Source organism: Spermophilus citellus (genome assembly GCF_964194105.1).
Source record: "Spermophilus citellus genome assembly, chromosome: 3".
Taxonomy (NCBI): domain Eukaryota; kingdom Metazoa; phylum Chordata; class Mammalia; order Rodentia; family Sciuridae; genus Spermophilus; species Spermophilus citellus.
Genome location: NC_138184.1, coordinates 90,214,735 through 90,275,920, shown reverse-complemented (window position 1 = coordinate 90,275,920; position 61,186 = coordinate 90,214,735). Strand labels below are relative to the sequence as shown.

The window sequence follows — 61,186 nt, the reverse complement described above, 5'->3', positions numbered from 1 at the left end:
ACTAAAAAATAAATATTAAAAAAAATTCTCTCTGTCTCTCCCTCTCTCTTTAAAAAAAAAAAAAAAAGGAAAATAAAAAGGGCTGGAGAGGTGGCTCGGTGGTTGAGCAAGGCTGGGTTTAATCCTGGATACAAAAGGATGGGGGTGGGGGGAGAACAGGAAGAGAGCCAGGCTGAATGTGCCACGTGGAAGTCAGCGGTGCCACCGTAAGCAGAGGTGCTCTATGCTCTGAGTGGAACTGTCCTATTTATGGAGGGACTAGCAAACAGCTCTGCTTCCATTTTTATCAAGCGTGGGCCGCTTACACTTTTGTTTTCCATTTCATTTCTTCCTTGCCTGTCTTAGCTCTCAGGGGAATAGTCTTTTTTGAAGTTATTTTTAAAATGTTGTATAATGACGTATCATTGGAACTTTTTTTTTTTTTAGCTGTGCTATGTAGGCATATTCTAGGTGTGTCATGGATCTGATGTTTTCTTACCTTGTTCCCAAATAATTGTGGAGAGTTGAGAGATTTCCTCTTAGTCTCAGCAAATTAGTGTGGCACTGTCAGAAAATAAAAATAAAGAAGGGCTGGGGGTGTAGTTCAGTGGTAGAGCACCTATGGGTTCAGCTCTGTGAGGATGGCCTTGGGCCTGAGCCTAAGCCACTCCATTTTAAAAACTCCAGTTTGAAACCTGCAGTCTCACCCTGCACTCCTAAATATAAAAAATGTATGTATGGTCCTTAGGCACAAACAAGTCACTTCTCCCCACCAGGATAAACTCAGAAGCCTCTGGCTGGCTGTCCTCGCTGCCCAGATGAGAGGAAAAGGCAAAAAGATTAGGGTGGGACCACCAGCCAGGTTTCTTTTTCTTTTCTTTTCTTTTTTTTTTTTTTTTAGTTGTAGATGGACACAATATCTTTATATTTTAAAACTTATTTATTTTATATGGTGCTGCAGATCAAACCTGGTGCCTCACGCAGGCGCTCAACCACTGCCCCAGACCAGTGGTTTTAACCCCAGGGTAAGTGATATCACTGAGAAATCCTGTGGCAGCTGATAAGGATTGAAAAGAGTGTCAAAAGCCCCCAAATTTAGTATAAATAATAGAGCAAATGAACAGACAGCCGCTAAGACTTAAGCACACAGCTGGAGAGTCTGATTAGGACCTAGACTGACATCCCATCCCTTGTCACCATTTGCCTGATCCTCTGCATGGTCCTCACTGCTCTCCAACTCTACAGCCACATCTTGACCCAGGTGAGAGCCGCAATTTCTCCCTCGGATCCTCTCCTCAGCCGGCCATCAGCTCCACCCCAGGAGAAGCCTGCCTTGGTTCCTGACCTGATCATCATGGTCTGAGTGAGTGTGCAGCTGCTGGACTTAAGCCTAAGGCTTCAGACTTTCAACTTGAACTTAGCCTGCAGAGGGAATGTCTGTCATTAGCCTGTCAAGATTAAGTGTGTTTTCAGTGCTTAGAATTAATTAATCTAGAATTGTGTGCTGTGAATTGATTATGCAGTGCCTAGCATTAAGGATTTTCTTTTTTTTAAAATACTTTTGAATTTTTAATATTTATTTTTTAGTTCTCGGTGGACACAACATCTTTGTTGGTATGTGGTGCTGAGGATCGAACCCGGGCCGCACGCATGCCGCTTGAGCCACATCCCCAGCCCACATTAAGGATTTTCTTGATTAAGAACCTATAGAGTGAAATTGTATTGAGTGATTTGAAAAGTGTATTGAGTGATTGAAAAGGGCAGAAGCGCATGGACATTCTTTATTTCTCCCCCTGAATTGCATGCGTCGAACCTTTTGCCCATCGCAACAGCCTCCCAGTACCACAAAAAGCAAACGGAACCATACAGCTGGTAGACCTGGGTCCCCACCTAGGAATGATTGTCTCACCTAACATCACACAACTTGCTGGCAGCAGAGCCAAGACTTGAACCCTGGAGTCAGTTCTAGACCCAGCTATCTCTCTCTCTCTCTCTCTCTCTCTCTCTCTCTCTCTCTCTTTTTTTTTTTTTTTGTGTGTGTGTGGGGGGGTTACTGGCGACTGAACTCAGGTGCTCTCGACCAGTGAGCCACATCCCCAGTCCTGTTTTATATTTTATTTAGAGACAGGGTCTTACTGAGTTGCTTAGCGCACCTCACTTTTGCTGAGGCTGGCTTTGAACCTGCCATCTGCTGCCTCAGCCCCAGCTTTATTTTTTGGTACCGGGGATTGAACCCAGGGGCACTCAACCACTGAGCCACATCCCCAGCCCTATTTTGTATTTTATTTAGAGACAGGGTATCACTGAGTTGTTTAGAGCCTCCCCATTTCTGAGGCTGGTTTTGAATTGGTGATCCTCCTGCCTTAGCCTCCGGAGCCACTGGGATTACAGGCATGCGCCACCGCGCCAGGCCAGCCCCAGACCTCTTGAACACTGCACCATCACCCACTGGTTTTCAAAACTGGAGCATTAACCATAATTACCTAGAGAGCCTGTTCAAGCACAGGCTGCAGCCCTGACCCAGAGTTTCTAATCCAGGGTGTTGACAATTTGCATTTCTTTTGTTGCTATTTCACTCTGGGGACTAAACTCAGGACTTAGAATACTCTATTGACACTGACCTAGCTCCAGCCCCAAGAATTTGCATTTCTAAAAAGTTTCCATGTCCTGCTGCTGCTGCTGCTGCTGGTGGTGGTCCCAGGTCTATAGGGTAAAAACTTCTACTGGAGCTGCCCAGGATGATGGTACACTCCTGTAATCCCAGTGACTCAGAAGTCCAGCAACCTAAGGCCAGAGGATTGCATGCTGGAGGTCAGCCTGGACAATTCTGCCAAACCCTGTCTCAAAATTTTTAAAAAGGGGTGAGGTCAGGGATGTAGCTCGGTGGTAGAGCGACCCTGAGTTCCATCCCCAGTACAGCCAACAACAATAGTAATAATAAAATAAAATAAAAATAATAAATCTCTGCTATAATTCCTAATTACATTCAGAATTATCCAACACAGGAGAGTATTTTGCCAACAGCATGTCAACCTCTACAAAGGATCCAAGAGTTGTGTTTATGATATTAGTTTTTTGGGCCACACTAGGGATTAAACCCAGTGCCACAGTCTGGCTGGGCACAAAATCACGAGCCACTCACACCTTGTAGATTCAAACAGCAATTCTTTATTCCTGAACTCACACCAGCACTCTACACACACGTTCTGGGGAAATCCATACTTCCACTGGGCTCTGCATCCCAAAATACTCTCTGAACTCAACGGGAACTCAAGGAGCAGGCGCCTGGAGGCAGCAGGATACGCCCTATTCCCAGCAGGATACACCTTAAACCTGGAACTGCCCTAAACCCAAGGAGCGCCCTAAACCTGGATCCGCCCTGGTCCTTGAGCAAGGTCACCTTTCATGCAATGTCACTGCAAATGACCTGGGTCATGCCATGCGTCATTCTTACTTAGCTATGGCTCTCAGCAACTCAGGGCTCCTGCACACTGGGAAGGTTCTGGACCACTGAGCTACATCCAAGGTGTTCCTTTATTTTTTTATTTTGAGACAGGGACTCAGTAAGTTGCCCAGGCTGGCCTCAAACTTGCAACCCTCCCACCTCAGCCTCCTGACTCTGTAAGGGTCCGGCGAAACGTCGGAGAAGGAGAGACCACACGAGACTACCTCCATGCAATGGCAAGGGGGATTTATTAGGGATCCGTTCCAGCGCGCTAGGGCTCTGTGCTCACTCAAGAAGGGAGAGCAGCCCAGAGCCCAGAGCAGAGGTCAAGCAGAGCTTAAGTACACTTTTTGGAGAGGGTGGGGGGCTTTGCATACATCAGAACAAATCATCATAAGGCGCGGGAAAATTGAACAACAATTCTAATACATGATTAGTCCATTCATTGGTGGGAACAGTTTGGGCAGGGGTGATTGGTCACTTCTAAGTGGGGTACACATTCAAACTGATTGGTTCTGGGGCCTATATGCTTACGTGCTATGCTACCTGGAACCCTTAGCTATTAAACAACCAGGGAATCAATGGAGATATTTACTGGGCAGTCCCCGCATTGTCCTAACAATTTTACAGAGATTACAGGTTCCGGGGATAGCAGGGGAATTGTAACAATAGACTTTTTCAATTCTAACAATGGTCTTTTACTTTTTAGCCCAGGCCTTGTAATCTAGAAGCTTTACAATGCCCTAGTCTTTTACACTTTAACTCAGACTTTTGCAGCTTAGAAATTTTACCTTTACAATTCAAAATTGCAACCCTCCCACCTCAGCCTCCTGATCACCCGGGCTGCCTCTGTCCCTCTACTTACCCAGCATCACCGTTTTTTCCAGGACCATTACTTGAGTGGAGTTTCGTTTCTTCACCAAATGTCTTGACTCCCTGACTGAAAGTCATTTTTTAAAAATTTTAGTTGAATATAGACTCAGTGCCTTTATTTGTTTTTATGTGATGCTAGGATCGAACCCAGTGCCTCCCACTTGAGAGGCAAGTGCTCTACTTCTGAGCTACAACTCCAGCCCGTGACTGAAAGTCATTTGACTGTGTATTTGAGAGTTTATATCTGGGCTCTCTTTCCAGTTCTTGCATTCCTTTCTACAGCTAATATTCCATTGTTATAAATAGAGCCTATTTTATTTACAGTAAGCTTAATATTTTTTCTTGGTATTTAATCATTTCACGTTGTCACTTCGTGATTCACAGGCTACCAAACCCTTGCCCAGGCTTCGCTTTGACTGTCAAAACATTGTCTTTGCTGAAGACAGTGCCTTTGTTGCTATTGCTTCTGGATTGCTTGTTTAATTCTTGTGAAGTCTCTATTGTCATTTTAAGACCCCAGAGCGCCTACAACAAAGAAAACTTCAGTGCTGAGCTCTCTACCTCATAGGACTACAAACCTCTTTTTCTGTTGCTGTTCCTGGAGATTAAATCCAGAAGTGCTTTAATGATGAGCCACATCCTTAGTCCTTTTTATTTTGAGAAAGGACTCTTGCTGAATTGCTGAGGATGGCCTCCAATTTGCAATCCTCTTGCCTCAGCCTCCCCAGTCCCTGGGATAACAGGCATGCACCACCGTGCCACACTTCTGCAAACCTCTGATCAAATCTCAAATTACTCAAATTTTGTAAGTCACACTGTTAATATTCAAGGCACACTCCAGTAATCTCAGGAACTCAAGAGGCCAGCCTCAGCAAGTTAGCCAGAACCTATCTAAAAAATTTTTTTAAAGGGGAGTGGATCTGGGAATGTAGCTCAGTGGTAAAGCACCCCTGTGTTCAATCCCCCTGGCCGCAAAACGAAACAGGAAATTCTCTGTAATACTGGTCCTGCGTGTGTGCATGTGTGTGCATGTGGAATTGTACAGAGTCTTGCCATGGACGACTCCATCTTTCTTTTTTCCCATTCCCTTTCTCTTTCCTGGAGATGGCCTTTGCACTGCATTCTTCTGATCCTGCTTGTTTTTCTGAGATGATTTCAGAAAACAGCTGTTCATCATAAAAACTGACCCCTAAACTGGAACTTCCTGCCCTCAGGAGAAGAGATAGTCCTCACAAGGCATTTACCTGGGGTCAGGCCAAAACACCAGACTGTGGGACTTAAGCTCTTGGGAAATGCTGATTTCTGCTCAGAGACCCTGACCTGATCTTCAAATAAATATTCCTACTTCCCCGGAGGGGCCTGGAAAGGGGACTTGAGGCATTAGTTGTCATCCTTCCTGGTAAGAAACAGACATGAGCAGCAGGAACATGAGGTTAAGGGAATCATTCTATAAACTGGGCTTGCTGTGCTGATCCTCCCTCCGTCCCTCCCTTCCTCCCTCCCTCCCTCCCTTTCTTCCTTCCTTCCTTCCTTCCTTCCTTGCCTTTTACCTGCAACCTGCCTGGTGTAAGCCGACAGGTTATGTTACATTCCTCAGCCAACAACCTGTTATCTAAATGCCAGGCCAGAAATGCTGATGAGGAGAACACAAGTTACACCGAAGCAGATGACTTTTGTGACCCTTGGATCTGGGAACTCGGGGAGATAATAGTAATTCCCCCTAAAATCTATAAGAAGAGGTTCTAGTTAGAACCTGTCAGGATGGGCCAAAGCGACCTAGAGTTGTCATGACAGTGGGGACTTGACTGTCTGATACCATCCAGCTGTCAGTCACAAGTCAAAAGGTGGACCTGGGTGGGACTCTCTGGAAACTTCCTTGGGACTCACAGTAAAACTGGAGGGCAGGCCAGGTGTCCTAGCTGGTGGCACACCTGTAATCCCAGAGACTTAGGAGGTTGAGGCAGGAGGATCATAAGTTTGAAGCCAGCCTCAGCAACTTGGTGAGACACTGTCTCAAAAATTCAAAAATAAAATAAAAAGGACTGAGAATGTAGTTCAATGATTGAAGCACCCCTGGGTTCCAACCCCCAGTAACACACACAGATACACACAAACTTGGAGGGCAGGAGAGACACTATCCTTCTCTCTGAGAGGACTCAATCTGTCCCCTAAAAGTGTCCCCTTTCCCTTTGTTAGCCCTTCAATAAACTTGGGCCTGAGAGAGGTTGGCAGCACACACCTGCAGTCCCACGTTTGGAAGACTGAGGCAGGAGGATCACAAGTTCAAGGCCAGCCTCAGCAATTTAGTGAGACCTCTGCCTAAAATAAAAACAAAAAGCAGGGAGTGTGAAGGGCCCCTGGGTTCACCGGCCCCATCACCAAAACAAACAAACTCATGCCTGCTCCTCTGAGCCAATGTCTGGAATCTTTCTGGCTGTTGGCAAGGATCTGGGGGAAGAGGGGTGCTCCGTGGCTGCCCCAGCTTTTCAGTGCTTCTCTGCCCTGCAACTTTCCAGGTTGCCAGCGACCTCCATAAAGCCTTTCTTTCTACTCCAACAGCCGTCTCTGTGGCATTGGTTTTTTCCTGGGACAACCTTCGGGACCTCAAAGAGATGCTTTCTAAGTTTCAAAGCAGATGATGATTTTTGCCTTTTTTTTCCCCCCAGTTGTTCTACAATTTTTTTTTTTTTTAAGAAAAAAAGTCTTATTTCGCTAACTTGCTGAGGCTGGCCTTGAATTTGCAATCGTCCTGTCTCAGTCTCCTGAGGATGGGATTACAAGCAGTGCAACACTGTGAGTGGCCGCAGCTAACATTTATCGGAATACTTAATTTAACTGCTTGCTTTCTTTTTTTTTATTTTTTATTTTTTTATTGTTGGTCATTCAAAACATTACATAGTTCTTGATATATCATATTTCACAGTTTGATTCAAGTGGGTTATGAACTCCCATTTTTACCCCGTATACAGATTGCTGAATCACATCATTTACACTTCCATTGATTTACACATTGCCATTCTAGTGTCTGTTGTATTCTGCTGCCTTTCCTATCCTCTACTATCCCCCCCTCCCCTCCCCTCCCCTCCCCTCCACTCTCTCTACCCCCTCTACTGTAAATCTTTTCTTCCACTTGTATTATTCTTCCCTTACCCCTCACTTCCTCTTGTATGTAATTTTGTATAACCCTGAGGATCACCTTCCATTTCCATGCAATTTCCCTTCTCTCTCCCTTTCCCTCGCACCTCTCATCCCTGTTTAATGTTAATCTTCTTCTCATGCTCTTCGTCCCTACTCTGTCCTTAGTTACTCCCCTTATATCAAAGAAGACATTTCATTTGGCATTTGTTTTTTAGGGATTGGCTAACTTCACTTAGCATAATCTGCTCTAATGCCATCCATTTCCCTCCAAATTCTATGATTTTGTCATTTTTTTAATGCAGAGTAATACTCCATTGTGTATAAATGCCACTTTTTTTTTTATCCATTCATCTATTGAAGGGCATCTAGGTTGGTTCCACAGTCTTGCTATTGTGAATTGTGCTGCTATGAACGTCAATGTAGCAGTGTCCCTGTAGCATGCTCTTTTTAGGTCTTTAGGGAATAGACTGAGAAGGGGAATAGCTGGGTCAAATGGTGGTTCCATTCCCAGCTTTCCAAGAAATCTCCATACTGCTTTCCAAATTGGCTGCACCAATTTGCAGTCCCACCAACAATGAACAAGTGTACCCTTTTCCCCACATCCTCGCCAGCACTTGTTGTTGTTTGACTTCATAATGGCTGCCAATCTTACTGGAGTGAGATGGTATCTTAGGGTGGTTTTGATTTGCATTTCTCTGACTGCTAGAGATGGTGAGCATTTTTTTTTTAAAGAGAGAGTGAGAGAGGAGAGAGAGAGAGAGAGAGAGAGAGAGAGAATTTTTAATATTTATTTTTTAGTTCTCGGGGGACACAACATCTTTGTATGTGGTGCTGAGTATCAAACCCAGGCTGCACGCATGCCAGGCGAGCGCGCTACCGCTTGAGCCACATCCCCAGCCCCGGTGAGCATTTTTTAACTGCTTGCTTTCTTCCACGCATCACCTCATATTCCTCACAGCTGCCCTACCACTAGGTCCTATTATTGCCCCCATTGTGCAGAGACAGAAGTCGAGTTTCAGAGGTCTAAGTAACTGGCCAGGGTTGCGACGCTGGTAAAGCGGAGGAGCCAAGGGATCTGCAAAGTGAGCAGGGCAGGCATTTTGTTCTAGATCAGAGCAAAGTCCAGACACCCCGAGGTCTTGGCGACAACTGGCCTGGGGGCTGTGCAGAACGCCAGCCTGGAGACCCGGGGCGCGGTTGTGTTCCGTTCTGCTACAGGTTTCGGGTGAGTACCCTCCGATGTGACCCGGCTTCCCACGCACCACGCAGGTCACGGGGCTGGAAAGACTGAGTTCTCGGGTGGAAAGAGTGAGCGCCCGCGCCCCGCCCCCGTCTCCCTGGAAACGGCGGCCCGCGGCCACGCCCCCCGGCCCCGCAGCGCTCCGGGCCCGCCGAGGTCGCCGCCACTTCGGCCTCCCGGTTCCTCTCGCCCACCGCCTTCCCTTATCGCTGTCCTCTTCGGCCCCAGGCCACCTCCTGCAGCCGCGCTCCAGCACCGGGCACCCGCGTCCGCGCCGGACAGTCCCCGCGCTCTCCCCGGGTCCACCCCTCGGCCGTGCTGATTGGGCAGGCGGGGTCTCCGCCCGGCGGAAAGTTTTCGGTGCCTGGAGGAAGTTGAACCTTGGAAACTCCGAGCAAGCGACTCCGGTGGTGGCCTCGGGGAACTCGTGGTCATGGAGGAGCCCCCGGTGCGAGAGGAGGAGGAAGGGGACGGAGAGATGGATGAAGCCGGGCCCGAGGGCGCCCTGGGCAAGAGCCCCTTCCAGCTGACCACCGAGGACGTGTACGACATCTCCTACGTGGTGGGCCGCGAGCTGATGGCCTTGGGCAGCGACCCTCGGGTGACCCAGCTGCAGTTCAAGATTGTCCGCGTGCTAGAGATGCTGGAGGCGCTGGTGGATAAGGGCAGCCTGGCCGCGGAGGAGCTGAGGATGGAGAGGGACAACCTCAGGCAGGAGGTGGAGGGGCTGCGGAGACGGGGCCCGCCGGCCCAAGGGGAGGTGAGTGGGGGAGGCGCCCACCCGAGGGAGGCCTTTGGCCTCTGTTGGAGGAGCCACTTAAAACTGTTCTCTTCGAATTTCCAATCCTCAGATTGGACAGTTGACATTCATTGAGTACTTACTTGGTGCCAGGCTGTGGGGTGTGTTCTAAGTCAGCCTCCATCATTTCTGACCAGCTAAAAGCTTAGCATATGTGGCTGGGAAAGTGGTTCCGTGGTAGAGCGCTTGCCTGAAGCTTTAGGGTACATGCCAGTCTCGCACACTGAGTTGCCCTTAAAACAGATGACCAGATCCCAGCCCCAGAGTCCCTAACTCAGCAGGTCCGAAATGGGACCTGAGAATCTGCATTTCTAACCAGTTTTCCTGTAACGCTGATGCACCACACTTTGAGAGACTGGACTTGAGTAAGAGATACATTTGAACTAAATAGAAATTAGTGCATATGACAACAAACCACAAACACAAGAAGATTCAGAGCAGCTTTAGTATTAGTGATTGTGTCAAAATGGAAAGAACTCTATTGCAACAGAATAGGTTGTTTACATTGTGTTGTGGTCCTACAGTGGAATACTACACAACAATGAAAGAGAACTGAGTAGTGATACAACAGTTTAGATGAAACTCCCAGATGTCACTTTGAGAAAAAGGAACTAGGAGGCTGGGGTTGTGGCTCAGTGGTAGAGCACTTGCTTAGCTGTGTGTGGCGCTAGGTTCGATCCTCAGCACCACTAACAAATAAATAAATAAAATAAAGGTATTGTGTCCATTTACAACCAAAAAAGAAAGATAGCAATTTTGTGCAAAAAAGAACCTACTGTAGGGCTGGGGATGTGGCTCAAGTGGTAGCGTGCTTGCCTAGCATGCATGAGGCACTGGGTTCAATTCTCAGCACCACGTAAAAATAAAGTGAAGATATTGTGTCCACCTAAAACTAAAAATAAATATAAAAAAAAGAACCTATGTAGATTTGTATAAAATTCAAGAACCAGCATAAGAACCTTTAGTTATAGGAGGCAGAATGAGGGAAGGTGGGCAGAAAAGGAAACTGATAACTACACATTTCCTGTCTTTTATTTTTTATTTTTAGTTGTTGATGGACCTTTATTTTTATTTGTTTCTGTGCAGTGCTGAGAATTGGACCCAATGCCTCACACATGCAAGGCAAATGCTTTACCCACGTTTCCTGTCTTTATGGGATATGGTTATACAGGTGTATACATAGGTTAAAAATCACCAATCTAAAGTCAAGATGAATGAATATTACTGTGTTATACTTTAGTTTTACCAAATGCCGTTTTTACATCATTGTCCTTTCTTGTTTCTTCCCCCATGCTGGGGATGGAACTTAGAGCCTGCAGCATGCTGGGTAAGGTGCAGGAATCCACTGCTGATGACACCCCCAGCCCTCAATCTCCAGTATCGATGAAGCAAAAATTTCAAGAAACAATGAACCCAAACATGCCCTTACTCTACATGGTGCACAGGCATCTTTCTTTCCTGTTCTATTTTTATTTTTTATTTATATATTTATTTGGTACCAGGGATGGAACCCAGGGGTGCTTAACCACTGAGCCACATCCCCAGCCCTTTGAGTCAGGGTTTCACTAAGTTGCTTAGGGCTTTGCTAAATAGCTGAGACTGGTTTTGAACTTGCCATCCTCCTGCCTCGGCCTCCCTAGCCTCTGGATGACAGGCATATACCACTGTGCCTGATCTCCTATTCTACTTTTATAGTTAAAAATTGGGTCAGAGTTGTGGCTCTGTGGTAGAGTGCTTGCCCAGCATGTGTGAGGCACTGGGTTCAATCCTCAGCACCACGTGCAGATAAATAAATAAAATAAAGGTATTATGTCTATCTATCTATCTATAATAGTTTATATATAATAGCATATATATATATATATATATATATATATATATATATATATTTCATACCCCCAGCCCTCAGTCTCCACACACACACATACACACACACACACATATATATATATAAATTATCCAGGGCTTCCCACTTGCTAAGGACCTACACTACCACTGAACTACAGACGCAGCCCCAGCCCCTCCCTGTTTTATTTCACTTATTCCTAAGTCACAGTGACCATGGAATTGTAGTTGAGGTTCTACTTAGTGACTATTGTGTGAGATGACTCAGGGTCTTGTGCAATTGTCTGTCTGTGGAGAGTCAAGAGAAGTTCAGTGACCTACCCAGGACCCTCATTCGCTGCTGGTGGCAATTGATCTCCACACACAGGATATGGAGGAAGTCTTGGCTCGGAACCTGTGGTCTGCAGGGGCCTGGGTGACTTTTCACTTGGGACAGAGTGCAAAAGCGTCATCAGGCAGCAGATGAGAAGGCACATTTTTTTTTCTTTTTTTTCCCCAGTACACACACAGTCTTTATTTTTTCTTTCTTTTTTTTTTATACTGGGGATAGAACCCAAGGATTTTTTTTTTTTTTTTTTTTTTTTTTTGGTGCTGGGAATTGAACCCAGGGCCTAGTACATGAAAGGCAAATGCTCTACCAACTAAGCGATATCCCCAACCCATTTAAAAAAAAAATATTTTTAGTTGTAGATGGACACAATACCTTCATTTTATCTGTTTATATGTGGTGCTGAGAATCGAACCCAGGGCCTCACATGTGTGAGGAAAGTGCTCTACCACTGAGCCACAAGGATTCTTAACCCCCCAAGGATTCTTAATCCCCCAAGGATTCTTAACCATTAGCTACATCCCAGCCGATTTTACTTTTTGAGACAGTGTCTCACTAAATTGATGAGCCTGGAACTTCAGACCATCCTGCCTCAGTCTCTGGAGGCCCTGGGATTATAAGTGTGAGCACCTGGCCAAACTCCAAACCTCCATGTTAAGAATGGGGATAGCCTGGGTTCAATCCCCAGTACTGGGGTGGGGGGGAGAAAAAACAGGGGTAGGGAGCCAGCTACACAGGAATTCTGAGGCAGGAGGATTTAAAATTAGAGGCAACAAAGCGTGGGCAGTTGAGCCAGACCTTTCTCAATAAAAAATAAAAAGCAGTGGGAATGTAGCTCAGTGGTAAAGTACCCCTATGTTAAATTCTCAGTACCAAAGAACAAGAAGAGTGTGGGGTGGGTTGTGGTTCAGCTGTAGAGCACTTGCCTGGAGCATGGGAGGCCCTGGGTTCCATCCCCAGCACAATAAATTAAAAAATGAACTCAAAAGGTGGTAGCCTTGAAAAGCCACTCTTCCTCACCCATTCAGTTCCTCTCCTGCAGATAAATGATCAATTTTGGGGTATCCAAAGATACTTTTTTTTTTTTTGTACTGGGAATTGAACCCAGGGGTTCTTTCGTTTTGCTGAGCTATATCCCCAGTCCTTTTTATTTTTGAGATGGGATCTCACTAGATTGCCAAGGTTGGCCTCTATCCTGTGATCCGCCTTCTTCAGACTTCCAAGTCACTGGGATTACAGGCCTGTGACACTGCCACAAGCCTTCCAGAGACTTATGCAAACAAAAGCAAATATGACTGTATTTTTCTTTTTCTTTTTTTTTTTTAAACGCAAATGTTATTGTAATCTACACACTGTTCGGCCTCTTGCTCATTTTCACTTAACACAACTTGAAAGTTGTACTAAATCAGAAAATGTAAAGAGCTTCTTTGTTTTTTTAATGGCTTTTGAAAAATTCCATTGTACAGTGTTATCAATTGTCCCTCTGAGAGTTCTAGACTTGGTGTTCGGGAGTCACCGAAGGGACTATGCTCTGCTTCAAAAAGAATATGAACTTGCCTGGGAACAAAAAATTATTTTCATTTCACCAACCTCCAGAGAAAACATGTATCATCTTCCTCAATTAGGAGTGTTACCCAGTAAATGATCAATACTTAGGAACATCACCAGTAGAATGCACATGTGTTTTCCTATCACATTATAGTATGTATCTTAGAACTTTTTGCTCAATATATTTTTTTTAAAGAGAGAGTGAGAGAGGAGAGAGAGAATTTTTAATATTTATTTCTTAGTTCTCGGCGGACACAACATCTTTGTTGGTATGTGGTGCTGAGGATCGAACCCGGGCCGCATGCATGCCAGGTGAGCGCGCTACCGCTTGAGCCACATCCCCAGCCCCCTCAATATTTTCTTAAACCTGTGACTAGATCATGTTATTTAGTGAAGAAGGAGCTTTATCAATCATAAAGTTTATATAATTTATTTATTTATTTATTTATTTATTTTAGTGGGGGGAATAACTGAGGGGTTGAATATGAGGAGTTGAATCAAGGGCACTTAAACACCGAGCCACATCCCCAGCCCCTTTTTGTTATTTTGAGACAGGGGTCTCACTAATTTGCTTAGAGTCTTGCTAAGTTGCTGAGGCTGGCCTTGAACTTGGGATCCTCCTGCCTCAGCCTCCTGAGCTGCTAGGATTATAGGCATGAGCCATTGTACCCACCTTGCCTTGCAATATTTTGATAGCTGTATGTCATTTTAGTTGATGTCCTTATGACATCTTCCTCCCTGCTACTGGGGATCGAATCCAGGGGCACTCTACCCCTGACCCACACCCTCAGCACTTTTTATTTTGTTTTGAGACAGGGAATTGCTAAATTGCCAGGCTGGCTTGAATTTGTGATTCTTCTCACTCAGATTACAGGAGTGAGCCACCCCATCTGGTTTACCCGCCATTCTGCCATTTTTATCGATATTAAAACATTGTTCTGGAGGATCAAACATAGGATCCACATGGTCTTTATCAAGCTGCCAAAATGGATCACAAAATGTTAATCTCCATTTTAACCAGTCTGCTATCGACAGACATTTCTGCCAGGTGCAGTGATACATGCTTGTAATTCCAGGTACTCAGGAAGCTGAATCAGGATGATTGCAAGTTTAAGGCTAGCCTGGGCAATTTAGTGAGAACCTGTCTCAAATAAAAAAGGGCTGGGGATATGGCTCAGTGGCTATCGTGTCTGAGGCCCTGGGTTCAATCCCAGTACTGTAATAAAAATAAAATAAGGCTTTTTTTTTTTCTTTTGTGGCACTGGGGATTGAATGCAGAGCCTCAGTTATGCACGGTGAGCACACTACTACTGAGCTGATCCCTAGCCCTTTTTTATTTTATTGTTATTTTGAAACAGCGTCTTACTAAGTTGCTGAAGGTCTCCCTAAGGTTTCTGAGGTTGGCCTCAAATTTACAATCCTCCTGCCTCAGCCTCCCAAGTCCCTAGGAATAAAGGCATGAGCCACCACACCCCACACCCAGGTTGGTCTTCAAATCCTGGGCTCAAGTGATCCTCTGGCTTCAGCCTCCAGAGCAACTGAAACTACAGGTACATGCCGATCACCTGCACTTATTTCAACTTTAGTATGAAAATATTTTAAACCTAAGGAAGAGTTTCCAGAGAAGTATAATGAACACTTGTATCTTTGGTCTGAATTCAGGTATTATCTTCAGGTGTGTTGTATGTGTGAATAATTTTTATTTTTTTGCTTAGCTATTTGTGAATTAGTTGAGGAAATTATGATCCTTTATCCCTAAGTACTTCATTGTGTATCTCCTAAGACATATTGTTACTTGACAATGGAAATGGTCATGTGCCGAGAAAAAAGGTGGTAGAATGCTGAGCTTATGTCGTGTCCTTGTAAGCAGCAGCATAATGTTCTTGATAGCATTTTAAAAAAATACTTTATTAGTTGTTGTTGGATCTTTATTTATTTATATGTGGTGCTGAGAGTCAAACCCAGTGTCTCACACATGCTAGGCAACTGCTCTACCACTGAGCCCCAGCCCCAGCCCCTCTTTTTCTGATGCAGGATCCTGTCCAGGAGGTGGGTGTGTGACTCTGTGGTAGAGTGTTTGCCTGGCATGTGTCAGACCCTGAGTTCAACCCCCAGCACTGCAAGAAAGAGAGAAAGAAAAAGCACAATCTGGCCCAGGGCCCCACAGCCTTAGCTCTGAGTAGCTCTTCAGCCTTCCTTAGAGTTCCTGACCTTGACTTTTTCTTTCTTTGTTTCTTTTCTTTTCTCTTTCTTTCTTTCTTTTTTTTTTTTTTTTTGTAGTTGTAGATAGACAGAATACCTTTATTTTATTTATTTTTATGTGGTGCTGAGGATTGAACCCAGTGCCTCACACAGGCCAGGCAAGCACTCTGCCACTGAGCCCCAGCCTCTGCCCTGAGCTTGACATTTCTGAAGACAGTGCAGAACGTGCCTCCATCTGGACTGGTTCTGATGTTTCCTGGGATGAGCACTTGGCAGGGAATCTGCTGAAGTGTCAGCCTCGCCTGAACCAGCTCTTACCACAGTGGTGGCAGGAAGATGTTCCCACTGTGATACCTTCTACTTTAAGTCACTGTCATTCTGCTGTAAAATACAGGTTTCCCTTTTTCCCTTTAGCTACTTTATTAACGAGTCAATTTTAATTTCTTAATTGTTAATTTTTAACTTTTTAGAACTAACAATGGAACCAATGGGTGCTTTACCCCTGAGCTGCCTCCCCGGTCGGTCCTTTTTATTATTCATTCATTTATATATTTATTTGGTAGTGGTGGGGGTTGAACCCTGGGCACTGTACCACTGAGCTCCATCCCCAGCCCTTTTGCTTTTACCTTGAGACAGGATCTGGCTAAGTTGCAGAGGCTGACCTCAAACTTGCTATCCTCCTGGTTCAGTCTCCTGAGTCACTGAGATAATAGGCACGCACCACATGACACCCAACAGCCCTTTTTATTTTTATTTTTATTTTTTAAAGAGAGAGTGAGAGAGGGAAAGAGAGAAAGAGAGAGAGATAATTTTTAATATTTATTTTTTAGTTCTCAGCGGACACAACATCTTTGTTTGTATGTGGTGCTGAGAATCGAACCCAGGCCGCACGCATGCCAGGCAAGCGCGCTACCGCTTGAGCCACATCCCCAGCCCCAACAGCCCTTTTTATTTCTTTTGTTGAAATATGGTTTTGCTCAGTTGCTCAGTCTGGCCTTCAACTTGCAATCCTCCTGCCTTAGCCTCCCAGGTAGCTGGAATTAAAGGAATGCACCACCCACTATGCCTGGCTTATTTTTGAATTTTATTTGTTTACTTATTTGGTGCTGAGGATTGAACCCAAAGCTTTGCCCATGCTAAATACCCACTTTATGGCTGAGCTACACCCCCAGCTCCAATTCTGGTATTTTATTTTATTTTTTAACAATATTTTTTAGGTGTTGATGGACTTTTGTTTTATTCATTCATTTATTTATTTATTTATTTATTTATTTATTTATTTATTTATTTTTAGAGAGAGTGAGAGAGGGAGAGAGAGAGAAGAGAGAGAGAATTTTAATATTTATTTATTTATTTTTTTAATTTTATCGGCGGACACAACATCTTTGTTGGTATGTGGTGCTGAGGATCGAACCCGGGCCGCACGCACGCCAGGCGAGCACGCTACCGCTTGAGCCACATCCCCAGCCCCTTATTCATTTATTTATATGTGATGCTGAGAATCGAACCCAAGGTCTCACATGTGCTAGGCAAGCATTCTACCACTGAGCCACAACTCCAGCCCCAATTCTGGTATTTTAAATATGAGTGCCTATTAAGACAGAGTCGCTGGGGCTGGCCTTGAACTTTCGATCCTCCTGAGCAACAGGGATGACTTAAATGTGCACCACCATGCCTCGCCAAACTGGGTCACTCTGATCCGTCTGCATCCCTTACATAAGGAAATATTCCTCACTCAGTTTGTATTTTGTCTGTTCCAGTCCTGGAGTCAGCCCTTCCAGGAATCCTGGATCTTTTCTTGGAGAGCAGGACTTAGAATTTTGGCTTCTTTCCCATCTGCCAACAGGCGCCATCTCAGCTCTTGGGGCTCCTGGGAGCTACAGGACAGAGCCTGCCTTCCCAAGAGGAGCATCCATGGCCATAAGGAAGACCATTAAAGTAGCATCCTTTCTTACAGGTGAACCTGGGACCGGACAAAATGGTGGTTGACTTGACGGATCCCAACCGGCCCCGTTTCACCCTGCAGGAGCTGCGGGACGTGCTACAGGAGCGCAACAAGCTCAAGTCCCAGCTGATAGTGGTGCAGGAAGAGCTGCAGGGCTACAAGAGGTGGGCTTGCTGCCATGCAGTCTGCCCCTGCCCAGCCAGGCCCGTCTGGGGTCCTTGCTGGCCACAGAATTGTTCCATGTTCACTCAGCCAATCTAATGAAGACCTACTATGTGCAGGGCCTGTTCTGGGGGTTCAGCAGTGAACAAACTGGGGAAGGAGAAAGTGAAAGTCCTTGCTAATCTAGTAGAGGGGACAGGTCATCAGTCAGGAAACCAGGAAACCCAGGACTGGGGCTGGGGCTCAGGGATGGAGCACTTGTCTGTTATACTGTTTGGTCCCAGAATGATCCCTGGTAACGTACACACACACACACACACACACACACACACACACAAAAGAATGTGAAGCAAGTTATCACAGGCAGTAAAATGGGAGTGGGGGGCTCTTTCTTCAGTTGGATAGTCAGAGAGGCCACTCTCAGGTGAGTGACCAGAGTCAGCCATGTAAATATCAGGCAGGGCAAATAGGAGCAGGAAGTGCAAAATCCCTGAGGTAGGAACCAGCTTGGAAATTTAACGGGGCCTACGTGGCAGAGCCCAGAATGCACTGGGAGGATGGTAGGAAGGAGGCCTGGGAGCTCATCAGCCGAAGGGAGGAGTTGAGTTTTGTCAGTATAATGAGAAAGTTTCGATCAAAGGAATGACAAGTTCTGATTTACTAGTTTGAAAGATCAATGTGGTGATTTTGACAACTGAGTCACTTGGTTATATAAGAGAATTTCCATATTCTTTGGAAATATACCCTGGTATTGAGGAGTAAAGGGATGTCTCCAGTTTAACTCTGGATGGTTCAGAAGGACGAGGGACTGTTGGAAATCTGGGTGAAAGGCCTGTGGTAAGTCCTTGTCCTCATCTTATACCTTTTCTTCAAGTTTGAATTGAAGTTTAGAAGAACATTACAGCAGTACTGTGGAGAGTGGCCCCAGGACAGTGGGAGGAGGCCATTGCCACAGAGGTCTGCACTTCAGTGGTACTGCCCTGGCGAGCGCAGGTTCAGCGTCGTTGGTATCTGCCTCAAGTCCTGCAGCCAGGGGTAGTCACAGTGGGATGTGGCCTCCGATGCTCTGACACCACAACCTGTGCGTGCTACCTTTGGACCCAGAACACTTGGAATTAAGGACATGCCCCGCTCAAAAACAAAAATAAAAAGCTGGGTGTGCTGGTGCATGTCTGTAATCCCAGCTACCATGGAGGCTGAAGCAGGAGGATCACAGGGGCAAGGCCAGCCTGGCAACTTAGTGAGACCAACTTGAAATAAAATAAAAAGGGATGGGGGTGAAGCTCAGCTGCAGAGCACCCAGGGTCCCGTCCCTAGTACGACACCCACACACAGCCCTTGTGATATTATTATTTATGTGTTTCTGTGTGTGCTGGGTAGAGAGTGCAGCACTTTGCACAAACTACGGGCTTTACCACTAACCCACACCCCATTTTAAAGATGTTTTTTTTTTTTAATAGGTTTTTTTTTTTAAGAGAGAGTGAGAGAGGGGGAGAGAGAGAGAATTTTAATATTTATTTTTTAGTTATCGGCGGACACAACATCTTTGTATGTGGTGCTGAGGATCGAACCCGGGTTAAAGATGGTTTTAATCATCTTTTAAAAAACAGGAAGCGGGGCTTGGTGGCACACACCTATAGTCCCAGCAGCTCAGGAGGCTGAGGAAGGCTGAGAAGCATGAGTTCAAAGCCAGTTGCAGCAATTTGGTGAGGTCCTAAGTAACTCAGGGAGACCCTGTTTCTTTTTTTTTTTTTTTTTTATAGGATTCTTTTTTTTTTTTTTAAGAGAGAGTGAGAGAGAGAGAGAGAGAGAGAGAGAGAGAGAGAATTTTTAATATTTATTTTTTAGTTCTCGGCGGGCACAACATCTTTGTTGGTATGTGGTGCTGAGGATCGAACCCGGGCCCCACGCATGCCAGGCAAGCGCGCTACCACTTGAGCCACATCCCCAGCCCAACCCTGTTTCTAAATAAAATACAAAATAGGGTTGGGGATGTGGCTGGCTCAGTGGTCAAGTGCCCCGAGTTCAATACCCAGCACACACCCCCATAAACAAATAAATAAACAGGAAGGTAGGCATGGTGGTACACACCTGTAATCCCTGTAATTCAAGAGTCTAGGGCAGGAGGATCACAAGTTCAAGGCCAGGCCTCAGCAACTTTTGAGACCCTGTCTCAAAATTTAAAATTAGCCTTGTGTGGTGGCACATGCCTGGAATCTCAGCGGCTCAGGAAGTTGAAACAGGAAGATCGGAAGTTCAAAGCCAACCTCAGCAACTTAGCGAGGCCCTAAGCAACACGGTGAGACCCTGTCTCTAAATAAAAAATGAAAAAGGGCTGGGGATGTAGCTCCGTGGTAAAGTCCCCTGGATTCGATTCCCAGTATCAAAATAAAGAGAAAAAACAGCAGCCAAAGGGCTGGGGTATGGCTCAGGGGCAGAGCGCTTGCCTCACATGCACAAGGACCCACCCCACAGTAAAAAGAGCAAAAGAGCAGCAGTAAAGTTGAACTCTAAGAAGCAAAAGCCAAAAGAAATGAGTTCTGCCAACAGGAATTTATTGTGTTCTTCTGCAGAGGCTGGACCTTGTTAATGGAAAGGGCTGGTTTTTTTTTTTTTTTCTTTTCTTTTCTTTTTTTTTGGAACCGGTGATTGATCTCAAGACACTTAACCACTGAGCCACATCCTAAGCCCTGTTTTGTATTTTATTTAGAGACAGGCTCTCACTGAGTTGCTTAGCACCTTGCCATTGCTTAGGCTGGCTTTGAACTTGTGATCCCCCTCTCAACCTCCCGATTTTTTCTTTCTTTCTTTTTCTTTTTCTTTTTTTTCTTTTCTTTTCTTTTTTTTTTTTTTTTTTTTTTTTTTTTTTTGGTACTGGGGATTGAATGCAAGGATGCTCTCCTTTGAGCTGCATCCCTAGTTGTTTTTACTTTATTTTTATTTTTTGGTACTGGGGATTGAACTCAGGGGCAGTTAACCACTTAGCCCCTTTCATTTTTTAATTTTTTTTTTTAAAGAGAGAGTGAGAGAGGAGAGAGAGAGAGAGAGAGAGAGAGAGAGAGAGAGAGAGAGAGAATTTTTAATATTTATTTTTTTTTTAGTTCTCGGCGGACACAACATCTTTGTTGGTATGTGGTGCTGAGGATCGAACCCGGGCCGCACGCATGCCAGGCAAGCGCGCTACCGCTTGAGCCACATCCCCAGCCCTCATTTTTTAATTTTAAGACAGGGTTTCGCTGAGTTGCTGACAGCCTTGCTAAGTTGCTGAGGCTAGCTTTGAACTCATGATCCTTCTGCCTCAGCCTCCTGAGCTGCTGTGATTACAGGTGTGCACCATGGCACCTGCTTTTACTTTTATTTTGAGTCAGGGTCTGGCTAAATTGCTGAGGCTGACCTCCAATTTTCAGTCCTCCTGCCTCAGCCTTGAGAGTTACTGGAATTACAGGTGTGTGCCACCATATCCAGTGGAAAGAGCTGCCTTCGTCTCACTTAATTAAACAGTTCAGACACAGGTAGTTAAAAAGAGAAGCTGCCAAGCTGACAGGGTTGGGAGCAGCTTGTTAGTGAACAAAGTGACATCCTTTATTTCCAGGTTTAAATTCCCAGAGAACAAGAAACGTGCAGTCACACACAGAAACAGGATTCTGCTTAGTCACTAGTGATATAATTTCCAGAGGAAAACATAATGCCAACTGAGATGTTCTCTTAGCAACTGCATCAATTTGCATGTCCAAACTTACAGTGTAATGACAATAATTTGAGATGAAAGAGAAATCCGGTAGGTTGTTTCCAAAGATGGCCACGTCGGTATTTCCCATCCTGCATGCCTTTAGCGATGAAACTCAGGAAGAAGTGGAGTCTGTTCAGGTGTGAAGGTGCACACCTCTGATCCCAACAATGCAGGAGCAGGAGGCTGAGACAGGAAGATTGAAGGTTTGAGGCCAACCTCAGCAACTTATTTAGACCATGTCTTAAAATTTTAAAAAGGGCTGGGGATGGAGCTCGGTGGTAGAGTATGCTGGGGACACTGGGTTCAATCCCCTATACCACACACACACAGAAGTGGAGTCTGTATTCCCTCTCCTTGAATCTAGGCTGGCCCTGTGACTTGCTGTGACCAGTGGAATAGGGCAGAAGGGATGCCGTCTGGCACCTTATGTTGGGGCTTCTGTTTTGCCTGCTTGGAGTGCTGTCTTCAGACCACCATGTGCTGAGGATGCCCAGGGTACTCACAGGGAAAGGACCAGATTGCCCACCGATACCCACTGTGCCCAGCCCTTGGACACAGCCAAGTGACATCATCAGACTAGATTAGCAGAGAACCACCATGCTAATCAGCAGAGGTAGGGCCAGAGAGTCTGTAAATCATTATTTGATGTAACTGCATTTTATTCATGTCACAATAGATAAAAGAAAAAGGGTTTTTTTTTTTCTTTTAAGTACTGGGAATAGAATCTATAGGCACTCTACCCCTCCCTGAGCTACATACATCCCCAAACCTTTTAATTTTGTGACAGGTTCTCACTAAGTTGCCCTGAATGGCCTCAAACTTGGGATCCTCTTGCTCAGCTTCCCCAAGTAGTTGGAGTTACAGGCATGTGCAACCCCATCCATCTGAAAAAGGGCATCTTATTTATTTTTATTTGTTTGCTTTTGGCACTAAGGATTGAACCCAGAGCCTTGTGCATGTAAAGCACACGCTCTATCAATGAACTGCACCCCTAGCCCAAAAGGGAGTTTTTAGATGATGCCTACTATGAAATAATCCTAACATTAAAATAAATAAAATAAAAATAATAACATTAAACAATAAGAGCTCACCTATTTAAAACCTTTTCATAAAGAAGTAGGGAGGATGACTCATGCCCTGTGACTCACACTGAAAGCGATGTGTCAGTCATCTCCAGCTGCTATAACAAAATACCACCAACTTCTGGGCTTTCACCACAGAAATTTCTTTTCTCGAAGTCCTAGAGGGTGGAAGTGCAGGGTCATGGTGCCAGCATGGTCAATTTCTGGTAAGGACTGAACTGGTAGACAGCTGGCTTCACAGGAGTCCTCACATGGCCCAGGAGACAGAGCACAAAGACACTCATCCAGCCAGGCAGGATACACACCCCTGTAATCCCAGCTACATAGGAGACTGAGGCAGGAGAATGGCAAGTTTGAGGCTAGCCTCAGCAATTTAGCAAAGCCCTTCTCAGAATAAAACATTTAAAGCTCTAGGGATGTAGCTCAGTATAAAGCACCCCTGGGTTCGGTAACCCCCACCCAAAATGAAGACATTAATCCATCATGTGGGCCCCACCCTTGGGACCTCATTTACACCTAATTGGCAATTACCTCATTGGCAATTACCACCTAGAAGGACTAGGACTTCCAGGTAGAAATTTTTCAGGGACAAGGTGTGGTCTAGCATCAGGCACCCCTCAGAATGCCACATGGATTCTGTGGTTGACACGTGTCATCATGAACAACGTTCTTTAGGTCACAACTGACAGGAACCCAGTTTAAACTAGCATTAAGACAAAAGGGAACTTTCTTGGGTCATAATTAAGGGGGGTCCTGGAATAGGTCCAGGAATTAAAATTGCAGCCAAGGGCTGCTCCTTCCTTCTCCTCTTGGCTTGTTCAGAGGGACTTCTGTGAATTTCAGGAAACGTGGCTTCTGGCAAAAATCCCAGTTGGATGAGGGAGAGAGAATGGCCTTCCTCCCCCTTGTGTGCCGGATGTCCAGAGAAATGCTCCGCCTGTCTTTGAGCCAGACTTCTCCTGGCCTCAGTGTCTTATTGATTAATCAGTAACCATCTAGCTTTTATCACCATCTTACTTACTGTGTGTGTGTGTGTGTGTGTGTGTGTGTATATATGTACACACACATACATACATACATACATACATACATACACATTTTTTTTTTTTGGTGGGATATACCAGGGATTGAACCCAGGGATGCTTAACCACTGAGCTATATCCCAGCCCTTTTTAAAATTTTTATTTTGAGATGGTCTTGCTAAGTTGCATAGGACCCCACTAAGTTGCTGAGGCTGGCCTTGAACTTATGATCTTCCCGTCTCAACTGTTTGTGTGTGTGTGTGCGCGTGTGTGTGTGTGTGTGGTACTGGGGATTGACCAAGGGTCTCAAAGCTAGGCAAGTGCAGTACCATTGAGCTACATACCCTAGGCCCTATTCTATATTTTTAGTTTATATATTTCTTCATTTATTGACTGTTTTCTTCTTCCCCAGTGAAATACAAATGGCATGAGAGCTGATACTTTGTTTTGTCTAGATCATACCATTCTCCTTGCTATCTGTAGGGGCTTGGTTCCATGACCCCTGCGAATACCAAAATCTTCAGATACTCTAGTCCCTTAAATGGTTCACTATTTGCTTATGCCCTCCTCACATCCTCCTGTGCACTTTAAGTCAACTCTACATGACTGACAATACCTAATGCAATGTAAGTGCTAGGTAAATAGTTAATATTTAGGGAATAATGACAAGAAAAAAATCTGTACGAGTTCATTATTATTTTATATTTTGCCAGAAATTGAACCCAGTACCTCACACTTAATAAGCCTGCAGCCTACCACTGAGCTACATCCCTTAGATTTGATTACTTTTTTCAGTACTGGGGATTGAACTTTTTTTTTTGAGGCTAGCGAGAATTTTTAATATTTATTTTTTAGTTTTTCGGTGGATACAACATCTCTGTTTTTTATGTGGTGCTGAGGATCTAACCTGGGCCTCACGCATGCCAGGCGATCGCGCTACCCCTAACCCTAACCCTAACCCTTGAGCCACATCCCTAGCCCTGGGGATTGAACTTTTGACCTTGTACTAGGTAGGGAAGTGTGTTACTACTGAACTGCATCCCCAGCCCCTTCTCCCCCTTTATGAGTTGGACTCTCAGTATGTTGCTAAGGCTGGTCTTGAACTTATGATTTTCCCATCTGGTCCTCCCTAGTAGTTAGAATTACAACCATGTGCCACTATACCTGACAGATGCAATTTTTTAAAAGATATATTTTTGATCCATGATTGGTTAAATCCACTCATGTAGAACCTGGGAATATAGAAGTACAGTTGTATTTATAATGTCCTGGCACAGTAGATGAGTTTATAAATATTTGTTGTATTAATTAATAAATGATGCCAGATAGCATATACTTTCTCATTTAATCCCCCAATCCTATGAGGTAGGTACTGTTATCTTCATTTTATAGGTTGGGAAAACATGACATAAGTTAGATAATTTATACATGGTCACATTTCTAGAAAATACAGAAGCTTGAAATACTAGCCAATGCCATTAGACAAGAGAAAGAAATAAGAGTCATCAACACTGGAAAGGTGGAGAGAAGATTCTCAGTATTTCAATCAAAATATCTCTGATTCAATTACTTTCAACCCTAATATTACTATTATAGGAATAATTATTAAGACCTTTCACTTTCAAGCTGCAGAGATAAAAAATAAAAAACAATCTATTTGGGGCTGGGGATGTGGCTCAAGCGGTAGCGCGCTTGCCTGGCATGTGTGCGGCCCGGGTTCGATCCTCAGCACCACATACCAACAAAGATGTTGTGTCCGCCGAGAACTAAAAAATAATAAATTAAAAAAAAATCTATTTATTTGTCCCCCTTTCCTCAGTGGCCTGATTGCACCAAGAGAAGGCCCAGGGGGAAGAAGAAGAAACGATACTGTGGTTACCAGAGCCTGCAATGCCAACAGTGACAAGGAGGAGAAGACAATCATGAAGAAGCTGTAAGTCAACTTGCTATCCCTGTTATGACTAAATGGTGGCTCAGGAAAGTCATGGGGGCAAGGGAAGATTGGTCAGCTGCCAGGGCTGGGAATTCCTCCTACTGGTGGTAGTGCTGTATCTGACAGGAAAGCTCAGTGTGAGGACATCATAAGTATGGTATCCCTAGCCCACAGTCTGAGCACTGGACATACACCCATCAGTACTAGGAAAGTGGAGAGGAGACTTGGTATGTGAATCAGAATCTCTCTGTCTCTTGTACTTTCAACCATAATATTATTAATAAAAAAATTATTTGCAGCTTCACTTTCCATGGTTTCAATTAACCGCTGTCAATCACAGTCCAAAAAATATTAAATGGAAAATTCCAGAAATAAACAATTCATGAGATTTATTTATTTCTACAGTGCTGGGGGTTAAGTCCAGGGCCTTGAGCATGCTAGATAAGTGCTCCACTACTGAGCTGAGAATCGAACCCAGTATTTCACACATGCTAAGCAAGTGCTCTACCACTGAGCTACAGCCCCAGCTCTTGAGTTTTATTTAGAGAGAGTGAGAGAGGGGGGAGAGAGAGAGAGAGAGAGAGAGAGAGAGAGAGAATTTTTAATATTTATTTTTTAGTTCTCGGCGGACACAACATCTTTGTTGGTATGTGGTGCTGAGGATCGAACCCGGGTCGCACGCACGCCAGGCGAACGCGCTACCGCTTGAGCCACATCCCCAGCCCATTGAGTTTTACTTTGAGTGTTGTTCTGAGCCATGTGATGACATGCAGCACCTCCTACTTCCTGATCTTGGAAGTGCATCATTCGTTTTTCCAGAGTATCCATGCTGTGTGTACACTATGCCTGTTAGTCACGTGGTAGCTGTCTTGGGCATCAGATTGACAGTTTCTGAATCATAGTGTCACAGGGTCTTTGTTCAGGTGACCCCTATTTTACTCAGTAATGGCTGCAGAGCTTGAAATCCATGATGCTGGCAATTAGGATGTGCCACAGAGAATCTGCAAAGTGCTTCCTTTAAGTGCAAAGTCGAAAGGTTTAGAAAAATATAGTATCTATAGGGTTTGGTACCATCTGCAGTCTGGGGTGTCACTGGGGGTCCTGGAGCATATCCCCAGCAGATAAGAGGAGACAATTGTGTATTAATTCATGGAATAATCACAACAACCCTATTAGGTAGGCACTATTAATCATTCCCATCTTATAGATGGATAAATAGATATCAAGAGGTAAAGTAATTTACCCAAGTCCAAACAGGTGGGCGACAGCGAGTTGAGATCTGGGCCAGTTCTCCCTTGTGTCTGTGCACCACGGTGGAGCCCCATTCGGCCCTTCTCATGTGAAATTCAGATTCTCAGGAATCAAGTCAGTGGACATGTGCTTCTCGGTGCCAGGTGTTGGGACAGTGAGACGCTTGTCCTCACCCCACACGGAGGCAGACAGCTGTTGTTCTGGCTGCTCTGGAAGGTCTGTCCCCTAGATGGAGACCGAGAAGCAACCTAGACCAGGGTCTCACACTCAATGTCTGTGGGCCCAGTACTTAGTGCAGAGGAAGGATGGGCATGTGGGGCAGGGCAGGGGCCATTTGTCCCTCAGCTCTGTCTGGCCAAGGGATAACACACTGTCAGAGGTTCTGATTCCATGTGTGTGTGTGTGTGTGGGGGTGCACTAGAGATTGATCTCAGGAGTGCTTGACCACTGAGCCACATCCCAGCCCTTTTTGTTTTTATTTAGAGACAGGGTCTCACTGAGTTGCTTAGGGCCTTGCTAAGTTGCTGAGGCTGGCTTTGAAATCAAGATCCTCCTGTCTTAGCCTTCTAAGTGGCTGGGATTACAGGCATGTTTCACCACGCCTGGCAGGAAATATTTTTGAGGGGTCAGAGATTCTGGGTTACTTTCCAGGACCAATTTAGGATCTTTTTGTTTCTTTTTTCTTTTCTTCTTCTTTTTTTTTTTGGTGAACTGGGGGGCTGCTGGGAATTGAACCCAGGGTCACACTGTACTACTCACCTACATTCTCAGCCCTTTTAATTTTTCGTATTGAGACAGGGCCTCCCTAAATTGCCCCAACTACCCTTAAATTTGCAATCCTCCTGCCTCAGCCTCCTGAGTAACTGGGATTACAAGCAGGAGCCACTGCACCTCGCTTGTGTTTTGTTTCTTGAGATGGGGTCTTGTTGACATGGCCCAGGCTGGCCCTCAATTCCTGGGCTGCAGTCTTCCTATTTCAGCCTCCCCAGGAGCTGAGAGGACAGGCAGGTGCCACTGAGCTAGGCTTTTCTTTTCCTTCTTTCTTTCTTTTTCTTTTTTTTTTTTTTTAACCTCAGGAACAGGGTTGAGTTAATGATCTGCAGTTCCTGCACAAGTCTTCATTGTTAGCACAAAACACTTTCTTATTTATTCCCTTTTCATTCCCATCCCCCACTCCCCTCTACTTCCCAGCCGCCCTCCCCCACCAGCCACTATATGGAATTTAACATGTATCATTTTACTTGACTGCATTTCTAACCCATGTTTATTGTTCTGTGCCGATGTGTTTTCAGTAGTAGCTTAAATTTTGTTTCAATGCCTTATTCTGTTTCCCAGTATTTTTAAAAAATAATAATATTTATTTTAAATCTTTTTAAAAATTAATTAATTAACTTTAATTAGGTATATTTGACAGCAGAATTCATTTTGATTCATTGAACACAATTGCTGCACAACTTTTCATTTCTCTGGTTGTACATGATGTTGCGTTGCATGATATATGTAGTCATACGTGTACGTACGGGTCATGATGTCCATCTCATTTCACCATATTTCCTGCCCCCACCCCATTCCTTCCTCCCCTTTGCCCAATCAAGGTTCCTCCATTTATCCCATGCCTCCCCACCCTCATTATGGATCAGTATCCACTTATCAGAGAGAACATTCAGCCTTTGGTTTTTTGGGGATTGGCTTATTTCATGCAGCATGGTATTCTCCAACTCTATCCATTTACTGGCAAATCCCATAATTTCATTCTTCTTTAAGGATGAGTAATATTCCATTGTGTGTTTATGCCACAGTTTCTTTATCTACTCATCTATTGAAAGGCATCTAAGTTGTTTCCACAGTTTTGTCACACTCAATTGTGAATTGAGCTGCTATAAACATTGATGTGGCTGCGTTCCTACAATATGATGATGTTAAGTCCTTTGGGTATAAACCAGAGTGGGATAACTGGGTCAAATGGTGGTTCCATTCCAAGTTTTCGAAGGAATCTCCATCCTGCTTCCCAGATTGGTTGCACCAATTTGTAATCCCACCAGCAATGTATCAGTGTGCCTTTTCCCAACATTTATTGTTGTCTGTATTTTTAAAAAAATATTTATTTTTTAGTTATAGGTGTACACAATATCTTTATTTTATTTTTATGTGGTGCAGAGGATCGAACCCAGTGCCTCATGCATGGTAGGTGAGTGCTCTATGTTAAGCCACAACCCCAGCCCCATTTGTCTATATTTTTTATAACTGCCATTATGACTGATGTGAGATGAAATCTTAAGTTTTGATTTGCATTTCTCTAATTACTAGAGATTACATTTTTTTCATATACTTGTTGATTGTATATCTTCTGAGAAGTGTCTGTTCAGCTTTTATTTTAATTTTTTTTTTAGTTGTAGTTGGACACAATACCTTTATTTCATTTATTTGTTTTTATGTGATGCTGAGGATCAAACCCAGGGCCTTGCATATACTAGGCAAGTGCTATACTGCTGAGGGTGAACCACAACCCCAACCCCTTATTTTAATTTTTTTATTTTTTGTACTGGGGATTGAACCCAGGGGTGCTTAACCCCACTGAGCCACATCCCCAGTCCTATTTTTATATTTATTTAGAGGCAGGGTCTTGTCATGTTGCTTAGGGCCTCACTTAATTGCTAGGGCTGGCTTTGAAGTCAAGATCCTCTTGCCTCAGCCTCCTGAGCCGTTGGAATTACAGGTGTACACTACTATGCTGGCTCCTAGCTCTTTTTAGTTTTTATTTTGAGATGGGATCTCACTAAATTGCTGAGGCTAGACTCAAATTTGCCATCTTCCTGACTCAGCCTCCTGAGTCTCTGGGATTACAGGCATGTACCATCATGGCTGACTTTCTTTTTTTTTTTTCCCCTCACTAAACATTTTTTAAAAATTATTTTCACTGACCACCCATATGTATGTTCTTTTAAAAAAATTTTTTAGATGTTGATGGACCTTTATTTTATTCATTTATTTATATGTGGTGCTGAGAATCGAACCCAGTGCCTCACACATGCTAGGCAAGCGCTCTACCACTGAGCCCCAGCCCCAGCCCATGTTCTTAATTTTAATAATATAGTTTGTTAACACATCCAAAATTCTATCATTTCAACAGGTGATTCCTATAAGACATCATTAATAAGATATCTTCCATTCTGTGTGTTATCTACTTATGTTTAATGTACAGCACATTTCATTTAAGACACGCTGCCTTCTTAGTGCTTGTGGGCCACATGTTCCTGGGGCGACCATATTGAACAATTCAGTCCTGGCAGGTGCATGCTGAGAATCTTCAGCTCTTGAGAACTGAGTCCAGATGATTTTCTTCTTTCTTCATTTCTTTTTCTTTTTTTTTAAATAATAGGTAAAATATTCATAACATAAGATATACCATTCTGACCACTAAGTGCACCACTCCAGGTGTTTACCGCATTAGCACATCTATTAATTACCATTATTACCTCCACGACCTTTTCATCATCCCCAGGTGGAACCCTGTGCATTAAACAATAACTCCCTGTTTTCCTTTCTACCAGCTTTTGGTAATTTCTATCCTACTTTCTGTCTTCACACATCTTCCTGTAGGTGAAACCCTACATTTGTACCTTTGCGTCCAGTTGATTTCAGTTAGCCTAGTGTCCTCAGGTCCATCCGTGGTATAGCATGTGTCAGAACCTCACTCCTTCCTCAGGCTGAATCATATTTCATTGTATGGATGGACGTATTTTGTTTATTCATTCATCTGTTGATGAGTAAGCACCGTTTCTAAGATCCTTCCAGACAGCAGTGTGAGGTTCCACCACTAGCTTCTCACCCCAGCCTAATCCTTCACACAGTGAGGGGCCCCCAGGTTGCCAGCAAAACCACCCCCAATCCTATGAAATTCAGATTTTCCAGGGAGATGCCTCCATCAGTGAAGCTGTTGGGCTATGAGCTACACTGGTCAGGGACCTGCCAAGAATCAGATGTCACACTCAAATAGGCATCACTGAACAAGTGGTGGCCCACACCTGTAATCCCAGTGACTCTAGAGGCTGAGGCCAGAAGATTGCCAAGTTTGAGGCCAGCCTGGGCAACTTAGTGACACCCTGTCTCAAAAGGAAATTTTTAAAAAGGGCTCAGTGGTACAGTGTCCTGAGTTATGTCCCCAGCACACGTACACACACACACACACACACACACACACACACACACGTAGGGAGGTAAAGAGATTCAGTGAAGGGACATTTTGCAGATGTGAGGTAAGCGCAAGGGAACCCTGGGGCGTGGACAAGCACTGCAGGACTGTTGCCCAGGGGGACTGTGTGACTGCTCAGTCTGAGGGCAGAGGCCGAACAGCTGGAGGATGAGAGGAAATCAAGCACAGGAACTGCGAAGGTGGGGCCTGGTGGGAAACTGAAAACAGATCCCGTGCCTCTCTTCTCCCCTGTCTTTCCTTCCAACAGCTCCAGGTCACTGAGCCCAGCAGAAGCTGGAGGAGGGGAGCCCAGGGCAGCGAGGGAGGGGATGGACCTAGCTGGGGGCACGTTCTTAAGTGGATGAGCAGCACCAAGCGGTCTGGAATGGCCTCTCGAGGCTGATTTCTCCAAAAGACCACCTGAAACCAAATTGATTCATTTATTTTTGGTACTGGGATGAACCCAGGGGCACTTGACCCCTGAGACACATCCCCTGTCCTTCTGTGTTTTTTTATTTAGAGATGGGGTCTCACTGAGTTATTTAGGACCTTGTAAATTGCTGAGGCTGGCTTTGAACTCGCAATCCTCCTGCCTCAGCCTCCAGAGCTGCTGGGGTTACATGCGTGGCCACTGCAGCCGGCTCCTTCATTTGTTCAGTGCATATTTAAGCCCGGCATGTATTGTGCTCTTATAGTCCCCGGTCCTTAGAGGCTGAGGTGGGAGGATGACTGGAGCCTGGCAACACAGAGACCCCATTTGTGGGGGGGAAGAAGAGAGAAAGAAAGAGAAGAAATGACATGGAAGATGGCGGGTGGAGCTCGGTGGTGGAGGCATGTTGAGCATGCTCTAGGGCCTGGGCTCAACCCTGCACTGCAAGAAAAAGAAAGACAAAACTCAAGGCTACCGTTGTTCTGGATGCTGGAGACACAGAGATGGAATTTCTGCCCCAGAGGAGCTGGCACCCTGGTGGGGACAGGAGAGGGAACTGGCACAGAAATAAACTGCAGGGAATTTCAGAGAGCCACAGTGCTATGAAGACTATCAGACACAGTGCCAAGCGAGTGACCTGGGGAGTCCTGAGAGGCATCTGTGAGGAGGTGACATTCAAGCCAAGTCAATAAAAATTGAAGGCAGATGGGATAGTAGGAATAAAGGGCCTCAAGGTTGCAGATAGCTTAGGGGACAGAAGGACAGGGAGGCTGGACAGTGAAGACAATGGAGGTGGAGAGCCAGGGGTCCTGCTGGGGACAGCTGGGAGTGAAGTCAGCTCTTCCAGGCAAGGCAGTGAGGAGCGGCCTGCTCCAGGCAGGGGTCTGAGGTGTTTGGCTCAGGCTCTCAGGGTATCCAGAAGGCATCCACTTCTGGGGGAGTTCTCTGGTCGCTTATTGAACTTCTAGCCCGATGTGACAGAAATGAAACATCTGCCCTTTGCATAAGCACAAGGCCATTAAGTCGTGGTCGGATGAGCTTATCGAGCCGTGGAAAGAATGAGTGAGTCAAGGAGTGACGCTCTGGAGAAGGGGTCAGGCCCAGGAGGAGGACTTCTGACTTGATCCTGAGGACACGGGAGCCCCTGGAGGGCTAAGCTGAGGAATGGCTTGGTCAGCTGCACACGGTGGAGGACAGGTCCTCCTGGCTGCTGCTTTCACACGTAGGTGTCAGGCATCCCTGGGAGGTTGCATGCACTGCTGTGGTGGCCTGGATGGGGGTGGCAGAGGAGAAGTGGCAATACCAGGAACGTGTTCGGGATGCGATGACTAACCTGTGGCAGATGGCTGGCCAAGGATGCCTGCCAGGCCTCTGGCATGAATGACTTGGAGGTGGGGGTGTCGTTTCCTGAGACGGGAGGACAGGGTGGGGAGCATGTTGCTGGTTCAGGGGAGGATGGCCTGGCACAGCTGTGACACCAGCATCCACATGTGGGGACAGGCTGCTGGGGGGATCAGGGGCTGGCCCTTAGGACACAACTCGGCCCAGCACCCAATGTTGGCCCCGCATGTCCTGGCCTCTCAGTCCAGGTTGTACTTTGTGACCAGCCCAACATTGTTATAAGCTCTTTGTGAGGGAGAGGTCACCTAAATTTGTTGTTCTTGGCTCTGGGGAGACCTTTATAGGTTTTGTCTGTTCTACCTGGGACTCCATGTGTTATTCATTTCACAGGTCTGTTTTATAATTATAGGTTAACATTGAAAAGTGATATTTTTGGGCTGGGGATGTGGCTCAAGCGGTAGCGTGCTTGCCTGGCATTCAAGCATCGCTGGGTTCCATCCTTAGCACCACATACAAATAAAGATGTTGTGTCCGCCGAAAACTAAAAAATAAATATTAAAAAAAATTCTCTCTCTCTCTCTCTTAAAAAAGAAAAGTGATCTTTACCTTTATCACAAAACTTAAAAAAAAAAATGGTGCATGCCTTTAATCGTAGTGGCTTGAGAGGCTGAGGCAGAAGGATCACAAGTTCAAAGCCAGCCTCAACAATTTAGCGAGGTACTAAGCAACTCAGTGAGACCGTCTCTAAATAAAATACAAAATAGGGCTGGGGATGTGGCTCAGTGGGGAGTGCCCCTGAGTTCAACCCCCAGTACCCCCCCCCCAAAAAAAAAGAAAGTAAATAAAATATTAAAAAGAACTAAGGATGTGGCTCAGGTGTTAACTGCTCCTGGGTTCAATCCCCAGTACCAAAAAAAAAAAAAAAAAAAAATATTGCGATACACCATCTGTCAGGGTGGCACAGTGACAATGTGAATCTGGACCCAACTCCTGGTTGCACAGCCCACTGTGTGAAATGGGGCCTGTTCCTTAGCCTCGTGGGACCTCAGTTTGCTCCACTATGAAACAAAGATATTAATTGTGTGACAGCAGAATTGCTGAGAGTGTGACTTGGGCTGATGGACGGAACACCCGGAATAGGGTTTGACCCATAAGAAGCCTGAGTAAATGTTTGAGTCATGGCCCACAAGAGTGGCTTGCTCTCTGCTCACTCTTGCCCCTCTCTCCACCCAGGTTCTCCTTCCGGTCTGGGAAGCCGACCTAGGTCAAAGCCGTGACCTCTGACCTCAGACTTGACCACAGCAAGATGCCCTCCAGACCGTCTCCCTCCGCGTCCAAACTGTTTTTGCTCTTTTGCTTCCGAGGAAGGAGTGGAGGTTGTTGCAGGCTCACCTTCTCACGACCACAGAACTGGACACCCTGGAACTTCTGGCCAGGGCGGGCGACTGGGGCCCCAAGAAATCCAGAAAGCAGAAGGAGTGTGAGATAGAGCCACGTCCTGCCTCTAGGGCCGGGAGAGGCCTCCAGTGTGCGGACACCTCCGGTCCCACCAATGCCCCAGGCCTTTGAAGGTGGCAAGGTGGGGGAGAAAGGAGGAGCAAGTGGTACTGACTTCCCAGTGCCCTCTTCACTGGCACTTGGCGAATATTCGATTTAGCTCCTGTGATTTCCTTTACATAATTTTGTATTAAAGTTAAATGACTTTTGTACTTCTTTATTTTTCTTCTTCTTTTTTCTTCCCTTCATTATTGGGGATTGAACCCAGGGGTGCTTAGCCACTGAGCCACAGTCCCCAGCCTGTATATTTTTTATTTTGAGATGGGGTCTTACTAAGTTGCTCAGGGCCTCGCTAAGTTGCTGAAGCTAGCCTCAAAATTGTGATCCTCCTGCCTCAGTCTCCTGATCTGCTGGGAGGCATTTATATTTTCTATAGCTATTTTACAGTGAATTAAGGTAGAATTAAGGTGGTGTATACAGCATGTATGTGTGTGTGTATGTATGTATGTATGTATGTATATATATATATATATATATATACATACATACATAGATACATACACACACACACACACACATATTTTTTGAGGGGGGTACTGGGGATTGAACCCAGCAGCCCTCTACCAATAAGCAACATCCTCAGCCCCCATCCCTTTTTGAGAAGGGTCTCACTGAATTGCCCAGGCATCCTCCTGCTTCAACTTCCCATGTTGCTGGGATTTCAGGTGAGTGGCACCATACCTGGCTGCAATTATAATTTTAAGAGGCTATTAATTTTAAGTCTCATCTTGATTTCTTAAGATGTTAAAATGTGAAAAACAAATGGGCATTTAGGAATCTATGACATGCACCACAGGGAGTGCAGGTGGCCACGCTTTACAAATAAATGAATTGAGCCTGCTGAACATGTCCCAGGGGTCTGTCTTCTTGGTAGGTGACACTTTACCATGGATTACCTGATTGTTCTTCATAACAATTCAGGAAACTGTGTGTGGTGAATCACACTTGTAATCCCAGTGACTCAGGAGGCTGAGGCCCAGCCTGGCATCTTAGCAAGACCCTGTTTCAAAAAAATAAAAAATAAAAAAAAGGTGGGCCAGGGATATAGCTCAGTGCCTGCCTTTTATGCATGAGGCCCTGGGTTCAATTCCCAGCACCACCATAAATAAATAAAAGCCTGGAGGGTAGGATTGTGGCTTAGTGGTAGATTGCTTCCCTAGCATGTGTGAGGCACTGGGTTCAACTCTCAGCACCTCATAAATAAAGGTTCATCAACAACTAATAAAATATTTAAAAAATAAAAGCAATAAAAGGCTGGGCTGTGGCTCAGCAATCATGTGCCCCTGGGATCAATCACCAGTACAGGTGGTGGGGAGGTGGGCAGGGGGCAGGAAGGACTTGAGGCAGCTCATGTTCATACGTGCCTTTCACAAGGTCAGTGTTTTCACAAAAACAGTGGCTGCTGGGGGTACAAAGGCAGACCTAATCCTGAGGCCTGGTTCTTGGTGCAGATCTTCGATAAGTGCTAATATTAGTGACCAAAGTTTCCCACATGCCTTGCTCAGTTCCCTCTTAGATATCTCACCCATATTGTGTCCTCATAAGCCCATGAGGTGGGTGTGTTGCTGTTGATCAGCCATTTCTGTAACACCTGCATCTTGAGACATGGGGTTCCCTTGCCTAAATGCTCTCCTGCTTTCTCCCTCATGGGGACAGATGGCAAGAGCCCCCTCCAAAAGCAATGTCATGTTGAAATGACCCTGGGGACTCTGGCTCCCTGGGAGAGACTCATGGAAGTCATAAGGAATGCTTGGAGCGCAGCCCCTGGTCATCCCTGGCTGGGGCGTGGGCATCCTGGAAGATGCGTCCTGGGAGCTTTTCTCCCAGAGGCGGGTTCTGAGTAACCATAGATGAGAGCTGCCACATCCCTGGGCTCTAAAGCTCCCACAACACTGGCTTCCAACCAGCATGGTCCCAAGGAGGGGCAGGCTTAGAAGCTGGTGTTTGAGCCCCGACTCAAAAGGCACCAGAAATGGTTGCAGCAATAATCATCTTTTAAAAATGATCAGCCAAGCTCAGTGGTGTTCACTCGTGATCCCAACATCTCAGGAGGCTAAGGCAGGAGCATCACAAGGTTGAGGCCCACCTGGACACCTACCTGAGCAAGACCCTGCCTCAAAATAAAATTTTAGACAGGCACTGTGGCGCACATCTGTAATCCCAGCGACTCAGGAGGCTTGAAGAGAATCGTGAGTTCAAAGCCAGCCTCAGCAATTTAGTGAAGCCCTAAGTAACTCCGTGAGAGTTAAATAAAATACAAAAATGGTTTGAGGATGTGGCTCAATGGTTGAGTGCCCCTGAATTCAATCCCAGTACCAAGAAGTAAATTAATAAAAATTAAAAAGGGGCTGGGGCTGTTGCTCAGTGGAGGAGCACTTGCCTAGCATGTAGAAGGTCCTAGGTTAAATCTCCAGTACTGCAAAAAAATAAAATACAATCAAAGATCAGAAACTTGGAGGCACTAATTTGCCATCAGTCCTGAGCACTTGTAAAATACTTTTTTTGTGTGTGTGTGGTACTGGGGATTGAACCCAGGGCCTTGTGCATGCAAGGCAAGCACTCTACCAACTGAGCTATGTCCCCAGCCCAAAACACCAATTTTGAATCCTGTTAATAGCTAACAGTGATTACTGAGAATTATCCATGTGCAAAGCACTAGTCCAAGTGCTTTTTACATATTAACTCACCAAATCCTCACGTTTGCCCATGTCAGTACATCTCTCCATGCCATGCAGGAGGAAACTTGACTTACTTAGGAGCTCCAGTTCCTACCCCACCACCAGGCCACAGTCCCCTCCAAGATAAATAGTAACACTTGTGACTTAGTCCTCAGGGCACCCCTACAAGGCAGGTGAGCCTGATGGACAGGTTTCAGAGGGGAAGTGATCTGTGTCCAAGGTCGTAGGGCTGACAACACTTAAGCTGATGATACATCTCTCAAATCCTCAGTCACAATCTACTCAAGTGCTCAAGTACTGGGATTGAGGGAATGAACGGAAGGAGGGCAGTGGGATGCGTAGTGGGGACTGAGAGCCTGGAAGGAGGGTCTCCAGCACAAGACAGGCCTGGGTGGATGGTACTGAGCCACCTGAGAATTGGATCTAACCAATTATAGCATCTAAAATTCATGGTGGGGCTGGGGATATGGCTCAAGCAGTAGCATGCTTGCCTGGCATGCGTGCGGCCCGGGTTCGATCCTCAGCACCACATACAAAGATGTTGTGTCCGCCGAAAAACTAAAAAATAAATATTAAAAATTCTCTCTTAAAAAAATAAAATAAAATTCATGGTGCTTACAAGTGCCCTATGACTCCTGACCCCTTACTCAGGTATTGTATCAGCAAGACTGTCTGGATTCCTAGGACAATCCCCAAAGCTGGTTCTCAAACCCTACGTATTTCTACTTCTACCTTATAAAAAGAGAAAGACACATAGTTGGCCTTGCCTGGCAATAAATATTTTAATTTTTGTTTCATTTTTATGATGACAAATAATTTTCAAGTTTATTTCCTTTTTTTGTTTGTTTGCTTAAATACAAAGCTAAACCACAAACAGGTACAACCAAGACATTTTATCTCACATTTAAAGACTCCTGCCGGATCCTCCTCCAATTTGCTGACCACTGACCAGGCTAGGGGGGGTGGGGGGAAGACTTTCTTAGGTAGCACCGTCATGAGGCCCAGGATGGGGTAAGGATGAGGACAGGTTCTCACACCCGTCTCCATTCACATTTACCTGGGACCAGGGTGGACAGGAGCCCCAGCCCCATGGACAGAAGGTGGACAGTGAGTGAGAATCAGACCCCTGGGGAGGGAAGAGGAAGCCAGCTACTCCTCCTGGTATCACATTCAAGCTGAGAACTGAGCCTTGTCCTTGCTCCCTGGCTAAGGGCCCTGCCCGCTCCATGTGCACCAGATGCCTTTCTTTGAGGCTGGTGGAGACGGCTGGGCGGGATCCTGAGCTCTAGGCTCACAATTCAGGTTATGGCTGCGCTTCACAGGAAGGACACCAGGTGGTCTGACAACAGAAGGCCTCACAGCAGATCTGGAACTTTCAACCCAGCAGAACTGGGCAGGTGGGTGAGGGGATCGGGGAAATAATTTCTGGTCCCGCTACAAAACTTTATTTTTGATTAGAATAGAGTACCATCTCAAATCTCTTCTACAAAAACAAAAAAACCCCAAAACAAAACAAAAGAAATTGCAACCACTTCACTCACTTCAAGACCTATATACATGTAAGTTGTTCTCTGTGGTTTTTTTCCTTTTTTCTTTTTTTGACTTTTTTTTTTAAAATTTTTACTATTATTTTTTTTAAAATAAACTCAGTGTTCACATTTCTATAAAGAATTAACCCAGTTTCAGGAAGCCCTGCCCTGGCAGGTGCAGGAAGCAGAGCTGTCCCTGCCTGCCTCTAGGGTGACTACCCACCCTGATGCTTCAAGGTGCCCGGAAAAGCGGCTGCCGTGGAAGAGAAAGTCTAGGCCCGGCCGCACTCCCCGGCCGCGGGCCAGTAAGCTTTCAAGAAAGCAGAGGGGAAGACTAGCTTACTGCGAAACCCTTTAAAAAATATTTCATACACTTCAAGGTGCGCCTGTCAAGACGTGAGGAGACAAGAGCTTGGAGACATCCTGCCCAGGCCTGGGAGGCAGCGGCGCCCTCACACCCGCCCGTCCTGGGACGTCGGGGTGTGCGGGCAGGCCCGGCTCTTCACCTGGAGGCAGGAGACCCCCCCCCCCCCCCCCCCCCCCCCCCCCGGCTTCCTAGTTCATGTTTGACTCTTTCCTCTAAAACCTGTGCCGAGTCTTTGACTGCATGCACGGGAAGCACAAACGTTCAACTTGTATGCAAAAAAGGTACAAAAACAACTAGAATATAAAAGTTTTGGTAATATAAGGCCATCTGTTCAAGTCCACCTTGGAAACCTGTAACAGATATTTAAATACTACAGTGAAAAGGCATCTTAATATATTTTTTAAAAAGATCTGAAGTACTCCGCTAAGATTAAGTGTGTAAAAAAAAATCATTTCCCTTTGAGGGCACTTTGTCCTTTGAAGAAGGGAGGTGGGTGAGGAGGCCGATGGCATCAATGCTTCAGCCACGGGTAGGCCTCGATGGAGGCCCTGCTGCGGTCCCCGTAGTCGTACAGCAGCTCCTCCCCGGCCGCGATGTCGCGGGAGGCGATGAGGATGAGGTGAGGCACGCCGTCGATGTCGTGCAGCTTCGTCTGGCAGTTCCCGCACTTGCTGTGATTGATCAGCCTTCCCAGGCGGTTTGTCTCTCTGGTGGCGTCCACGCTGGTGGGAGGGGGGCAAGAGGGCATCAAAGTGATAAAGAGGCTTTTGATCCGGCAGAGCTCCGCCAGCTCCGCTCTGGTGGCATCTCAATCTAGAGCCACATTTTGGGCAATTCAATTGAAAAAGTGACTTTTGAGAGCCTGGAGTAGCCCTGGCTGGGGGCTTAGGGGTAGAATCCAAATGGCTCTTTATGGAGGCACCAGAGGTAGCTGTAGAGTTTGCAAAATAAATAAATGGATAAAAATCAGCCCCATTGGGCATAGGAGAGAGTGGCCCTCCAGCCAGGTGCCCCAAGGAGAGGTCGGGGGAGCTGCCAGCAGGTTTCTATGTGACACCTCTGCTCCTGGCCAGATGAAATGGCCTCTAGGATGTCTCCAATCTCAAATATTAAAAACAGGCAGCACTGCATCACAGTTGGATACAGACAGCAAGCACTGCAGGGCCAGCCCAACCAATGCACAGGGAGCCCTCCACGGTTCCTGGCCCTGTGGTCGTCCTCTGTGCCCAGAAGGTGGGAAAGTCACTCAAATAGTGCACCTACCAGTAGGTTTTGCTCAGATACTGAAAATAATACATGTAGCAGCCCGTAGACGGGTCTTGTGCATACAGAGCCTCTCGCTTCTTGGCGTCAGTGATCTCGATAAGGTCGCCGTGGTACTCCACCACAAAGTCACCCCGGGAGAACTGCTTGGTGGCGATCACACCCCTGCCTTTGCCATCAATGAGGTCAATCTGTCAGGAGGTGACAGGAGTGTTGTTGGTTGATAAGCCTGATGGATGCTACCAAGCCTGAAGGGCTTCCTGGAGCCTTGCATGTTCTTAACCAGCTTAACTGAGCTAGGCCTCAATAAAAACAAAATCCACTCCTGCTGGGGCATGGCTGCAGGGGCTTCACTTAAAGCACACGGCTGTGCAACCACAATGCAACTGTAGGTGCCTTCCACGCCCCTGCAGAGCACCTCTGCACCCATCTGCACAGCACTGTTCCATCAGATCCAAGCAGTCTGCTAGGTGGGTACTGCCCCATCTGCAGATGAGGACACTGAGGCAGAGCCACGTGTCCAAGGCCACAGGCTGGGAAGGGGTGTGGTGGGAAGTCAGCCCACAATGCACTGCGCTCTGGGTAAGGAGCAGGGCCCGTGTCCTGGCCTCTCCTGCACTCTTTCCTTTACCCTCCGTGTTTGTCCTCACTCTGTTATAAATGGAGTCTGAGGGTAGCTGCTTGAGGGGCCCAAGGCTTAAGTTTGGATCCTCCCAGATGGTGGGTGGAAAGGAAGCCTTCTGTCCCTTGGCTCCCAGTCCCCACTCCTGACAGAGCCACTTGTATTTGAAATACACTAAGGGCCAGGGGTGGAGCTCAGGGGTAGTGTGTGCTTGGCATGCGTGAGGTCCTGGGTTCAGGGTTAACCTTCCCCTTATACATGCACACACACAGAGAAAAGCAAATGTCATGAACATGGTCATGTGGGAAAGGTCAGGACAAACTCAGCTGCTCTTTGAAAAGTCTGCCCAGGCATGTTGCCAAGTGAAAGAAGCCAGATGCAACCGGCCACACACTATGAGCTTCCACGGGTGTGGACTAGAGAGTCACTTCTGTGGAGAAGACAGCAGACGGTGGCAGGCAGGAGCTGGTGGGGGAATGGTGGGCACAAGGTACCAAGTTCCCATTTGGGAAGATGAAGCAGCTCTGGAAGTACACAGGGATGCTGGCTGCCCAAACTGAATGTTCTAAATGCCCCTGCATCATTCACTTTAATGGCATGCCTATTTTTAATGTGTGTGTGGTTCTGGGGACTGAACCCAAGGGTGCTTCACCACTGAGCCACATCCCCAGTCTTTTTTTTTTTTTTTTTTTAAGACACGGTCTCACTATATTGCCCAGGCTAGCCTCAAATTTGCCACCCTCCTGCCTCAGCCTCGTGAATAGCTGGGATTAGTTTAAATAATAAATGTTATGGGTATTTTACAATTTTTTAAGAAGTTTCTCAGGATAACATTTACATACGAAGCCCATCCATGCTCCCTTCATACAACAGTTTTCCTACCTGGCTTTTTGATCTGACTTGTCAGTGACACCTCAATAAAGGCAACAGGGCTGTCAGCCACAGTCCTGGGGCCCCGGGAAGGAGGACAGAACCTCGCGAGCCCAGCACGCATGACCACCCTTACCTTCATGCCTTCTTCCTTCCCACTTTCAATCAGCTCATCTATTCTCTTCCTTTCTTCAGACTGGGTGGAGAAGAAAAGAGCAGTTTCAGCATTTACTCTAGGCTACACCACAGGGCCATGGCTGGTCTCTGTGACATGGGTCCCCAGTGCTACTCAAGCCCCAAGCACCGTCCTTTCTTCATCATCATCTGTTGCGGACAACTGTCACCTGGAACCAGCTTCACCTGGAGCAGGAGGGACCCAGTGATGGCCCAAGGGCAGAGGGGGTCTGTCATATCTTGGATCTTAAGTGTCCCAAAGGCCCATGTGTTAGGTGTGGTCCCCAGTGTGGCACTACTGGTGGGCAGTGAAACCCTGAGAAAGTAGGAGCTAGTAGGGGTCTTCTGGTCACTGGGGACATGCTCTTGAAGGGCACAGTAGGACCTCAGCCCTTCCTCTGCCTCTCTTCTTCCTGGCTGTAAGGGGTGTGGTTTTGCTGTCACATACTTGCTCTGTGATATGCTGGCTAACCCAAAGCCATGGGGGTCATGGATTGAAACCTCTAAACTATGAGGTAAAAACAAAAAATCACACTATACGCTGACCATCTCGGGTGTCTGATGCAGTAACAGAAAGCTAACACAGAGCCTTCTAGATATGTTCTTCTCAGCATGTAGCAGGAGTCTAACTCCATACATAATTACTGTAGGAGGTTAGAGGCTGAGCCCTTTAGAGGACACATGTGCTCCATACCCTTCCCCGCCCATCACCTCTGTGAGGCCCACAGAACTCTGCATCTCCCTAGGAGCCACGGCCATGGACAAGGGGCATCCCCGCCAGAGAGTCCACATGGCCCTGAGTGGAGAAGCTGGAAGAGTAGACACTCCCATCTCCCTTTTCCTATGGAGCTGGGCCCTGCTGCTCTCAGTGCATAGACACTATGGAACAAAAGGGACTACGTGAAGTCCGACTAGCAGCCTCAGGCCAGCGCAGCGCAGCAGCAGACCTCTGCCTAACGGGACAGCAGAGACCAGCTCTCCACACCTGCAGTGGTCCAGACACTGTGATGTGTTGGGGACACTGGTGAACGGGACAGGTCTCTGCCTCCTTTCCACTTAAGCCACACCTTGCTGGTCTCCTGGCTGTCACTCTGCCACCCCACACCCCATTCTGCACTCAGCAGCGGGAGCAGTCTTTTGAAAAGGTTGAAGAGATCAGCCACTGCAGCGTTGACTTCAGAGTAGGCACTCACATCCCAGAGCTGGCTCCTTAGTTGTGTCAAATTTACCAGAGTAACAAAAAATGTTAACAATGAGAAGCCAGGCAAAGCCTCTGTGGGGACTCTCTGTACTATCTTTGCAACTTTTCTATAAACCTAAAACAATAATTACAAAATTAAAAGTTCATTTAAACAAAAACAAAGGTTCTACTGCTACTGGGATAAAACCCAGACTTTCCTCTGTGGTCTGGAAGGTTCTGCAAGATCCAGATCTCCCTCCCAGCCCCTATGCCCGCCTACCCCGAGCCCACACAGCCTCACCGATGCTCCTCCAGGGCTAAGCTTGCTCCTGCCATGGGGCTTTGCATTCACTGCCCTTTTAAAAAAATGTATTGTGGTCCTGGGAATTGAACCCAGGGGTCCTCTACCACTGAGCTAGAGCTCTAGCCCTTTTTCTTTTAATTTTTTTTTTTTTTTGTGGTTATAGATGGACAGAATGCCTTTATTTTATTTGTTTATTTTTATATAGTTCTAAGGATTGAACCCAGTGCCTCACACATGCTAGGCAAGCGTTCTACCACTGAGCTACAGCCCCAGGCCTCCGGAGCCCTTTTTGATTTTTATTTTGAGACAGGGTCTCACTAAGTTATCATAGCTGTCCTCCAACTTGTGATCCTCCTGTCCCAGCTTCCCGAGGGGCTGGGATTACAGGCCTGCACTACTGTCCTTAGCACAATGGTCTTTTTAAATTGCTACTCATTCTCCACCTGAATGTAAGCTCCAGGAGCACAGGAGCCTACCCTGCTCCCACTGGAGAATCCCGACTAGGACCTGGAGGTAGAGCAAACAAACCCCTTTAGCAACCACATGCACCTTACTCATAGTGATGGCTAAAGTGTACAGATGAGGGACGGGGGCCACATACATGGGAGCAGGCGTGGAAAACTGGGGACAGGTAACTGGAATTTTCCTGCTGACACTGAACGCGGCCTAGAGGACCCGAGCAGCTAGATGCCCTGAACACAGAGCCAGGGAGTTGGAATTTGGTTCAAGGCCAGAAGCCCAAGGCCTGCAAGCAGTTAGTTCTGGGCTTCCTAAGGAGAGTTCTGGCAGAATACAAGCTGGCCTCCAGCACATGGAGTGGTGTTGGCAGGGCCTGAGTGAGGGTGAGGGGGGCTTGTGGACAGAAGCAAACGCCTTTAACAGTGCCAGGGTGGGATCGGCAACGACACCACAGGTCCAGCCCTGGGGCTGGTTGGGAATTAGAAAGGGCTGCCAAAAGGTGGAGCTTGCAACCCAGTGTGGCTGCCATGTTATCCACACCCAGGCCAGCCAGCCTTGGGGCCCCTCTGCACAGCACCAAGGGGCTGAGGGTAACTACCTAGGACCCATCCCGAGTTCAAATCCTGCAGCCTGATTCCTCTCTCCTGCCTTGGCCTGGACCCTGGACCCAGCTACCCATCCCCCACTTTGTCTCCAAGCTCAGTGAAATGTCTCAGAGGTTTTCATTTCAGTTTCACTCCCACCTACCTGGACCCCAGCCTGGGCCCAGTTCCTGCTGGCCTTGAAGGGCAGCGAGGTCAGACCAACTTCACCGCTCAGACAAGCCCCACTGGCCACACCCTGGAGTTTCCTCTGCACACTCAAGAGAGTACACACCCAGGCCCACAGCAGCCACGTTGGCTGGGACAGAGACAGCCTCACCCCTGGCCAGCAGCAGGCTCACTGCCATGGGCAGCAACAGCCCAGCATTCACTCGGCAGAGCCCACACACATAGGGAAGGGCACAGCACAGCTGTTGCTCACAACTGGCTCCTGGTCTGTCCCCAAACGAGCTTTTTGTGTCTGCAGCCCAAGCTTTGAGAAGCACATGCACCTTCCCTCCCCCACCTGTACTCCAAAACTGAGCAGACCCCACTGCGTACCTCTCTCCACCAGGCCCAAGAACCCTGGCTTCCTAGTACAACAAGGTGAACTCAGCTGCCTGGACCCGAGCCCCAGCGCTCCTGAGCAGCAGCCTGCAGCTCCAGCCCTGGCTGGGAGGAGTCCACTGGGCAGGCCCCACCCTCCCTCTGCATCACTGCATTTGGCAGTGACAAGCACAGCCTCCCACTGCTGGCCTGTTTTATAACAGCTCCTTCTTGGCCAAAAGAAACTGCCATTCTCCAAAAATAAAGCCAAAGTAGTTCTCTGGGGTTAGAAAAATGGACCCTGTTTTAATTTCTTTCTTTCTTTCTTTTTTTAAAATAAAGCTCCCTCAATTAAAAATAAAAGCATGGTAGATCTGTGTATCTACATTTGCAGATTTAACATAACATGTGCTAGAGGAGTCTGGAAAGGTTGAGGCAGAGACACTGTCCAGCTGGGCTCCCTCCTTGTGCGGGAAGGTGATCCTGAGCACCCAGGTTGAGAGGGCTGTGGGAGGGGAGTCAGGGTGTGTGTGTCTGTGTGTTGGGGCCTGGCCACACCCTGCAGTTCCGGAATAGGAAGGCAGTGGCCACGCCCACTGCAGCACACAGGACACTGAAGCCCCCTGCGTGGCACATGCGGGTGTAGCCACCACAGGCTGCCTGGCCTTTCTGCCTGAGTTCTCCAGTCATTCTGCATGTTCCCAGCTGGCTGGGAAGCAATGGGGACGATAGTCACAGTTAACTGGCCTCACTGTGGGCTGGGCACAGTCCTGTGTCCCCCACATCTGAACCCATTTCTTTATTCCCCTCACCAACCACGCCAGGCACTATTTTATCTCCTCATTCTACAGATAGGAGCATGTGGCAGGGTAGGTGACCGACCTGTGATTGCAAAATCAGGAAATGGTTCCAACCGCTGCTCTTTACTATCCTGAACAACAACATGGAAACTTTTAGATTACAGATAGGGCAAGCCTCTGAAAGAAGAGGTGGCCTTTCCCACAATTCCAGCTCCAAATGGCTCTGCCAAAGTCCTGGAAAAGCCACCCTGACAAGAACACCTGGCTTTCTGTGCCCTATGATATAGGTTGAGCTTCTTCACAGAAGCCTCCCAACTGCAGCCCCCGATGACCCCAGCAAGCTCTTGGCGACCCCTGCTACAGGGAGGGCAAAACCAGTTCCAGAGAGACAAGAGGCCTGGCCCAAGACGACAGCACGAAGCCCAGGCCCGGGGAGCCACACCACCCAACTCTACCTGCAGCTCGGCCTTGCTCTTCCTGGAGCTCCTCCGGACAGGGTAGAAATCCGTGAGTTTGCGATTCTGTTGCGTTTTTCCTTGAGCTCTGGGTGAGAAGAGGAGAAAGCAACCATCAGGCCTGAAACCACACCCATACAGCTCCTTAAGAGGTGGCACCTTGGACACAATGTCACCTAACACCTCTGCCCACTGGGGCCTGGTGGCACATCAGCTCACCTGCCCGGGGGGCCTCAGAGACAAAGGACAGACTGTCTATTCTCATCAGGGAGGGACGGCAGAGCAGGCCTTGTGGGCTCAGGCCACACTGAGGTGCTGGCATACAAGGACACCAGGATGAGGCCTCAGGGGTCTGAGCCTCTGCCCGATAGGGGCTGAGAAGATGGAATGCTGAACCCCAGTGGGTACCCAAGCAGCCTTCTGGCAGTCACAGGAGTGAAACTGCTCTGCTCTGAGAGGAGACATCGAGGGGACTTACTTTTTCCGAGGGGTCTGTTTTCCCTTGAGGGGCTTTTTCAGGGCCTGCTTGGCAATGGCTGCATTGGTAGAATCACAAGTCGAGGTTGGAGTTTTTGGAGGTTCTGCTGCTTCAGATTTTTGGTTTGGAAAAGGTGCCAGGGGACCTCTCCTGGCGTCTTTGATCTTCTGTTCTTCGGACTTCAGGGAGCTCCGGATGGCATTCCCAGCACTTCTTTTCTCTGCAGGGGAGGGTGGGAAAAGACGGGTTTATTTTCTACTCCCCCGTCTTCCAATCTTTAGACAGAGGATCATGAGAACCTCAGGCAGCAATGCCCAGCCTACTGAGCCAGGGCCCACCACGCCATCAAGGCAGAAGTGCCTGGTTCTAGTCTCTAACCCACCAGGCAGAGGATTTGGCCTTCTGCCTCTTGATCGGGGAGAGAGCCCGTGAGGCAAAGCACCACGGACTGCAACACTGGCAGAAGCACCCAATCAACCGATTTTAGGAATTAGGTTTCAGATCCCAAAAAACAAGTTCACTTCCTAAAGCACGATAGTCCTGGTCCATGCAAGTAGGGGACAAAGGAGAAACTCTGTCCAAGCACTGCCCAGCATGCATCCTTTCAGATGCTTGACAAAACAAGTTCTCCTTCTCTCCTCTTTTTCTTTTCTATCTGTGGTGCTGGGATGCAACGCAGGGCCTCACAGATGCTAGGCAAGCACTTTACCACTGAGCTATACACCTGGTCCTTTTTATTTTTTAGTTTTTCAAAAATATCTTGTCAATGGACCTTTATTTTGTTTATTTTTATATGTGGTGCTGAGAATCAAACACAATGCCTCACACATGCCAGGCAAGCTCTCTACCACTGAGCCACAACCCCAGACCTACACACCTGGTCCTTTTGAATTTTTATGTTGAGACAGGTTCTAAGTTGTGGAGGGTGACCTAGAACTTGTGATCCTCTTGCCTCAGCCTCCCAAGTAGCTTGGATTACAGGCACGTGCCACTGAGTCTGCCTAACAAGGTCTTGTCCAAAGAGGGTTGAAGCCCTCAGTGGCTCTTGGCACGGTGGGGTGGACAGGCTGGCAAGCTGATAGTCGCACTGCAAGTGTGTTCTTTTTTTTTTTTTTTTTTAAGAGAGAGTGAGAGAGGAGAGAGAGAGAGAGAGAGAGAGAGAGAGAGAGAGAGAGAGAGAGAGAGAGAATGAGAGAGAATTTTTAATATTTATTTTTTAGTTCTCAGCGGACACAACATCTTTGTTGGTATGTGGTGCCGAGGATCGAACCCGGGACGCACGCATGCCAGGCGAGCGCGCTACCGCTTGAGCCACATCCCCAGCCCCAATGATTTACTTTTTAAAGTAAGTAATATAGTCTTGGTAGGAATGTAAAATGGCACAGCCACTTTGGACGACCTTCTGACATTTCTTCAAAACATGAAACATAGAACTACCATATGACCCAGTAATGCTACTCTTAGGCAACTACTCGAGAAAATTTAAGACATATGTCTATACAAAAATCTGTACAAGAATGCAGAAGCTCATTCATAACAGTCAAAAAATGCAAACAATTCAAATGTCCATCGACATGCGAACGATTAAACAACGTGGTCCATCCACAGTAGACTGAGATTCGGCCACAGGAAGGAATGAAGCACAAAACACTACAACACAGATGGGAATTGAAAATACCACTGCTGCACGAAGAGCCAGAAACAAAAGGCTATCTGCATATGATTCCACTGATAATGAAATGACCATGACAAAGCCAGACAGAAAGTAGTGTGTGGCTGCCTAGGGTTGTGGGGGTCAGGGGTAGAACAATGACTGCTCTTCATGGGCTTCTTCATTTTATTTATATGAGGTGCTAAGGATTGAGCCCAGAGCCTCGCATGTGCCAGGCAAGCGCTCTACCTCTGAGTCACAACTCAGCCCAACTTACATTATTTTTTTTTTTAAGAGAGAGTGAGAGAGGAGAGAGAGAGAGAGAGAGAGAGAGAGAGAGAGAGAGAGAGAGAGAATTTTTAATATTTATTTTTTAGTTCTCGGCGGACACAACATCTTTGTTTGTATGTGGTGCTGAGGATCGAACCCGGGCCGCACGCATGCGAGGCGAGCGCGCTACCGCTTGAGCCACATCCCCAGCCCACTTACATTATTTTTATGCAGTGCTGAGGATAGAACTCAGGGCCTTATACATGCTAGGCAAGTGCTCTACCACTGAGCCACAACCCAGCCCTCATGGGTTTCTTTTAAGGATGATGAAAATCTTCTGGAATCAGTCATAGATAATAGTTGCACAACTCTGTGGCTATACTCAAAATCACTGAACTGTACACTTTAAAATGTTCAACTTTATGATACACGAACTACAGCTCAATAAATAAAAAAAATAAGTACATCATGTGTGCTCACGCACACAGTTAAGTTTTGCTGTGCTTAGCAAAACAAGGGGTTCTGTGAGAAAGTATGAACTCTTTGAACTGTGTCCTTGTTGCTGTCTTAAGAAGATAAAAGAATGTTCTGCCAAGTGTAAAATTTATATATATATATTTTTGCCTGGGAATAACCACAAGTTAAATGATAAGAAGTGCGGAGCACTGTGACCATAAACAAAGTTTTCCTGAGAATGTTTATCCATGCTTAAAAGGATTAAGCTGCCAAAAGGATGTTTTTACTTTTCCCTTGTTTTAATTAACAATGCTGTGTAAAAGAAGGAGAGAAAAAAGTAAAGAAAGTGCTCATTTTCTACTGAATGTGAGTGTGTGCGTGTGTCTTTTTTTAAGCATCTCTGCTGTACCAGGAATTACAGATTGTCAGTGGGTTCTGACAATATCATTCCTGATCATTTTCACTCCCTTACATGCCTTCTTGAGTAGAACCACAGAATATTGGGGTCAGTATGGCAGGGGTAACCCCAGGAGTCTCCATGAATATTCCCTCTGCGGTCAGTCTGCCATGGTAGCACTAGGGGTAAGAGCCTGGCCCTTGGGGTCTCCAAAGTACATTTGACTCCAAATTTTAATCATTGCCAGTTGGTAACACCATTAGCCAAACAAGTTAGCTTATTTGGGACAACATACATTTTGTCCTATCCCAAAATACATGTGAGGCTGGCTGGCTACCACAACAGCTTCCTGCCCCACACCTGAGTGGCAGGTGCTATCCTAAGTGCTGCAGGAACAGGAATGAGCAAGGACATGATGCTGGCAGTGGGGAAAGCTGGCATCTAGAGCGTATCACAAAGCCCTTCTGCATTTTTGCTGAAATTTATCCTCTAGATAGCCTGCAGGTAAGGTAGGACTGCTCTTTCCCAACTTACAGATGAGACAACCGAGGTTCGAGGTTTGAGGCTCGCAGAAGATAAGCAACCTCCCTGGCTCCTCCTTCTAGATGGCAGTTAGGATTAGAACCCAACTCATCTGAGATTAAAATAGTATCACTCTGTGTACTGGGGGGAATCAAGCTGAGGGCAGGCTCCAGCCTCCATGCCCGGTTCTCAGATCTGGCCCCAGAGGTCAGGCTCCATCATCACTTAGGATGTTATCTGTCGGCAAATACAAGGCTTCCCCCATGGAGCCGCTGGGAGCCAGAGGCTCTGCTCCTGTCAGGCAGGTTTTAACTAGTTGGGAAAGAACTCACGCTCCCTATTGAAGTTCCAAAAGAGAATATTTGGATGAGAGTAAGATTCTTAGCTTGATTGCAGGACCAGACAGAATTTTACATAACCATGCATTTTCTGGTTTTAATTAATTAATTATTTTGCCATGCTGAAGACCAAACCCAGAGTCTGATGTGTGCTAGGTGAGCGCTCTATGACAGGGCTAAACCCCAGCTCTCCCTCAGCACTTCAATTCCACATCCTGTTGCAGAGTATGCTGCTTTAGACAGTAATGCTGAATATTTGGGTAGAAAGAAACTTTAGAAATGGAGTCAAGGCCCACCAAAGGGAACGAAGTTGATCCCCTGTATTCACGCAGCACATAATCGCCTTCTCTACACCATCTGTACTTTTCACACTTAGATTCTCTAACTGTGGGTCAGGCACATTAGTTTGTAACTTGGCAAGACAAGTTGAAGGACATGCTAACTCCTGTGAAGGCAGGGAGAACCTGTTGGACCAACAGGGCACACGCCCTGGGATAGGCTACTTTTTTCCCTTTTTTTTAAAAAATATTTTTTTAGTTGTAGTTGGACGTTGGACGCAATACTTTTATTTCACTTATTTATTGTTATGAGGTGCTGAGGATCGAACCCAGGGTCTCGCACGTGCGAGGAGAGCGCTCTGCTGCCGAGCCACAACCTCAGCTCTCCCCTGTATTTTTTTTTAAATATTTTTTTAGTTGTAGATTAACACAACATCTTTATTTATTCATTTTTAGGTAGTGCGGAGGATCGAACCCAGTACCCGCTAGGCAAACAGAACCCCAGCCCTCCCCTGTGTTTTTTAGCAGGAAGATGGAACATAGTTCAAATTTCTCAAACTAGGGATTGGAAAGCCTGGATAAACATATACACATATATGTCCTTACAAAGGAGGGGGTTTCTGCAACCTAACCAGCTGAGATCAGAATAAGACCATTTTGAAGGCTTACCTTCTCGTTTCCTGTAGATTCCAGCTAATGGTTTCCCCTGGCATTTGACTTCGTGATGTGCAACTGAGTTCTCTTCCTGAAGGGGGGAACGCATTCCAGAGCATTTGTTCGGGCTCATGTAGGTATAGATCTTTGATTGCCCGGCAAATACGTTCTCCTAAAAAGACAAATGAGTATTCTGAAAGAGGCTTGAAAAAGAAGAAAATCTCATAGCATTTAAGAGGAGAAGGGAAAATAAGAATACAAAAAACAGCAGGGTGTGGGAGCACACGCCTGTAATCCCAGCAACTCAGGAGGCTGAGAGAGGAGGATCACAAGTTCGAAGCCAGCCTCAGCAAGGTAGCAAAAGCCTGTCTCAAAATAAAAAATAATTTTTAAAAAGACTGAGGATGTGTTGTTCAGTGGTAAAGCACCCCTGGGTTCAATCCCTGGTACCAAAAAAAAAAAAAAAAAAAAAAAAAAAAAGACAAAAGACAAATGACATTATCTCAACAACAACTAAGCTACAAGGGATTGCCAGCTCCAATTCTCAGGGGAGCACTGGCAGGTTTAGAATTTCCCCAGATCCAAGAACACATGAGGTCTCCAATTATGGTGGTATCTAGCCAGAGGGAGAACCAGTTGTACACCAAGGTCTACATGAGAGGAAGCTGACCTACCAGGTCCAAGTGACCAAAGGAAAACTTACTGGCAACCTGGAGGGCTAGGCTGAGCTTAGAAGTTAACTTCCCTGGCAGGAGCAGCAACTCTAACTTAGAAACAGGCCTCAGGGAACATGATTAATCACTTGGTCCTGAGATCAGCTGGGAAGGCTTGTCATATTGCTTGAGCCTCCGGGAGTGCCCAGCCTGGCCCCTCTCAAATCACCACAACCCAGCCTCCTCCCTGGACTGTGGTTGGCAGATTCTCCAGGGTGGTGAGGGAGACTAAGGAAAGCAGAGCAGGGCCAGGACATTTAGGGCGGTCACCCTAAGGTAAAACCGCACTTGGCTACTAACAGTGGGCAGGTCAGTACAGGGTTAGGGTACAGGTCACTGCAGGTCTCTGGGTGTGGGGCCTCTCCTCCCAGTGAGCACATAGCGGGAGGTCTTCCCCAGAAACAATGCGGGCCTTGCTGCCTGGTGATCCATCCAACGCCAAGTCAGAGAACCGGCAACCTCTCTGGGGGCACCCAGGCAGGCCCCGCACACCCTCGGAAGGCAGCCACCCCCGGAGACGCTGAGTCTCGGGGAGCGGAAAGCCACATTGAGCCACCGTCAAACTTTTTCGAGGTCAAACCCTGCCAGGGTCATGGCGGAACCCAGCGTGGCCGCCACTCCCAGCCAGGCAGCAGAAAAGGAAGTTGCCCCGGCCGGGCGCCCCAGGGCGGCGCGGGCGGGGGCCCGGGTGCGACCACGTGCTCGCGGCCCGGGCCCGGCGGGAGCACCGCTGAGTGCGGGGAGGGTGCCTGCTTACCCCGTTGGTGCGGGGCCTCCCCGGGCCCCTCCGCTCCACCATCTCCGGGCCCGGGGCCGTCGCTGCCACCGCCACCGCCGCCGCCGCCGCCGCCGCCTCCACCGCGCGGGGCTTGGACATCTTCCTGCCTGGAGAGGGGGACCCGGGGGAAGCGGGGGAGGGGGCGCTCAGGGCGCGGCGGGGCGGGGAGCGGGGCCGCCCGGGCCGGGCGCCGCGGCGGCGCCTCCCGCCGCAGCCATGTTTCGAGGGCCCGGCGGTGGTGGGCCAACCGCGCCGCCGGGAGGCAGGGGCCGGCCGGCCGGGCCGGGCCGGGGCCCACGTCGCCCTCCCGCCGCCCGGCCCGGCCGGGCCCCGCGCGCCGCCCGCCCCCCGCGCGGCCGGGCCCGACACACCCACCTGCAGCCCGGCCAGGCCCATGGCGGCACGCCCCGCGCCCTCGCCGCCGCCGCCGCGGCCCGGCCACCAGCGCTGCCGCTGCCGCTGCTGCTGCTGCTGCCGCCGCCACCAGCGCCGCCGCGGCGCCCCGGGGAAGGGCCGGCGGCGCCCCACGGCGCCCCCTTCCCCCATGGCCTGCGAGGCAGGGCGGGCACCCGCGCGCCGCGGCAGCCCCGGGCTGCCCGGGGCGAGGGACGCAGGAGAGAGGCGCTGGCGGCGCGTCCTCCGCGGCCCGCTCGCCGCCGCCGCCCAGCGTCCGGCTCCCCGCCCGGGGAGGGGGCTGGCAGGGGCGGCGCTGCAAGGCTCCTCGGAGGGAGGGAGGGAGCGAGGCGGGAGGAGGGAGGGAGGGAGGGCGCGGCGCGGCGAATCCGGACTCGGGCGCGCCCCCTCGCGCGCGTCCTCAGCCACTCGGCGAGCACCGGGTGCGGAACACGGTCACGACAGCCAGGTTCCCCGCCGGCCGGTCCTCTCGCGGTTCCACGGGTATTCAGGGAGCCCGGTCGGTGCCAGGCGAAACCAGCAGCGGAGAATGCGAGGAGAGGGCTTCGGTGCGCCCAGAGCTGTGCTCACCGACGTCTCTTAAACTCCGCCAGCCCGCGGGGGCAGGCACTGTCGCCATCTCAGTTTAAGATGGGGATGCTGAGGCTAAAGGTCTGGGCAGGAGTTTGCCCAAAGTCACAGAACCAGGAAGTGACCGGGCTAAGAGTCAAACCTAAGTGGTCTGTACTTAGCCGATAGGAGGCCTGGGGAGACAGAGCCTGGGCTTGTATTGATAAGCTTACTGGGTGCTTCCTTGCATAGTTGTCTCATTCAAACCTCACAAAAGTCTCACGCAGGAAGGCACCATTAACTCTTTTCTACAAATGGGGAAAATAAGCTTCAGGGAAGTGAAGAGTTTGGACAGATCTCACAACTAGAAACGGGTTTCTAGCCCAGGACAACAGACCCTGAAGACTGCTCTCCTAGCCACTACCCTTCCTTGTTACAGATGAGGCAACTGAGCTTAGGAGGAGAAAATGGTGTTGCAGAGGGTATAGCAGGTCACCTTGTGCTCCTGCCTTAACTCCCATGAGAAAATGCCCCAGATAGACTGGGTTCCAGGCACTCCGATGGCTGTCTCTGCAGAGCTCACTGCCTTGTGCTAGAGCTGTGGGCCCACAGCCAAAAATTCGTCAGTATATTTGTGCAAAGTCATAGATGCAAACAAGGTACTTCAAGATGTCCAGCTCTTACTGCCTGGATTTCTCTCACTGTATTTGCCCAACGAAGCTTTGTGGCCATGGCCAAGGCATTTCCGCAGGCTAGCCCTCAGCTTCCTCATGGGTAAAAACCAAGAACATTTTATTCCATAATCTACCCAAGGCACCTTCTAACATATACAGGTTAAAAAAAAAAAAAAGGCTATAGCCACCTCTCTGCCTTGCCTCCCTTCAGAAGGGATATGACTGAGTAGGATTAAGTGACAGGATGGCACTCAGGGCAATGCCTCCCAAACTAGCTCAAGTTTTAACATCCATCAAGACAGGATTCCACCCTGACCATTAACCCCAGTGGGATATGGCATTCTTCACATGCCCTCTGCAGAGTCTATTGTATTTGAATACCCAGGATGAGGAAGAAAGAGGATTCCAAAGTGACATTCTGACACCCAGTAAAGCCATTTGAAAAGTGTCTCTACATATAGAGCATATTTTGCAGACTGTTGTCAAATCATGATGGGAATCATGGCTCTAGAGAAGGAAACATACATACAAATCATTCTGTTCACTTCACAAAGATACCATTCTCCCTCTCTACACTTATGGCCATAGCTTTCATTGCAATGTTAGTCCCAAAAGCAGGGGATTCAAGTCTAGCACCAATTCCTCTAACTGAAGCTTGAGTACCCAGAAGAAGTAAATGCAAATCATTCAGCGTATCAAAACAGTTCTCCCCTTCTCTGCACCTGTTTATTTGTATTATATATATATATATATATATATATATATATATATATATATATATACCCATCGATGGAAATACAGATGCTCTATTTTACCCAGGAATTTGTAGAAATATAATGCAACAGTGATATTACTAATAACTAACACTTATTGAATGTTTATGATGTGCTAGGCCCTGAAACATTGCATTATTTAAATTTCCCGGGAACTGATGAGAAGGTACTATTACTCCTGTTTCACAGATGTGGAAACTGAGGGTCAGGACAAATAAATCACTATAAGTTCCATGACTAGAAAGTGATGAAACTGGGTGGAATCTGAACCTAGTTCTGCTAGATAAGCATATTTTACAAAAAAAAGAATGTATATAGCATCTCTTGAATTCAAATGCTAACATACTGATTCATTCATTCAACAAATATTTATTGGATACCTACTTTGTTTCAGGTCTTGACTAAAAATAGGGCAGTGAACACAAAAATAGGTGGAGCACAGTGAGGCCAGGGGTCTTGCCGTGGCATTGTTGGTGATCTTGTAGGCCACAGTTAACTACTGTGGATTTTATTCTAGGAGCAATGGGAAGATTGGTGAAGGAGAGAGTAGTAAGGGTCCCATGCTAAAAATCTGTATTCTCGGGAACTACTCTACCTATGAAGGGATAATGAACTGGAAGTGGTAAAAATGCATGAAGGAAGAACAATCTGAAAGGGGCCATTTGGCAATAGAAGAGATGAGAGAAGTAGATGGACTGATCCTCCTCAAGCTAAAATACTTGGGGTTGTAAATAGTTACGTGACTATAAAATTTTAAAACCAACTGGGTGGGGAGGCCCATGTCTGTAATCCTAGCAACTCAGGAGACTGAGGCAGGAGGATCACAAGTTCCAGGACAGCTTGGACAACTTAGTGAGATCCTGTCTCAAAAGGCCTAGATGGGGCTGGGGATGTGGTTCAAGCAGTAGCACCCTCACCTGGCATGCTTGGGGCACTGGGTTCGATCCTCAGCACCACATAAAAATAAAATAAAGATGTTGTGCCCACCAAAAACTAAAAAATAAATATTAAAAAATTCTCTCTCTTTAAAAAAAAAAAAAGGCCTAGGGATGTGGCTCAGTGGTTAAGAGCCCTGGGTTCAATTCCCAGCACCACAAAAATAAATAAATAAAACTTCAAAACCAGCTAGGAGTCGACTGATATCTGAACAGTTTGTAACATACTGGGGCTCTCAAAATAAACTGCAAGTCTGAAACAAAGAATGATTTTCTAGAAGAAAAAGCTTTCTTTTGCTATTCTACAAATAATTTGGTGTTTACAATCCAATTTACTAGTCTGCAAGCTTAGCGAAGCCTAAGAAACAGGTAAGTACTAATCCAGGGGTCAAGTGAGACAGTGAAAATCTCTAACCAATAATTACAAAGGTGATTTGTAAGCCTACCATGGTAGAAGCTGGAAAACTTTGACCTTCACTTAGGCTAATTAAGGGAGATGGGGTCCCAATGAGCAAAGGCACAGGATGGCTAGAGTCTGGAAGGTGACTTGAACTTCAGCTTCCATCTCTGAAAAAACATTTTGTAAAGATTAAATGAGCTCCTTCTGTTCGTAAGTGATGATTGGGTATTCCCGCAATTGTGTGAGATGTGCCTCCCTCTAAACATATTACAGCATAGGCACATTACCCATCTGAAGTGAAGGAAAAAAAAAAAAGATTAAATAAGATAATAAACTGCCTGGCCCTCAATAATTATTATTTGGGCTGGGGTTGTAGCTCAGTGGTAGAGCACTTGCCTACCATATGTGAAGCACTGGGTTCAATTCTCAGCACCGCATATAAATAAATGAATAAAATAAAAGGTCCATCAATATCTAAAAGAAAAATTTAAAAATAATGATTTTAAGCACTTTTTTCCTTTTTTTTAACTTTTCCTTTTGAAACTGGTAGTTTAAATGTTTTTGCAGTGATGGGAAAAACAAAGAATCAGTTTTACTAAGTCTTGTCAGATGAATATACTTTTTGATGGTTAACACTTTTTTCTGGAAAAATATTAGTTTTAATTTCCCTGTGAATTATGAATTGGATTACAGCTCTTTAACCGGAAGTTTACTAGGCCTCATTACTTCATTAGAATCTAGGGAAGTCTAGCCCCATGCTGTGGCCACATCTGTAATCCCAACTACTATTGAAGCAGGAGGATCAGAGGTTCCAGGCCAGCCTGGACAACTCACCAATACTGTCTTAAAATGAAAATAAAATAAAATAAAAATGTCTGGAGATATGGCCCAATGGTAAAGTGCCTGGGGGCTCAATTCCCAGTACTAACAAAATAAATTAATAAATCCCTGGGGAAGTCTTGTCCCAAAAGATCCTACCCTGAATAAATGATGCAATCGAGTATAGGGCCTGAAAACAAAGGGGCTCCATAAAGATTTGCTGAATGAATCGTGATTTTATTAATTAGTATTGCTACAGGGAGTACACTACAGTAAGCCAAATTACTACCAACACACGATGCCTTGGAATTTCGAGAAGAATATAATACTACAACTCGATTTTTTAAAAATCGATAATTCTAGTTGCCTGTCACGCTTAAGTTTTTGTCCCTTGAGCGTGCAGGAGGAGGCAGCCGCTGGAAATGACCAGCGGTTGGAGATCTCTTTGCCGCATAACGTGGGCTCCACTGTCCTGACAGCAAACTAAGTATGCAAAGACTGACTTGAGGCAGGGACGTCGCCCTCCGAGGCTGCACAAGCCCACCCACGCCATCCGCGAAGGGCTGGAGTCCTGGCCGGCTTCTGGGCGGAGGGCTGCTCCGGGAGGTGCCGGGGGACACGTTTCTGCTCGAAGTGTGCCAGCGGCCGGCCCTCGCCCCGCGGCGCAGAGCTGACTCAGGGAGTGGGGAAGGAGGGTGCCCGCCGCGGCGCTCCCAGGAGGCAGGCTCCGGGTCTGCGCCCTCGCCCCGGTCGCTTCCTGTCCCTCGACGGGGTGCCCCCAGGTGGGCGAAGCCTCGGCCCCCACCCCCTCGAACAAACAACCGCTCCCAGAGGTGCCCCGGTCGTCAGTTTCCAAAGGGCGCTGGCACATGGGTCCGCTGCCTCTGGAGAGGCGCCCACACTTCAGAAGAGCCTGAGGCGCCGCGGTGGAGGCGCTCCTGCAGGCTTCAGGAGCAGGGGCAGGAGGCAGGGGGCGGGGAGCGGGCGGGGAAGGTTCTGTGGCAGCCCCCTTCCCCCCGGCGCCCGCGCTCCACCCGCAGGAGGGCGCCACCCCGCCGCCGCCACAGGGCTCCCTCCAGGGGACCCCCATCCCCCGCTCCTTGCGCTAGCCATCCAAGCAAATACCTCTAGCCATGGCCCGGCTCTGTCACCGCCTGGATCTCCCGGGAAACCGAGCTTTCGAAAAAAGTTGCAACAACTGTAGCCAACTGCTCCGGTGAGCTGCAGCTGCTCGCCCTGATTGGCGCCTCCCCCCGTCTCTCCAAAGGCTGCGGGTCGTGATAGGCTAACTGGCTGAGAGAGCCCGCCCTTCTCCCCGCCTCCCCTCTGGGGGCGGGGCCAGCGGCCGCACTTTCTACAAACGCTTTCGGGACAGGTCCCGGCGGAGGAGATGGGAGGGGGTTTAAATTTGACCGTCTCCTGGCGTTGATTGGCTGCGGTGGAAGGACAGTCGAGCTGCCATTGGAGGACCGCAAGCCCCTCCCTCTCCCGGTGCTGAAGCTCCGCCTCGGTTAGTTTAGTCTTGCAGCTGGAGGTCCGGGCTAAGTGGACCTAATCTGGGACTTCCGGTTCTTCTTGGTGTTGACCGGAACCGACCTTTGACCCCTGCACCTCACCTTATGACCTGGGCAATCGAGTTTGCCCAGTTTGGCATCTCCAACACCTTGGCCTCTCCAGCAATTTTGTTCATTCATTCCTAAATTTGAAAGGTTTGTGCCAGGGGCTTTGGTGCACGCCTGTAATCCCAGCTACTTAGGAGGCTGAGGCAGGAGGATGGCAAGTTCAAGTCCAGTCTGTGCAATTAAGCAAGACCTTGTCTCAAAATAAAAAATGCAAAAAGGATTGAGGATGTAGCTCAGTGGTAAAACATGCCTAAATTCAATCTCCCGCTACTGGAAAAAAAAGTAGGGGATGAGAGTGTAGCTCAGTGATAGAGCTTGTGCCTAGCATGCATAAGACCCTGGATTTCACCCCTAGCACCACAAAAATTTTAACTTTTTTTTTTTTTTAATCTACTTTCCCCGGTACTTTCACAAATACTTGTGGTGGGGCTGAACTGGGGATTGAACACTCAGGGACTTTGGTACCTTATCACTAAGCCACATCCTTGGCTCTTTTTACTTTTTATTTTGAGACAGGGTCTCACTAATTTGCTTAGGGCCTTGCTTCATTGCTGAGGCTGGCTTTGACCTTGCAGTCCTCCTGCCTCAGCCTATAGAATCATTGTGATTACAGTCCTGTGCCATGTACCCAGCTGCAAAACGTAATTTAAATAGTGATAAATGTTATGAGAAAAATGAAAATGGGAAATATTACCAAGTGTAAAGGGAGCCAGTTATATTTTTTTAGGTTGGTAAAATCAGAGAAGTCCTCTTTGAGTTGGTGGCTTTAAGGAAGACCCAAAGTAAAAGGTACTTCTGGGTAGATGGGATAGCAAATAAAAATGCTTAGTGGTGGTTGGGAAATAAAAAGAAGCCCAGTAGGATGATTGGAGTTGAGTTCATAATGGGGGGATAATGAAAGGGATTGGGCTGGGAAGGTGAGCAGGGGCTATATCATCTAGGTCCTTAAGACTTTGCTGGTATCTCAGCTCAAAATCCACTTTTCTCAATGCTGCTCTGGGCTACAAATCATAATTCTTGCCAGCTAGAGTTGGTTCTGTTATTAGGAGTGGAGGAGGAAGGACAAAAGGCTGGCAGAGAAGGGACTTACTCTTGGCTCACTCCCATGTCCTTACTGTACCTTACCTGCTCCCTATGTAGTGACATTCTACTCTGGCAATGACATTTAGTTCAATCTCCAAGTTCTTTCCATACTCACAGAAACAACCTCCATGGCCAATTATGACGGCGCACTCCCGTAATCCCAGCGGCTAGGTAGGCTGAGACAGGAGAATTTCGAGTTCAAAGCTAGCCTCAGCAACTGCAAGGCACTAAGCAACTCAGTGAGACCCTGTCTCTAAATAACCTCAAAATATGGCTGGGATGTGGCTCAGTGGTTGAGTGTCCCTGAGTTCAATCCCTGGTACTAAAAAAAAAAAAAAAAGGAAAAAAGAAAGAAAAGAAAGAAAGAAAAGAAAAGAAACAACCTTCATGCACCCCCCAGAATGCCAGCACCACCCCCCTCAGAATTCTGGGCCCCAGAATTTTGCAGGCCGTGGGAGGGCCAGCAGCTACTTGGTGGCACCCCTTTCTTGGAGGCAGAAGAACCAGCTCTCCAGGGCTCCCCCTCCCACTTTACCAGCTCTGCTCACCCCACCTTGTTCTGCAGCCTTGGAGACATGGTCGCTGCTTCCTGTACTGGTGATTTATGTCACCTCAATGTTCCCCTTTTTGCTTTTTTAGTCCTCTGGCACCTGTTTCATGAATTTCCTATTTTAAACTCTGTTTTTCTGACTGGACCCTAACTGTCACAGAGGCTTAATAAGAAGTTAGATTTATGGAGCTGAGGTTGTGGCTCAGCGGTAGCGCACTTGCCTAGCATGTATGACGCACTGAGTTCGATTCTCAGCACCATGTACAAATAAATAAAATAAAGGTCCATCAAAAACTAAAAAAAATATTTAAAAAAAAGAAGTTAGATTTTATTTATTTATTTTTGTTGTTCCACATAACACGATACCTTTTTTGTTATTTATTTATGTATGTGGTGCTGAGGATCGAGCCTAGTGCCTCACACATGGAAGGCAAAAGCTCTACCACTGAGCCACAACCCCAGCCCCCACTCCCCACTAACTGGTTTTAAGCAAAGGATAGATAGATAGGTTGGGAAATCTGAAGAGTAACTCTAATTGCAAAGAGTGACATAAGTTAAGTGTTTCTACTTTAAGACTTGGAATCTTGGAATAATGTGGCACATTTCTAGATTGTCTATTTATTAGATTCCTTATTTCCTGAGGTGGACACGTTATGTCAGTGCAATCACACAAATGCTAAGATGACTTTCATTATTCTAGTGTTATCTTTGTGTTCATATTTACTCCAGATATTTGCCATTGTTAAATACTTTGTGTTAGTATCAGTTCTTGCAAGATTTCCCCCCGCCCCCCCCAGGGATTGAACCCAGGGTGCTTAACACTGAGCCACATTCCCAGCCCCCTTTTTTAAATTTTGAGACAGGGCCTCTCTTAATTGCTGAGGCTGGCTTTGAACTTTCAATCCTCCTGCCTCAGCCTTGTGAGCCACTGGGATTACAGGCTTTTTCAACCATGCTGAGAA

The 61,186-nt window shown here is 47.1% G+C and overlaps 2 protein-coding genes across 5 annotated transcripts; one reads left to right on the top strand and one right to left on the bottom strand.

Annotated features, from left to right (window-relative positions):
• The first annotated feature begins 8,798 nt into the window (after window positions 1-8,798).
• RILPL2 (Rab interacting lysosomal protein like 2) lies at window positions 8,799-45,842 on the top strand. Of its 2 annotated transcripts, XM_081284974.1 has the most exons (5): window positions 8,799-9,435; window positions 17,355-17,506; window positions 25,158-25,271; window positions 41,567-41,773; window positions 42,292-45,842. In XM_081284974.1, exons 1-5 carry the CDS (start codon window positions 9,109-9,111, stop codon window positions 42,419-42,421), a joined length of 930 nt encoding a protein of 309 aa, XP_081141100.1. In that variant the 5' UTR covers window positions 8,799-9,108; the 3' UTR covers window positions 42,422-45,842. The 2 variants fall into 2 exon arrangements, with proteins under 2 accessions (XP_081141100.1, XP_081141101.1); XM_081284975.1 differs by lacking the exons at window positions 41,567-41,773; window positions 42,292-45,842 and adding an exon at window positions 33,719-34,481 and having other exon boundaries at window positions 8,816-9,435.
• On the bottom strand, window positions 38,799-58,238 carry KMT5A (lysine methyltransferase 5A). Of its 3 annotated transcripts, none has more exons than XM_081284972.1 (8): window positions 58,095-58,238; window positions 52,385-52,512; window positions 50,930-51,086; window positions 46,349-46,568; window positions 45,871-45,958; window positions 41,508-41,567; window positions 39,880-40,070; window positions 38,799-39,338 (listed from the first exon to the last, which is right to left on the bottom strand). In XM_081284972.1, exons 1-8 carry the CDS (start codon window positions 58,102-58,104, stop codon window positions 39,128-39,130), a joined length of 1,065 nt encoding a protein of 354 aa, XP_081141098.1. In that variant the 5' UTR covers window positions 58,105-58,238; the 3' UTR covers window positions 38,799-39,127. The 3 variants fall into 3 exon arrangements, with proteins under 3 accessions (XP_081141098.1, XP_081141099.1, XP_081141097.1); XM_081284973.1 differs by lacking the exon at window positions 58,095-58,238 and adding an exon at window positions 52,781-53,142; XM_081284971.1 differs by lacking the exons at window positions 52,385-52,512; window positions 58,095-58,238 and adding an exon at window positions 52,781-53,098.
• Window positions 58,239-61,186: the final 2,948 nt, after the last annotated feature.

Bases quoted from the DNA above. Each gene is read 5' to 3' on its own strand.
- RILPL2 (XM_081284974.1), top strand. From the start codon at position 9,109: ATGGAGGAGCCCCCGGTGCGAGAGGAGGAGGAAGGGGACGGAGAGATG. The intron at 9,436-17,354 runs GTGAGTGGGGGA...CCTTTCTTACAG, and splicing joins GCCCGCCGGCCCAAGGGGAG to GTGAACCTGGGACCGGACAA. The intron at 41,774-42,291 runs GTCTGTCATATC...GCATCTCCCTAG, and splicing joins ATGGCCCAAGGGCAGAGGGG to GAGCCACGGCCATGGACAAG.
- KMT5A (XM_081284971.1), bottom strand. From the start codon at position 52,951: ATGGGGGAAGGGGGCGCCGTGGGGCGCCGCCGGCCCTTCCCCGGGGCG. The intron at 51,087-52,780 runs GTGGGTGTGTCG...TTGTCTTTTTAG, and splicing joins TGGGCCTGGCCGGGCTGCAG to GAGAACGTATTTGCCGGGCA. The intron at 39,339-39,879 runs GTAGGTGCACTA...CCCTCCCACCAG, and splicing joins TATCTGAGCAAAACCTACTG to CGTGGACGCCACCAGAGAGA.